The 60,948-nt window shown below is 31.0% G+C and overlaps 2 protein-coding genes across 2 annotated transcripts in view; one reads left to right on the top strand and one right to left on the bottom strand.

The window, feature by feature from the left end:
- The window catches only part of LOC134710039 (lysophosphatidylserine lipase ABHD12-like), an 11,983-nt gene extending 9,719 nt beyond the window's left edge, over positions 1–2,264 (top strand). Inside the window, exon 12 of the mRNA XM_063570192.1 lies at positions 567–2,264. Within this exon, the coding sequence (XP_063426262.1) occupies positions 567–600 (34 nt within the window). The 3' untranslated portion in view covers positions 601–2,264. The remainder of the gene's footprint in view (positions 1–566) is intronic.
- Positions 2,265–17,516: 15,252 nt separating this feature from the next.
- On the bottom strand, positions 17,517–49,966 carry LOC134710040 (uncharacterized). Its single transcript, XM_063570193.1, has 6 exons — positions 49,882–49,966; positions 28,675–32,332; positions 23,580–25,555; positions 22,680–22,836; positions 21,376–21,544; positions 17,517–19,771 (listed from the first exon to the last, which is right to left on the bottom strand). The coding sequence occupies exons 1-6, from the start codon at positions 49,897–49,899 to the stop codon at positions 19,588–19,590; spliced, it is 6,162 nt and encodes a 2,053-aa protein (XP_063426263.1). The 5' UTR covers positions 49,900–49,966; the 3' UTR covers positions 17,517–19,587.
- Between the last annotated feature and the right edge of the window lie 10,982 nt (positions 49,967–60,948).

The raw sequence follows: 60,948 nt of genomic DNA on the forward strand, positions 1-60,948 counted from the left end.
GTAAGTTTAATAAGGATGCCTTAAGGTGCTGAAATGTCTCACTGCATTGAAGACCTATTGGTGACCTTCTGCGGTTGTCTGTTATATGGTCGGGTTGTTGTCTCTTTGACACATTCCCCATTTCGTTTTTTTTTAATTTTATTAATCTTAAATGGAAATAAAGGATTATGGGCCATGACATAAAATTCTTACGTAAACTTGGCAACGAAACAGTTGAGTTATAGACATTCTTCATCTCAAAGTGGCTGTCAGGCCTTCAACTTGGAAACATTTGTAAGACACTGGTATCGACCTTTTAGTATACCACCTTAATACAATTAAAGTTTCAGAAAACATATAATGAATTAAAACGAACCTTAAAATTAGTTTCACTTTATTGTTTTTTCCACTTTTGTCTATTGATGAAAAGAACAGAACAAATTTGATGTACTGTACCCTCTTATTATTGAATATTTCCTAGAATATTACAATATGCACCAAGTTTTTTCAACTTATATTTAAGTTGTACTACTTTAATGTATTTTAGTTTTTGTCATTGTCAATATGTTTATTTTAATTTTTTTTAGGAATTTTATTCATGAGACCTGTAGGAAGGACTGATACTGATCTTATGTGATATACCCACAGTCTTTCTCCTCAGAAGATCTTCATCCTGCATTTATGATTGTTCATTTAACATGATATCTTTGTGTGAATCTTCATGTAATTTGTTATTCTTAAGTTATGTACCCCAAGCATTTGTGCCAAAAATGTGGGATATGGCTGTATGTCTACAATCAAATATTTGTGTGTTCAATATTATAAGTTTTAAAAAAATAGGTATATTTTGACAATATCCATCTCAAAATCCATTTTTTCATCAATCCATGCAATTTGATACCCACAAATAAATATAATCCAATAAATGCCTTTGTTTTCAACATACCATTAATGCCAAAATTTTGTCATATATTTAAATTATTTATAGATGTTAAAAAAATTGTCAGGCTCAAAACTGATCTACAAATAAATATATCATCTTTTACGGATTTTTTTTTCAAAAGGGATTGAAAAATATAATGGCTTTGATAATATATGAGAGGTTATATTTTCTTCTATTTGAAGGGTGGTAGTAAGGATATGGTTATAAGGGGTTCTGTTTGTACTCTTCTCTACATATCCCATCTTTCACTATAAATCCTTGAAAATTTTACCAATTATATAGTTCTTGATTGTATTGTTCATCCTTATTATATTTTTTTATCGGGATTGTTTTAGGATTTATCCATTGACATGAATATTAACATTTTATCATAATGCATCTGAAAAGGGTACATTAATTTGTGAGTTCTGCTAATAATTGAGATCATTTTCCTAGTTGAATTCTAAGCAAAATAAGTATTTTTTTTTTTTTAAATTTGATACAATTTATACAATATTAGATATTTTATTAACAAAAATAGTAGAAAAGTGGTCTAATGCTGTTTTGAAATTGCTGTTTACAATTTTTCTCTGTTAGATATGACCATTTGTTTATGCTTGTTAAAGATCTGAAAAGTAAAGTGGTCATTTTTTTAGTTGACCTCAATATTACTGCTTTATATTGAATATTCACGCTGCTGTTAATTTGAATTTTACAATCTTTTTGTTCCTCTTAAAGATCTGAAAAGTAATGATGGCTATTTTTTTTAAAAGTTATGAATTGACCTCAATGTTACTGCTGTTATAATTTGCTCATGTTAGTCAGTTAGTAGCTGAGTTACTAAACGTTTTGTTAATGCTAGGATAAGCTCTGAAAAGTAATGATGGCTATTTTAGCCATTTAAGTTACAATTGATATGAAATGTTTAACGTGTTCCTACTGTTATCATATTTATCAAATGTTTGGAACAAGTTTGTTTTAAAATTATTGATGTAAATATTTTTATCTACTTTTATGAAAATCAATTTTTTAGGTACTTAATGATCTTGGAATATACATTCCATTATAAAATAGTACCATTGTTTTTATATATAAAATCCTGTAGATCTGAGTTAACCATTTATCGCTGTTAATGCTACTGTTTTGTGGGAAAAGGAGTAGGTCCGGTAAGGACCGATTTTGGCCTCAAATTTCAGGTTCATCTGACGAAATATTTTGATAACTTATTAAACACTGAAGTGTCTATTTCATTTGAATCAATTTGTTTATGTGAAAGATTTAAACTGATTAAGTCATTAAAAACCATCCGATTCAAGCTCAAATATGAAAATCTACTAAATATGCAAGAAAATGTCACTTTTCAGATGGTTTTTGTCAAAAATGAAAGTGGCCTCATCTGTGTTCATCCTCAACCTTTATATATGTTATGTATTATCATAAAATACAACTTACATTTCAATATAAAGGATGAACACGAATGCGGCCACTTTCGTTTTACACAAAAACCTTCTAAAATTTAACTAAAATGCTAGAATTGTGAAGATTTCAGTAATTTAGCATGACTTTATGGTGCTGGTACCCGATATATATGTACATTGTATTGTCAAAAACAGCCCATATTTATGTAGCAGAAGCATTCTACTGTCCAATAAATAACTAAAAGTTTATATTTTAACAATTTTGTAAAACTGCTATATTTTGGGGCCAAAAAGGGGTCTTACTGGACCTACTCCTTTTGCCAGGAATTTTTTGTTGTCCTTATTTTGTGATAAATATAAGAATTGTGATAACCTCTTTTCATATATTCAAAAAGATCTCTTTCACAGGGTAAAAAATACAAAAATTGACCCTTGCAAACAGATTTATTATCAATAAATCAAACTTTAAACTCAACAACTATAATCCTCTTTCAGGATAATGAGAGAAATTTAAAGCTTTTACTTAAATCATTTCCATATTTACAAAAAGATGGCTGTATTAGATAAACTGATTTTTCACTTTATACATTAAAGGAGTTTGCTTCTCAGTTTCAAAATAATTAGGTTTTCAAAACACTAGTTTATATTGATAGGGGATTAATAAAGGAATCAAAAGAGAAAAAAAATAGATAGGTCAATGTGCTTGTTTTAGAATATTTGAAATTTTGGTGGGAAAATGTTGTCTCTTGACTTTTCATAGCTTTATCATTAATAAGCTAAGTTCTCAAAAACTATTAAAAAATAATTAAAATTCTGTAAGACTATTACAGATGACTTATAATTAAACATGTAAAAGATTTATAAAAAGAAAAATGGGGGTCAATGGGCAATTTATTTAAGATATTCAAATTGATAAAACCAGAGGATTTCGAAAATCTGACAAAAATTTCAAAACCTGACGAGCAAACATCCTTAAAAACTCTGTTGAAATGTACCAACATATGCATGATAAATCTATGGAGAGTTGTCTCATTGGCACTCATTACACAGCTTCTTATATCGGTATGTGAATAATTTACATATTGTTATGTTAGGACCTTTTATAGCTTGAAATTGGATACGTTTTATCATTTTTGAAGTCATTTTTACACCCTATAGTTGCCTACTGCTATGTAATTTGGTCTCTTGTGGATTTTTGTCTCATTATCGCCATATTTTATAAGACCTTTTTAAATGAACACATGAAAGGATACCCAAAAAATTTGATTATCTAGCTTTAAAATGATTATATTACTTCTTGTGCAAATGATCTCAAAGTAAGTAAAGTTATAAATATCTGATCAGTCATGATTTAGATGTTGTGCTGACCAGAGACTATCAACACTTATATTTCAATGTTGAAATATTTCAGTTTGATTAATTATCTCCCCTGTAATATACATGCAGTTACTAGCTATAGCCTGTTTATCAACTAAGAAAAGAATATCCTAACTCTTAAAATTCATTATCTCCCTATGTTAGACCAGTTTAATATTCCTTAATGCAATTTCTCATGTAGTATTTTACAACTGTGTTAAGTTTCATCATTATCCATCTATCCATTTTGGACAAGTTGAGCTGAAAATGCAGACAGATAGACTGACAGGGGTTTCTTATGTTGAGAGAATGAATTTAAAAATGCATATACATTTTTTGAAAGTATAAGAACTATTCCAACATATCATAAGGGTGTCCTAAAGAGGAAAACTGTCACACTCACGGTGCCCATTATTAAAGGGTTATCCTGTCATTTTGAAAAGCAGGTACTACTTAAATATGTATATTTTTTAGAATGTTTGTTATTGATACTTGTGTTATATATATATATATATAGTCAGGCTCCAAGCTTTATATATATATAAATGTTTATGAGTGATTTTTAGTGTACATATTGTTAACAAATGATTATTATTATGATTCATTGTATTTATTTTTGAAAAATACAGTAAATGACAATTAATACCTCCAACCTTTTTATGGCGATTAATTTTAGTGGATTTTATGAATCATCAAAGGAGCAGAGGACCAATGAAATAAGATTTTGAGAACTATTTTAAATTAACACATGATTATTAGTTATACACAAGTACAAGAAATATAAATGAATTGAATTTAGGGATTTTTTATTTTGTCTGAGAAAAATATGTATATTCATATTATGATTTTAAAATGTAAACACTATAAAATGAATTGAAAATTTTAATTTCTTTTTTGTGCAACTGATTTTATTTATTTAAGATTTTTTTGATTTTTGTTTTATTTCAAAAGTTATGGTGTTTTTGTTTTTGTTTTATCCCATTTTGTATGGTTTTATTGGCACTTTTTAACTCTGACTATTGACACTTTTCACGTTTTATATGAAATTTTAGTTTAATGACTTTTTTGTTTAACTATTTAGGTTGGAGTGTTTTTTATCACTGATTTATGAATGGCACTCCCTCTCCTTCAGTCTTTTATGATGTTAAGTCTAACGTCTTGTTATGTTTTGTTTTATTCCAACGAAATGTGATATGAGAATATTGATCAATGCAATTTTCACAGTATTATGGAATAAATTTATATATAGTCAAGTTTGGTTTTTTTTTCCATTACCATTAATAGGCATTCCCTAATCAGTCACATTTGTTAAGTAGGATCTGATTACCCTCCCAGATCACCTGAGATCACAACTGATGGGGCTCATTCTTTTTTTTGTCATAGCATTGTCAGGTTGTCTCTTAATTATGTGATGAATCTGTGTTGCCTCTCTTTTAATTATAGATATATATAATTTAATTTTGGATGTAACACATCTTCTGATTGGCTGACGTTATTTTGTTATGAGCCCATAGACATAATTTAATCATGTGACCGTGATGTCATCAACGTTTTTTCATGGTTTTCTACGGTTTAAAATGGAATTTAGAATTAAATTATAAGAAATGACTGTAATGTTTTTTCTGTCTATCCCAAATAACATAAAAAATGTAGTGCACACTGTAATAACACGCTACACACATTATTCAGTGTGCACCACATTTTTTATCTTATTTCTTCATAGACAGAAAAAATATTACAGTCATTCCTTTAATAATTAATATTTCTAATGGGCATTACTCTTTTAAAAACAGTTGATTGGCACTGATTTTGAACTTGATGGACACATTGCTGATATAAACCTCTGGATAAAAAAATCAAACACGAATTTACACTTTAAAGTGCATACAATACAATCCTGATAATATTTCTAAGGGCACATCTCTTAAAATTATTTGACTTGCAATGTTTTGGAAATGTTTTAAGACAATGCTGATGTATCTATGATTCAAGTTGTTTTTATGGCCCCACAACAAAGTTGTCAGGGACATATAGGTTTACCCTTGTCCAAAAATCCGTAATTCTGAAATTTTGTAATTCTGTCTTTCCGCAACAAACCATTATTTTTTTTTTTTCTAAATGCCTTCAGATTTTTGGTATGTGAGTTTACCATGATGAGTTACAGATCAAATTTGAGTTTCATTCTGCTTCACTAGTTTTTGTCAAATTTACTAGCTTGGGAATTTGATAAATTTCTGAAAATCAGTTATACAGACCTTTTTCCTAACGATTTATGATATTGGACTGATTTTTGGTATGTGAGTTAACCATGATGAGTTACAGATCAAGTTTGAGTTTCATTCCGCTTTACTATTTTTTGTCGAAATTACGGGCTTTGGACATTTATAATTGTTGAAAATCACAGTTATATGGACATTTTTAAAGGCAGTGCTTTAAGGCCTGACTTTTAAGTCATGAGGTTCATCTTTTCATACGCAATCTTTGCAGGGGGTCTTTTGGCCAGAAATAGATCCGGAAATGTTCGAATTTCTCCTCTTCTTTTTATGGTATAATATAGTTTTTGTTTCTTTCATTTACATTGGGGACTAAAGAAACGATCAGTGTGTATTGTTCGTTTTTTAGAACTTGTTATTAGTGTGTATTTTGCATTATAAGCAGTCAACCTGACTACAAACTATCATTATGTGTATTCCGTGTGGAAAGAGGTCGGGTCAATTTCGAGTGTTGTCTGACATCTAAAGTTTCTTTAATTAGTTCAGACGTTGATATAACAATGAAAAGTCGACTTAACATGATTAATATTGCATCTTCTATAATTCAAAGCGGAATTCGGTTTATGAACGAGAAACCGTAAAGCGTTTTCAATTTCGGTTCTAGTTATGTATGTTGTCCACGTTTTATCCTGGTTCCCGGTACTACGTTCCGGGTATTAGCTATTTGATATATGTGATGTGTAACATTACGATCGGATACCAGCCAATCTACGTGTGTATGTGTACATGATTTCCCGCCAAAATGACACTTCCGGCAAATGACGGATAAAACCTAATCGACGATCCCGGGTCAATGGACAAAGCCAATGCAATGTTACGCGACTCGGGTTCGCATACTTATTTTATATATTTTGGTAATCGATCTATTTCCGGTATCATGTAATATTTATCGTCATGAACATTGATGTTTTTACTTGCTGAACATTTGTTTCTCGTACATAAATTAAACATCTCTATACGTTTTGAAATTAATTTTATGTTTTTGTTGGATTTCAACTTTGTCTTGTGTATTTTTTTACTTGTCCACGGGCAACCAAGACAAAAATAATTACTTGTCCGGTTGTTCAAATGTACAAGTCGGGCATAGCATTTCCACACCCCTGGTTATAAAACTTTTTTTTCAGGGCACAAACCCACTTTAAAGAGACTTGTCTACTGCCATACCCATCCTATTTTCATGCACCATTTGCAAGCAAGAGACTGAATGGTTTGCAAAATTAAAAATCAGGACGGTGTCCAATTAAAACAAAAGAACTAAACTGGATGAATATTGTAGGAGAAATCTAGAGGAAAGTTTTGATTTGTGAAATTGGTTTTCCTGAAAAGTCATTCATCCTAGCCTACAGAAAGGAACTATATATTTAACTGTCCACCACCAACTGACGAGCTAATGTTGAGCTTCACATATGGAATTACTCAAAAACCAATGTCTATGTTTTCAGCACAGATTTCACAAGTTATGACACAGCTGTGCTTTTTTTATATTTGTTAAAGAGTTGTATACTAAATTTTATTTTTTTATCAATAAATATATATTGTGTCATTTAAGAACTTGTATTTTGCCAAAAGATGCATACTAGTGAATGAAAGTGATGCAGTTCATTTTGCTTTGGTATATAGAATTGAATTACAATTGTTCATGTTATTGGAATGCTTATAAAAATAAGGAGATGTGGTACAATGTATTTGATATTTAGTGAGTTTATCAAGCAAAAGTGAATAAGAAATAGGTATAAGCAGTTACAGGTACTACTGTACAATCTCAAACAATGAGAAAAACTCATACCGTAAAGAGAATTTCATATTTACAAGCAAGTTTTGTTTTTGCGTTAAATATTTTCTTCTATTGTTTTAATTGCAAATATGGGAAGTGGTTAAAATGCTAATGAGACAGCTGTTATGGCCACATAGCCTTAATTGAAATTTTCTTTTTCATTCATACCGGTAGATTTTGCCTGGAGTTAGAAACATATCTGCCAACTTTTCAAAATGCACATGGGGGTTTTACGTGAAAGATGGTCCATATGGGCAGGAATTCGCTAGTGAAATTTTAGGGTCAATAGTGTTTATCCAATTAAAAAATAAAGAAATCATGCAAATATGGAGAATAAACATTGTTTAAATATCAAAGTGGGTTAGTCTTTATTGCCAAATGCAAAAAAAATGGATCCAATTAAAAAAATCAACAAAAAATCAGCACTTGTTATGTGCTGGTAGTTGAAAACTGTAGACAAAAAGTGTGACATTTCTGCAGTGGCAAAACCCCTAGTCATATTTAGAATATGCCTGAAGAATTGTTCTACTATAATAGTTGAAAATCAACTGCAAAATGATCCGTCTATCATTTAGAAACCCCATTTTGTACAGAATCCGATTATTGCTGCAAATAAAATACATTTGAAAATGGACAAGTGCATGTAACTTTTCGTGTCAACAAATGTTACATGCACCTTTTCATTAGCTGATTAGCTTTGGAAACAAGTTATTGGTCCAGCATGGCAAATTTTGAAAGGTGTCAACAAAGGGTACAATTTGGATTTCATGATTTTTATCAATCAATTGAAGTTTGAAAATTATAGAAGGTAAGAAAATTTATTTCATTTTCGTGTCAATACTGCCCAATAATACTCATCTTTTTATAACAGTTGTATACTTTTTATAGTAAGCATTATAATAATTATTTTTTTCACATTTCAACCCACTGACAATTACATTAAAATGTGGCTTTGTCATCTTTCACACTAGGCATCTACCAGTGATCAAGCAGATGATAAGAGAGTGGGACCAGGTTAATTTGACCTCACAATGAAGTGTTACATGCACTTTCTGTGTAAATTAGGTTCTTTGATAATGATGTGTGACTTGCTTTGCAATTTTGTCAAAAAATATAAGTTTATCATGTATTTAAACAGGTTTGACCCTTACGATATTCATTTTATTGCTGGAGAGATTTCTGTACATAACATTGACACGAAAATATTTACCAAGGAAAGGTGTCTATGATACATGCAAAAGCTTTTTTTTGTACCGTTTGCCTTATCAATCTAATTTTTTACATGAAATACCACAGATTAATTGCCAATTTGATTAACTAGTACTTGTATTCATTCTCAGCATTATAAAGATAACTGGCCACTTAATTTGAAAACATAAAATGTAACATTGACACCAGAATAAAAACAATATTACTTTATTACACTTAAAGCATAATTGGCCAGTGCATAATATTAAATCAAATGTAAATTTATGCTGAATTCTTAACAGAGAAGATGTTAATCTTTCTTGATTTCTAGACTTTACAATATTTACTTGTAATTCTTATCGTTTAAAGGCATGTAACATTGACACATCTTCTGCGTCCAGGTTACATGCTACAACCTAATAAATGTGCATACAATTATTCAATCAATAAAATCTTGTTGAAATTTAAATTTGCTTCATTAAAATGATATTAAAGAAATGAGTTTTAATTATTTGTGTTTATTTTTTTCCTGATTGACTAGCAATTTTTCCTCATCATTTGTTGGTGTTCCTGTCAATGTTACATACATAACCCAGAATTATAATGTTTTAAAAGCATTGATTTCCAAACCTCTGTTATGAGCTTTAAAATGAGTTTATCTGAGTTTATAAATGACTAACATCTGAAATATTGTCATCACACAATTTCTTTGATGCTCCTATGATAACTTTATGAGTAACATGGACTACGATTTTTGTATCAGGTCTTTTTTGTGTTACATGAGAAGATTTTACTGTGTTGAAATCAACAGTTAATCTAATTTTTAATATTCAAAGTTATTATTATGATACCTATTTTAAAAAATAATGTATAAAGTAAAGCCAAATTAAACTTTTTTTTCATTAAGAAATTGTGTATGTAACATTGACAGAGTCTATTATTTAGACTTTTACATGTTCAGGCCAGTGTTACATGCGTAAACAAAACTTACTGCCATATGGAGCTATTATCTTATTTTTATTTTACAAAATTAAAGCGTTTTCATGTTTTCCTGTTTAATTTGTCTTTTAACACTAGTTAGTAACATTGACAACAATATTTTGTGTCAAGATTTTTTTATGTTACATGCAAAGGTATTACTTCCTTAAAGTCAGACATTTATATAACATTTTATAACCTAAATGATTAATTAGATATTACTGGGCAGCAATTATATTATTTCTCCAAAGTTGACTATTAAGCACACCACTTTCATCTTCTGGTCTTCATGTATGTAACATTGACATACAACCTTTTACTTTTCTGTCAATGTTACACGCATGAACAGAACTGATAACATTTACTTACTCCTTTGCTCTATAAAGAGATTATTGATAATTTAACTTGTATTACCACCATCAAACTTCATCTTTATTTCTAAATATAGATATTCTTTTTAGAAGTGTATTTTCTTCAATGACAACAAAATTGGTGTCAGTCTTGAAAATTTACATGCAATTTTTAATTAAAAAAATCTACAGGCAATATAAACCTAAGAAAGAAAAAGATGATCAGCAATAAATGTGATGAAGAAAACTCTCAGGAAGATGCTGCAAAAAGATACTGTCCCTGTCAACCAGTCAGATGGTGATGTCCCTGGCAGCCAGACAGATGATGATGTCCCTGTCAGCCTGGAAGATGGTGATGTACATATCAGTCAATCAGTTAGTTGGTGATGTTCCTGTCAGTCAGTCAGTCTGTGATGTTCTTGTAAGCCAGTCAGAGGGTAATGTCCCTTTCAGTCAACAGATGGTGATGTTCATATTAGTCTGTCAGTTGGTGATGTTCCTGTCATTCAGTCATATGGTGATGTTTCTGTCAGCCAGTCAGATGGTGATGTCCCTGTCAGCCAGTCAGATGGTGATGTCCCTGTCGGCCAGTCAGATGGTAATATCCCTTTCAGCCTGTCAGATGGTGATAACTCAATCAGCCTGGCAGATTATGATGTCTGTGTTAGCCAGTCTGATAAGGTCCCTATTAGTGAATCGGGTGGTGACGGTCCTTTCAGCCAGTCAGATAGTAGTTCTGTGTCAGAAAACCAGATGATGGTGACTGTGTATGCAGACATACTAGTGATCTCCAATTTGACCATTCTACAGCAGTGTAGAAGATAGTTATTTCAAAATCTTGTTTATTTATCCCTTTTTATTCACCAGTCAACACATATGTATCATGTGTATTTACTGATGCTCATTATAGAAATCATGAGGAATTCAATTTGTAACATTTTTTTTTTTAATTGTTATGCCAATAATTGACATTCCAGAATATCTTTTGCATTATAAGAGGTTCAGGCTCCTTCTGATTTCAAAATAATAATAATAAACTCATCATGGATACCAGAATTGAAATTTTGTAGGCCAGAAACGCTTTTCGTTTACAAAAGACTATTCAGTGACGCTAATGAAACAAAAAAGTAAAAGAAGGCCAAATAAAGTTGAAAACAGGACTATGGTCTAATGGGTGTTGGTTTTCTCTTCTGAATTGTTTTACACTGGTCATTATGGGGCCCTTTAAATTGTGGCTTCCAGTAGTTTAGGTAACAATTTTTCAAGATGAAATGGCATTGAAAAATCGAAACCAAGATATTTGAGAGTTTCTATATTATTGTAAATTTTATAATCTATGCATGGATTTTGGTTCTGATTGAGGGTAGATTAATTGTTTTTTTTTTCTTTCTTCAGATAGATAGTTGAAGATGTTGGAGACAGAAAACAAGAAACAAGAAACTTGTTTTGAATGTTTGAAATAAAATTTATTGTTTAAACCTTTAAAAGTTATCATAAATGTAAGATTAACCAGCAGAAATAAAACGAGATATAGGGTAATATGTCTATCAGACAACAAACTCAAAGATGAAACCCAAATTGTTCTTTATAAAAGTTATGTAAACGATTGAAAATAAGATTCTCAATAAATGGAGCTGTATCAACCTCTCGTAGATTTGTCCATATTTTGTCTTGGTTTTTCATACTATTAGTTTTAAGTGTAACTGTGTCACATGAATGAGAGATACATGTAATCATTTTGTACCCTTACTTTGTCAGTATTAGTTATTGGTTATTGAGTGAGACACTTTGTGGATGCTGATGGTTGTGTGGTTGTCTTCTTATCAATCTCATCCCTGTGCTTACTTACTGATATAAAAATGTTTAATGTTGTGGAAATTTTGGATGACTCCTTCATCAATTGATCTATCTTTGGTCTTAATTTTATTTTTCTGGTTATTTTGACATTTGAATATCTTTTAATTTAGCCTTCCATAGTGTACCACCATGAACATGCATAACTACTGGTATAGTTAAAAAAAATATGTCTGCTGTCTGAAATTTAGGTGAATGGTTTTGGTATTACATGTATTAACCACTATTTAAATAATATCATATATGAGAAATGTGGCAGTATAATTGTATAATTTACATTCAGATGGTTGTTTGGAGGCTTTTTATATCTTTTAAGGTCAATTCTGGCATGGTTCATTATTCATATTTTTTGTGTCCACGTTACATGCAACATTTAAGTCACTATTTTATGACAGAAATGAGATTATTGCAAAAATATTAATACAATTTTTTAATGTGAGGGTAACACAATGAAAAAGAGCCTTTACATGTTCAGAAAGAAAATGATTCTTACTGTATTTATCTCTTAAACATTGCATGTAACATTGACAGAAAAGTAGAGGAAACTTGTTTTCACAAAATTTCTGAAAGAAATGAAAATATACATTTTAGAGTTTTGATGATAGACAATGTTTTGTGATCAATATATATGATATTGAATGTTGAATAAGTTAAGGAATTATTAATCTCAATTTGGAAAAAGTGTCCATGTTACATGCTCCAAATTCATTATTTGCTTTGGTTCCAAACTGACGCAAGTTTAAAAATGATTTTTTGGGTTACAAATAAAAGGACACCATTTGTAGCAATAATTTGTAAAAAATTTAGAAGCTTATAATGATTTTTATTTTTTTCTTACAATGTCACACTAAAGTAGCATTAGCGAATTCCTGCCCATATAGTCATACAAAACCTTCAAGGGGGCCTTCAAATGGAAGCAGGACAAGTTGCCCCACTGGCTAATCGCCCCACTTTTTAAAAAACCGCCACAAACTGATTTATCAAATCGCCCCACATGTGAAATTGGTTAAATCATGTTTAATATTACTCCTGCCAACTCGCCCTACTTATAAAAAAACAGTAATATTTAGATTAATATATATACAATTAAACATAAAAACTCGCACCACTTTAATGAAAACTAATCTACACAGAATACAAAAAAAACGAAAATTAATTTAATTACTATTATTGATATATACTGAGATTATAATTCTAAAAAAAAACTGATTGTTGAAGAATAACTAAGTTTTGAAGCTTAGTTATTTGCATAACAATAGAAAAGTAACCAGTTAAATGTATCAAAATGCAATATAAGGAATTTAACTTATATTCAATGGAATAACATCTTTTTCCATAAGTGGGTCGAGTTGGCATTACTTAATTCATCCTGGTTAATAATATATTTATCTAGATTTCACCCATTTCCATTAGATGGGACCAGTTGGCAGGAGTAATATTAAAGGGATTTAACACAGTTCACAAGTGGGGTGATTTGGTAATCCAGGTTGGGGCAGTTTTTTTGTCGAGTCTGCGACTTTTGTCGCAGAAAGCTCGACAGGGATAGTGATACGGCTGCGGCGATGTTAGCTCAGTTCTTAAAAGCTTTATATTTTAGAAGGTGGGAGACCTGGATGCTTCATACTTTGTATATGGTTGCCTCATGTTACGAAGTTTCGGTCAGTCACATTTCCAATGTCCTTGACCTCATTTTCATGGTTCAGTGAATACTTGAAAAAAAAGTTAAAATTTTTTGTAATGTTAAATTCTCTCTTATTATACATGTAAGTAATTGGATAACTATATTTGGTATGTGCGTACCTTGCAAGGTCCTCTTGTCTGTCAGACAGTTTTCACTTGACCTCGACCTCATTTCATGGATCAGCGAACAAGGTTAAGTTTTGGTGGTCAAGTCCATATCTGAGATACTATAAGCAATAGGTCTAGTATATTCGGTGTATGGAAGCACTGTAAGGTGTACATGTCCGACTGGCAGGTGTCATCTGACCTTGACCTCATTTTCATGGTTTAGTGGTTATAGTTAAGTTTTGTGTTTTGGTCTGTTTTTCTTATACTGTTTGCAATAGGTCTCCTATATTTTGTGTATGGCATGGTTGTAAGGTGTACAGGTCTACCTGGTAGGTGTCATATGACCTTGACCTCATTTCCATGGTTCAGTGGTTTAAGTTAAGTTCTTGAGTTTTGGCCTTTTTTTCTAATACTTTATGCAATAGGTCGACTATATTTGGTGTATGGAAATATTTCATGATTTACATGTCAGTCGCACAGGTTTTATTTGACCTTGATCTCATTTTTTACGGTTCATTGCTCAGTGTTAAGCTTTTGTGTTTTGGTCTGTTTTTCTTAAACTATAAGCAATCAGTCAATATTATTTGTTGTATGGAAGAATTGTAAGCTGTACATGCCTACCTGGCATGGTTTATCTGACCTTGACCTCATTTTCATGGTTCAAAGGTCAATGTTTAGTTTTCTTGGTTTATGTTAAGATTATGTGACAGTTGTAATAACGCTTTATTATTAGGACTATCAACAGAATATCAATGATTAGTAAAGAAGGCGAGACATTTCAGTGTGTGCACTCTTGTTTTTAAAGTGAGGCGAGTTAGTGAAAAAGTGGGGCGATTTGTCATGGATTCCCTTCAAATATATTCTAATGTGGTTTTTGGCTTCTTCGTGCATTAACAAGCTCATAGCCATTGTTGAATTAATTGTTTTCCTGAAAACAGTCGACAAAATTGCTCTCACAAAATTTCCATTTGGGAGCCTTTAGCTCGATGGGGGAAATACTCTGCAAAAACTGACAGTTGACAGGTATGGTCATCAAAAAAGTTGACATGTTACTATGTACATTTACCATTATGTTACTTGATGTCCTTGCTATACACACAGTACAGAGACTAGTCAATCTTTGAACTATTTTTTATGGGAGTCATAAAATATGTGTATACAATCAATAATTAAAAATAGTCTATTTATATTGAAAAGGAAAAGTTCTTATATGTCTAAAGAAGAGGGACGAAAGACACCAAAGGGACAGTTAAACTCATAAATTTAAAGCAAACTGACAAGGCCATGGCTAAAAATGCATTTCATGGGAGGCACAGAAAATATACTGTAAACAGTAGACTAGATATAGGTGAACTAGGTACAAAAGAACTCTAAATCTTAAATTCTACAAACCACCTCTGTTCTTTAGAAGATAATGATATAACTGGACTAGAAATACACACAACCTGTAATTAACTGCCTTTACAGCGCTTTCGCGCTTTGATTTCAAAATGCTTTAAGATATTGGACTGATTTTTGGTATGTGAGTTTACCATGATGAGCTACAGATCAAATTTGAGTTTCATTCCACTTCACTAGTTTTTGTCGAAATTACTAACTTTGGACTGATAATTGTTGTTAATCACAGTTATACAGACCTTCTTTCAAAACAATCTATGATATTGGACTGATTTTTGGTATGTGAGTTAACCATGATGAGTTACAGATCAAGTTTGAGGTTCATTCCGCTTTACTACTTTTTGTTGGGACTTTGAAAAATTGTTGAAAATCTCAGTTATATGGTTTTTTGAATGCCTTAAGATTTTCAGCAGATTTAATTTATTATATGTGAGACTACCATCTTGTTTGTGTCCACATGTGTTGTTGAAATTGCAGATTTTTCAATTTTTTGGAACGGCCATTCATGTCGTTATGACACATCTAGTTTTTAAAAAGTATACATCAGACTGCTGGCTGACATGTCTTTGCTTTGACTCTGTTTAGCCCAGAAGCAGCAAATAACAAATGTAAAATTTTTGGTTTGACCCTATCAGGGATCATGGTAAGTATGCTACTACATGACCACTATAAAATTGAGAATGGAAATGGAGAATGTGTCAAAAAACCAAACCCTGACAAAAGAGCACAAAACCACCAGAGACCACTAATGGGTCTTCAACACAGTGAGAAAATCCTACACCTGGTGGCTGGCTACAGACTGTTCTGTGCTTCAAAGAAGTAATATAAGCAGAATACAAATTATAAAGGGCCAAGAAATCTAACAAATACTGTAATGTTGTATAATCAAAACAATCTACATTCTATTAATAAATATTCTAGAGTAAAACTCTGTTGCATATGCAAAACAATCAGCATTCTGGAGTAAAATTCTTGGAACAGTAAATACTGTTGACAGATATTTAAAATGGAAAAAAACAAAATAGAAGTGATATTTTTTTATTTATTTCAAATTGCCTATCGTTACAAAAACAGTAGGCACCATAATAGATAAATGAACCATGATTTCTAAATTACACATGATAACATTTCATTCTATATCTAAAACAATGGCATGTCTGATCTAGCAAAACATAAATATCTTTACTTATGTAAAATATATGGTGGTTAGATTTTAGGTGGACATAAAACTATTGGTAAATCTCTAACCTTAACAATATCAGACATATTCTATTACATGCAAATGATCAGAAATGAATTTTCTTCTATAAATATGACAGGCTGGTCCATTCTGAACAGAGGTTAAAAATAACATTTACATGCATTGTTTGTGTGCCATATATATATCGAAAGAATAAATTGTAAGACTCAATAAACCTATATGTATTTAATCTATATTGAAATATGCATTAACATTAAATAAATGTCGGCTTTAATTGACTTCATTTCTTGGTATTTGTGACTTACAAAGAAAAGGAACTAAGCACATGAAAAAAATTAACATAGAAGGCTACAGGTTCTTTATTTTTTTATTTTTAGTTCACTAGATAATTTTAAAATATTTCAATAAAATCCAAATTTATTTTTATACTATTCCCTCCTCCCTCCCTCCTCCCAAAAAAAAAACCCCAAAGGTAATGTTTTTAAATTTGTGTAAACAAGATCAACATAGATTAAACCATTGAAACAAACGGGATATTTGATATTTTTGTCTGTGAAAACTGTTGAGTACCCTAAGAGTTTACCATTAAAATAATATCTGCACTGAATGGTGAACATTTACAAGAAATTTTGTCATGAAAAATGGACCAACAAAGTTGAATAATAATGATATTAAAATGAATGTGTGGTCATACATTTAATATCACTCCTAAATCATACTGCACAAGACTTTCATTAAGTCTTCTCTGAATAAGGGGCATTTTAAATATGTCTTCTTTTAAATGCCTTTTATAAACAGGCTTCTCACTTTATTCTCAGTAGAATATCTTTGAAGTGTGTTAACAATGGGCCATTGGCTATACATTTTGTTGATCTTTTGACCTCTTACATTCTGCATCCTTTCCTATTGGTACAAATAACACAAACCAGATATGAACCTTATAACCTTTGTCATCCTGTGTGCTCTCAGTGGCATACATTTAATACCAACAGATCGCACAAACCTGACATTGACCTTTTAACCTCTGACATAGTAGCATACACGTTATACCAACAAATCGCACAAATCTGACATTGACCGTTTAACCTCTGACATCCAGCATTATGACACACATTCTCCCTCAGTGGTACCAATAATATACCCAAAAATCACACAAACATGTATTGACCTTTTGACCTCTGATATTCTGCATCTTATCTCAGTCTGACTCAGTGGCATAAGTGTTATACAAATAATCACACAAACTTGATGATGACCTTTTCACCTTTAACATTTTGTATAACTCCACATATTCTTTCCCAATAATATAAATATGTAAATTTTTACACAACCCTAAATTTATAACAAGAGATTCTAGGGCAGCACTTTACTAAATACCATGTTTTGGACTTATTCAACAATATTCAAACCAACTATCTTGTAATCAGGTTCTTAATACATTTTATCAAAATAAATGACAGGCTTCTCATATAAAAATCTTTTAACATAAAGCAACTCCAATTGTAAAGAAATATTTGCTGCAAAATAAAATTATCTCCCCTTATTTGTTGAAACACAGTAGTTTCTTCAAATTTTATCTTATTTATATATTTGGTTTTGAAATGAAATAAAATTTAAGTAAACAATAAAATGTTTATACGAGTTAAGACTCAAAATCTAAGACACACCTGATTCTTTCAATGTAACATAACCTCATAACAGTTTTGAAGGCCATATGGTTGCCTATAATTGCTTTCATTCACTTCATTTGAACTTTGGAGATAGGTGTCTCATTGGTAATTATACCATATCTCCTTATTCTTATATTAGAACATAAAATATGATTTGTGTCAAAGAATTTCCCTTACAGAACTTTAACATAAGATACATACATGCAAACATGAAAGACAACTCTTAAAAATCAAAGGGAGGTAACTTGTTACCATCCAAAATGAAAACAGATCTTAGACATTTGTCAATATAAAGTACATTAATTTTAAACATTTATTCCTAACAACAATTTTTATTATTTGTACAAACACAACAATATATACAAACTTAATATAAATTCTAGAGATTTTCTACAAAAAAGACATCACATTTAAAACCTTTCACAATAAAACAATTTCCCCGTAACAACATGACATTCAATTTGTTTTTAAGAATTTCATAAAACAAATAATAATAACAATATATAAATGCATTTGTAACATGAACATGAAATAAAAATTTACAACAAAACTAACAATTGTGCTTTATATGGGACTAGATAAAAACAAGATTTGCACAAATATCATCAGACAACAAAAGATCAAGTCCAAAAGTTTCATATACAAAATGAAATCTCCTTGAACATGTAAAACATTTCATACAAAATGGAAAACAAATGAGTATGATATAAAAAATGTATGAACTGAAAAATAATGGCACCTGATCAACTTTAAATACACTAAAATTTTATAGTGTTAAATATTCCCAATATATTATCAGTGCTTCTTATAACAGAAACTACTCAAAAATTTTCCAACAAAGCATTACCTTACATGAAACGCACCATTATCGCATTATATAGCCCTTACAATTGCATTATACCTAGAAAAGATATTTTTTTATAAATCTACCACTGAACTTATTGTAACAAATTAGACAATATGTAAAAATTTATGACTTATTTTGATAAACTTTATAAAAAAATCAAAAAAAGTTCAAAAGTACAAAGTAGCAAGTTGTAAAGAAGTCAAAATTACATTTTTTTTTAAACTGCTATAAATCAAGTGTCAAATGACCAACCTAGTATGTTTTTAAACAAAGAATTTTTTTCTAGAAATTTTCTCATATTACAAAAAACAAATTATCTAAATTTGAGTTTTCATTAAAAGATAATAAGGGCATTTCAGTACATAATTTAAGAGTTTTGTCTATTTTATATTTAATTCTATTTCATTGACCCATATCATGCATCTTAGGTGAAAATAATGGTATGAATATTTAACGAAATAAAATTAAAGTCAACAAAATTTTTTGACACAAGAGCAGCTGATTTTACATGATTAAAAATAAACCCAAAGTACAAATATATATATAAAGATGTTGTACATAGAAAATTGAAGTTCAAAATAATCCCTGATGCTATGACGGATTTTTGAGAATTCTTTTCAATTTAAAGTCATACACCTGTCTACACATATACACTGTATTACTGTCGACATCAGGGGCAGGGATTCTCTGAGATCGGGGGTTATCATCTAGGACAGGAAACATCATTGGTCTAGGAGAAAGGTTACTCTCTACTCGGCACTTCTCACCTCTGTACCTATAAAGCAGAATGAAATGTACAAATGACTTGATGTATATGTAAATTCATAAAACAGTTGATAAAGATATCTGATAGAGAAATATCATACGGCACAGAATACAGTGGTGAAATTAGCTAGGTTCTTGTTTCGAAAAGTCAATAATCAGATAGGAATAAAAGAAAACTAAACAAAATGTAACAAGAGTGCACACACTGAAATGTCTCGCCTTCTTTACTAATCCTTGATACTATCTTTATAGACCTAAATATAAAGCCACATAAACTCAACATTAACCAAAAAAATGAAACATTGATCAATGAACCATGAAAATGAGGTCAAGGTCAGAAGAACCATGCCAGGCAGACATGTACAGCTAACAATTCTTCAATACAACAAATATAGTTGACTTATTGCTTATAAATAAAGAAAAACAGACCAAAACACAAACACTTAAAACTTAGCAATGGACCGTGAAAATGAGGTCAAGGTCAAATAAAACCTGGGTAACCTACATATAGATCATAAAATATTTCCATACACCAAATATAGTTGACCTTATGCATAAAGTATTAGAAAAATAGACCAAAACTAAAAAACTTAACTTTGACCACTGAACCATGAAAATGAGGTCAAGGTCAGATGACACCTGTCAGCTAGACATGTACACCTTACAATCATTCCATACACCAATTATAGTAGACCTATTGCATATAGTATAAGAAAAACATACCAAAACACAAAAACTTAACTATAACCACTGAACCATGAAAATGAGGTCAAGGTCAGATGACACCTGCCAGTTGGACATGTACACCTTACAGTCCTTCCATACACCGAATATACTAGACCTATTGCTTATAGTATCTGAAATATGGACTTGACCACGAAAACTTAACCTTTTTCACTGATCCATGAAATGAGGTCGAGGTCAAGTGAAAACTGTCTGACAGGCATAAGGACCTTGCAAGGTACGCACATACCAAATATAGTTATCCAATTACATATAATAAGAGAGAATTTAACATTACAAAAAATCTTAACTTTTTTTTCAAGTAGTCACTGAACCATGAAAATGAGGTCAAGGACATTGGACATGTGACTGATGGAAAGTTCGTAACATGAGGCATCTATATACACAGTATGAAGCATCCAGGTCTTCTACCTACTAAAATATAAAGCTTTTAAGAAGTGAGCTAACACCGCCGCCGCCGCCGCCGGATTACTATCCCTATGTTGAGCTTTCTGCAATAAAAGTTGCAGGCTCGACAAAAATGATAAGAGGAATAAATTTTTTTATGGCCAGACTGTAATACAAGTGAATTTTATCTACATGTAGATATAAATCAGGTTTTGTCTACCATTTTATACATGGGGATATTGCTGATCCAAGTCAGGAATATAACAATTATTTTCCATTCGTGTTAAATGCGCTTGAGCTTTTGATTTTGCCATTTGATAAGGTACTTTCCCTTTTGAATTTTCCTTGGCGGAGTCCATTATTTTTTATTATCTAACTTTTTCCATGTATTGTACATCTAGTGAACATAAAACCCAATTATACCTGCAGTATTCATTATATACCCAATTATACCTGCAGTATTCATTACAAACCCAATTATACCTGCAGTATTCATTATATGTGAGGACATATCCTTTATCATCAATACAGGCCACACTGTTCTCGTCACGATGTTTGGAGGCAAAGATCTCATTCTGTAGATGGTGAGGAAGTCGACCAGAGTCTGTATGTTCTGGGTGATAGTACCACAGTAAACCCATCATCATCTCATCTGATTAATAAAGAAAATCAAAGTTAAGGTGGTACCCAACACATTGACTAAAATTAATTTGGCTCGTTTAATTTTTATAAAATTTTGTCAAAGTGTTTACTTTTACCCTTTAACAAAAATATAAAAATTTCCAACCGTTTGTCAGAAAAATACACTTGTTATATAGCAGTTTGACAAACACCAATTTTGATCATTGAGAAGCTTAATATTCTTTTTACAACACAATGTAATAAAAATGTTTAGCTGACTTTACAGAGTTATCCCCCTGTAGTGTTAGGTACCACCTTAACACGAATGCATGGCATGTTTTTGTCAGATTAATATTACATGTAATCACAAAGTAAAACAGAGTCAAAATGACTGTTTTGTTCATTAATTTTTTCATATTTTTTTTATTGCTCAGATTAATAAGTCTTTTTCTACATGTTCTACCAACCCTGCTTTCTGTATTATTCATTTTCTTTATATCATATTTTTTTTCTTTTTTTTTCTTGTTTTCTGATTTACTAGTACAAATTGTTCATTTCCTTTTTTATTTTACACCATTGTTTTTTAAAGCTCTTTCATGATATTTCTTTATCTTATGCTGATAATGAGATACAAATGAGACAAAAGAAGAACTCCATCTGTAAGTCATCATTGAGCTATGTTCAGGCCAAAGAGTGCAAATCATTTTTAGAGTTATCTCCCTTAGTTATTCAGATAATTTTTATAGAGTATTTTCTTCTTTTCTTGAATTTTTATTGGTTTCATTGCTAAAGTAGACAGTATTGAATGAATCTTTATTGCATTAATAGCAACAATATTGCTTTAGAATAATACAAGGTGTATACATATATGTCAAGTATTAACATACCTCTATTTAACAAATGAATTTACTATTTATAAAAATATAATTCTAAATAGATTTTTGAAACTTTATTATAACCTATATATATCTAATACCAACAAAACCTAGGAAAGTTCAAAACTTAACAAAGTAATAAATATGCAAGGCTCCGTGTTGAAGGCCTTACTTTAATACTTTGACCTATTATTTTTCACTTTTTAAAACATTATGACTTGGATGGCAATAGATGGAGAGTTGTCTCATTGGCACTCATACCACATCTTCTTATTTCTATTTATCACTAACCATTTTCTTCCCAGAAAGCTGTGACCTTTCCTAGGTATGGAATGTCTGTTTTACGTGGACCTGAGCGTAGAATGACGACATCACGGATGTAAATGATATCTCCATCAGTATGAATGATAGCTGGGTAACACTCTCTCTCAACCATGGACCCTGAGACCTGTAAAATAGAGAATGTTTATATATGTCATGTATGTATTGCAAAATAATTTAATTTTGGATGTAACACGTCTTCTGATAGGTTGACATTATTTTGTATGAGCCCATAGACATAATTTAGTCATGTGACTGTGACGTCATCAACGTTTTTTCATGGTTTTCTACGGTTTAAAAAATTATAAGAAATGGCTGTAATATTTTTCTGTCTATTCGAAATAACACTGTTAAATAACCCGCTACACGCGTTATTCAGTATGCACCCAATTTTTTATGTTATTTCTTGATAGACAGAAAAATATTATAGGCATTCCTTAAATATTATATATACTACACATCAGATGGATTTTATCCTTTCCTAGAACATTGTAGAATGAGATTACTTGAAATAATAATCTCACTTCATTGATGTTTCCTTGGAAGATAATTATAAACTAATTATCAGAGTTTTAAACAAGAGGAAGGATCTGACTTGCATCTGATCTCAGAGCTACAGTCTTTACAATGATAAAGAAGCTTAGAAACTCTCTCATGGTTACGGTTCAACATAGATAATCTATCAATACAATGTCATATCAATCTATTAAGCAAGTATCTATCAAGAAAATATTTGTAAGGTCTAATTTATCTTTTCATACATTCGAATATAGACTTACATGTAACTTTACTGTCAACAAATGCTTTTTCAATTTTTTAAAACTTTTGTAACAGCTAGATATCATTTAATACAAAAATTTATCAACATACCATGATTTTTCGTTTCTCAGGAGGAAATTTAAATTCCCAGTTGTGATTTCTTTTCTTCAATTTCTTTACTTCTGGCTTTTTCTTCTCAATTGGAACAACATTAAGAGATGTATTCTTGGTTGATGTGGTTGATTTCTTCCTCCGAACGACTACAGATTCAGTACTTAGCTGCCGATCAAACGATGCTACACGTCGTCTTTTTGGATAAGTTTTAGATATCTCATTTTTATCCTTCAACACTTTAGCATCCACACTTTTACTTCTGTTATACAGCTGTATTTTATCTTTTGATGATTTTGTATTTTCAGTCGTGGACAGTTTTCTTTGTTTAGCTTCTGATTTTGAATCACTTGTAAACACATCATCAGTACTTTTCCGTTTTGTAGGTTTTTTGTTTTCTACTTTACCCAAAGATTTACTAGGCTTACTTTGTAAACTATCAGTAGATTTATTTTCTGATTTATTTTCTGATTTGCTAACTGTTTTTTTCTTTACTCCTTTACCACTTGCAGTGTCAACTGTTGGTGTTTTTGGACCTTTCTTTTTAGAACTGTCTGTTTCACCTGAAGATATACTTAATTTCTTCTTCTTTGCAGGTCTATTTTCATTTGGTAATTCACTCAAGCTTTTCTTTTTCCCTGTTTTTACCTCAACTTTTGAGCTCTTCTGTTTTCCTGTTTTCACTACAGAAGGCGTCTCTTCCAAAGTTTTATTTTTCACTTCAATGAGTGATTCATCTCCTGATTCACTCAAGCTTTTCTTTTTCGCTGTTTTTGTCCAATCTTGTGACACTTTGGAGCTCTTCTGTTTTCCTGTTTTCAGTGCAGATGGTGACTCTTCCAAACTTTTATTTTTCACTTCAATGAGTGATTCATCTCCTGATTCACTCAAGCTTTTCTTCTTTCCTTTTTTTACTGTATCAGACAAGTCACTCAAGCTTTTCTTTTTTCCTTTTTTTGTCACATCTGACGATTCACTTAAAGTTTTCTTTTTTCCTGTTTTAACTACATCAGTCGATTCACTCACGATTTTCTTTTTCCCTGTTTTTATTGAATTAGACAACTCACTCAAACTGTTTTGTTTTGCTTTTTTTATATCAATAGCTAACTGACTCAAGGTTTTCTTTTTTCCTATTTTTATTGCATCAGATGACTTACTTAAGTTTTTCTTTTTCACTGTTTTTTCTTCATCAGTACTTTTTTTCTTTTTTATTGTTTTTGTCACTTCCAGGGATTCACTTACACTTTTCTTTTTCCCTTTTTTAGCAACATCTGTAGAATCACTTATTGATTTCTTTTTTGAGAGTTTAGTGGTAATCTCCCCTGATGATTCACTGATACTTTTCTTTTTAGTAGATTTTGCTGTTTTTGGTGATTCATCAGAACTATCAGATTTTTCTTCTTCTTTTTCTTTCAATTCTAATTTCCTCTTAACATTTTTGTCACTTTCACTATTCTCACTATCTTTTCTTTTCTTTACACTTTTTGTTTTATTTTCTTTATCTGAAGCTGAAAATTTCTCTTTCTTTTTCCCTGATTTTTCACTTTTTGGTGTTTTTTCTTTTATTTCCTTTTCTTTCTTTTTCTTCTTTTTCACTGTTTCTACTATAATATCCTTCTCAGAGAAGGTCAAAGGTGGCACACCACCCACAACATCAATTTCAACGTCTAAATCCTCATTACCTCCCTTAAGAGTATTAAAACTATTACATGTAGAACGATTTGATGATGCATTTCCAACAACGTCTATTTCAGGATCCATGTCGTCATGTTTTGTTGACGATTTCCCAGCTTCTGTATGTGAAGAATCTCCCATGTTTTGTATTGACGAACGTTTTGGATCCACACTGCCTCCTGTATGCCCTGGATCGTTGACATCACGTAGCGCTGTGTAAGATGGTGGAGGTACATTGTGATGACACGTGTCATGATGTAACGGGGAGGCTGTAGGCGTGTAATAGTAACATGATGGACAACCTGTAATAGAAAGATATAACTGTAAATGTATAAAAATACAAATAATTTTAATAATATTTCAAATCTAATTTAACACATTCATTTGACATTGTGATATCCATCATGTCCATGTAGCATTTTGTTCTACATTAAGAATTGGTAAAGTACCTAGATATCATTTCAAACTTATCATACTTTGCATAGGCAGCTGTCCATTTTGTTATGTTACTTGAGCTTGCTTTTGATACCCACAAATTTTTTAACAGTATTTTACAGTATATGCTCTTCAACTTTGTACTCTATTTGGCCTTTTTAACTTTTTTTATTGGAGCGTCACTGACGAGTCTTTTGAAGACAAAACATGTGTCTGGCACAAATATGAAACTTCAATACTGGTATCTATGATCAATGATGATGAGTTAATTTATATGGTATTATATTCTTATTTATTTAATGATTTGGGTGGAATCAGAAAAAATGAAGATTTTAACATATTGGGGCATATTGTTTGCCCCATTATATTTAGGAAAGTAAATTAAATGTCAAACCAACAAGTTCAATACCAGCTAACTTGCAGCCAAATTTCATTTAGATATCTTGTACCAGCCAAAAGTTTTATTAAAAAAACATGTCAAATTTGTCAGGAGTGTGACGCTTTTTGTGTGACAGGATTTTTTTTTAATAATTTACATGTTGAGTAAAAATTATTATGATGAATGCATGTATATGAAGATGGTTTATAGTCATTCTTCAATACTAGGTTTTGTAGATTATAGATTGGTGTTATCATTGCACAAATATTATGTAAATAAATATACATTATGAAAAGGTATGTACCAAAAATTAATATTGGCAAAATTTGATAATTTCTAAATTAAAGTGTTATGGTTGTATTTTAAAGGAGTATTTGTGTGTAAAACTGGTAAGTATTTATTGTATACATGTATAAGCTATCCATAAAAGGCTATACAGACATCCTGAGGTGCATAATTCACATATTGGATTAACTTCTATACAAGCACCCAAAAATGTCAGGAGTGTGACAACTGTCTTTAAACATGTACCAAATTTATATAATGCTTTTCATCTTACATTGTTATTTATTTTTCAGAAGCACCTGTTCCATAGAGAAGAAAAACATTTATTGCAGCTGTGATAATCTATATGTTGAATCTACACACTTGATTTTTAGATGTCAGGAGTGTGACACTTTTTTTATACATTCAATGACATTGTTTAAATTTTAATTACATATTAAAAAAAATGATCCATTGTTACTTGGTGTCAAAATTTTGATAGAAGAAGGTTAGTAAATACAAAATTTAAACAATGTATGTCATTGAATGTATAAAAAAAAGTGTCACACTCCTGACATCTAAAAATCAAGTGTGTAGATTCAACATATAGATTATCACAGCTGCACTAAATGTTTTTCTTCTCTATGGAACAGGTGCTTCTGAAAAATAAATAACAATGTAAGATGAAAAGCATTATATAAATTTGACAGTTGTCACACTCCTGACATTTTTGGGTGCTTGTATAGAAGTTAATCCAATATGTGAATTATGCACCTCGGGATGTCTGTATAGCCTTTTATGGATAGCTTATACATGTATACAATAAATACTTACCAGTTTTACACACAAATACTCCTTTAAAATACAACCATAACACTTTAATTTAGAAATTATCAAATTTTGCCAATATTAATTTTTGGTACATACCTTTTCATAATGTATATTTATTTACATAATATTTGTGCAATGATAACACCAATCTATAATCTACAAAACCTAGTATTGAAGAATGTTTATAAACCATCTTCATATACATGCATTCATCATAATAATTTTTACTCAACATGTAAATTATTAAAAAAAAATCCTGTCACACAAAAAGCGTCACACTCCTGACAAATTTGACATGTTTTTTTAATAAAACTTTTGGCTGGTACAAGATATCTAAATGAAATTTGGCTGCAAGTTAGCTGGTATTGAACTTGTTGGTTTGACATTTAATTTACTTTCCTAAATATAATGGGGGAAACAATATGCCCCAATATGTTAAAATCTTAATTTTTTCTGATTCCACCCTTATGTTGATTAAAAAAAAAGAGAACATATTCTATATATTCAATAATTTCATGAAATTTCGATAGAATTGCCTTCTGGTTTTTGATACTTTTCTTCCAACATGTGATAAATGCAATCATATTATATATTTTTTGATATATATGATATGTGTCAAATATGTCAGGAGTGTGACAAAATCCCAGAAATGGATGCTTTTCTAAAAAGATGATTACTTTAAAAGTGTAGCCTATATTGGTATATTTTTTTTTTGCTGATTGTTACCAAAAGTTGCGTCTTTAATGGAAAGGTGTTTTTGTTAATATTCTTAAGTAATTTTTTTCTGTATTTAAACTTTTATAACCAGGTCATTCATAATCTGCCATACATAAAGTGCTAAAACAGGATTTTTTTTCAAATTGATGGCGATAATGTATAGAGAATTTGGTATCCAAATGTTCCTTAATCAACCTGGCATTAATAGGAAATATGTTTATGCTTTTAATGTATTCTTAATTGATGTAAATCATGTGTATATGTTTAGTTGTATTTGTTCAAATTACTGATTTTGTTAGTTATTAAAAGTTAAAATTATTCTTAATGTCTTAATGCTTTGTCTGGACACTTAAGTTTCATAAAATAAATGATATGGTGAAGGTGGTGAGACAAATCCTGAACCCCCAAAAATATGTTTATTTTTGACCATGCTCGTCACACTTTTGCCTCATTTTTTCTGATTCCACCCATTTGTAATAGTGGTCTACAATGGTCCATCTTACTCTTAAAACTTCTTCAACTCTGCCAATTTTTTACGAACTGCCAATTTTTTACAACACCATGTTAACATGGTTAAGGATTTGACTTATGCCATGTCTTTCTTTTTTATCTATTTTCTTTGACTTTTTCAAATATAAAGATTGCATGTTGCCAATTATATGTTGCCTGGCATGTATAAACATAGCTATAGTGGGACAGGAAAGTGGCTTATCCAGCTTGTATCAAAATCATGGATAATATGTTGGATCTTATACTTTAATTTGACTTTTTACTTTCAACTTAAATTTGACTCACCACAATGAGGTAGAGTGTTATGACTCTGATACTGTATTGGATACCCAGCACTGAATGGATGATGGTACTGCACCATGGGAACACTGCCGATCGTAAACGTCGGACATGGACTCACTAAACCTCCAGGTTGCCCCATCATAAAACCACTCGGTCCCTGAGAACTATACATGTTCTGAGAGCAATGAACACATGTTCCTGTCAGATTCTGAATAACGCCATAGCTATGTGTACTGTAACCTCCACTTTCTACGTGTCCCATGTTATATTGCACATTGTTGTCTGTATAAGTACTACTGTTTTTATCATCTTGTTTGTAACTACTGCGCGAGTCATTTTTTGACTTTTCATTCAAACCTTTTTGACAGTTGACACATTTTTCATCCTTTTTGTCCTTGCTGATGTTGTTTGTGTCAATACTGCTTGCAATGTTTGTTTTCATTTTAGCCTCAGGAAAGGAATGGGTTCTTGCTGCTCTCATCAGCTCTCCCTTCTTTCTTCTAGGCTTTTTAATTTTATCTTCCTCAGACAACACAGTTTTCTTATTCACAGTTTTTTCATTGTCAGAAATGTTACATTTTACTTCTTTTTTATCAGCAATTTTCTTTTTACTTGCTTTTGCTTCTTTTAAGTTTTTAGTTGGGTTTTTTTCAGCACTTGCATTGGGTTTTGCCTTTGTTGGTGATTTTGCAACTTTAGATGGTGACTTTGGAGGAGAAATTTTGGTTGGTGATTTGGATGGTGAAGAAACTTTAGACGGGGATTTACAAGGTGAGGATACTTTTGTTGGTGATTTTGCTGGAGATGCTTTTGCTAACATCTTTGGAGAAACAACTTTTGTCACCAGCTTTGACGGAGGTGAATCCAGTGTCAGTTTCGCTAACGACTTTTGAATTTGAGTTATTTTTCCTGGTGAAGTTTTCTCCTTCTTTACTCGGACATTTTCACTGAATTGGTCATCAGATTTGGCTTTCTTTAATATACTTTTAACTTTTGCCTCTAAAAGCATTTTGGCTTTTGACAAACTTTTATTTGATATTACTTTTTTGTTGGCAGCTTTGCTATCAGAAGATTTCTTACTTCTTGGAGATTCCTCTTTCCCAAATAAAATATTGACCATAGCTAATGCGTTTAAGCTGGCCACACGTTTCATTCTACGAACTGGTTGACGAATCATTTCAATTTTTTTGACTGGTTTCTTAGGCTTAACGTTTGCCAGTTTGGTTAGTTTGCTAGCCTCGTCTTGATTTGAATCTTGTGAAAGGTCTGCCAGTTTTATCAGTTTATTTGTCTCCTCTATACTCCTGTCTTTTGTGACGCGCTCTCCTAAGAAAACAACAGCTTGTTTGTTCCCAATAACATCACTTATTTTCTTATCGCCTTGACTATCAAAATGAAAAATTGGAGGTTTTAAAAACTGAGGTTTGGATTTTTCACCAGATTCATTTTGAGTGTTTTTTGTTATCTCTTCTTCAGAATCACTGTTTTTGTTGATATTTTCAGATTTTAATTTATTATTGTCTGCACTCTGTAATAGCAATAAGTTATCACTTATATCGTCCAATTTTTCTACATCAATTTCAATATCTTCATCCACATCTTCACAGCCTCTTTCTGACTTTATATTACAATTATCAGATTGCAATAAAGCATTGTCACAATGTGAAGTGGTCTTTGGGTTTAAATCTTCAACTTTAATTTTTGTGTCACCACTTTTAGTCACTGCTTTTGAATTAGAATCTTGAACTTCTTCTATTGAATTTTCAGTTGAGACTGAACTTTTTCCGCTATCACTAGTTTTAATTTTAATTAAATCTTGAACTTCATCACTTTTATTTTCTGATACTTTTGATTTATTTAATTCATCACAATCAAATTTTGTACGTTTTGATTGTTTTTCATCATAGTTTTCTACTTCAACATGTTCAAGTTTAAATTTTAAATTTTGAACTTCATCACTTAAGTTTTTGTCTGCATTAGAAGAATTTGAATCAGCCAACACTGCAACATTAGCACAACAATTAGAATCTTCAACTTTTATTTTAGTTTTCAAAACTGAAATTTTTCCTTCTACTTTTTCATAATTTTCATCAACAATAATATTTTCTTCCGATTCAGATATTTCTGACAAAGTACTATTTCCTGAGTGAACAGATTCAATCTCAACCACATTCTCTTTTTTAACTTGAATTGTAGAATCACTTTTGTTGTCAGAAGTGTCCTGTTCTGACTCTTTTGAACTCTGTATTACTCCTGTTAAAGGTCTATCAAAACTTGAATCAACCTCATCCTGCAAATTGTCATGGAGTTCTGAATTCTCCTGGAGTTCTGCAGTTTTAAGGGATTTAATGTTAGCAACTAAAGCATCAAGTTTTAAACGTCGAGCTTGAATGTTTTTAGAATTATGTTTACTTGATAAACCGTGAACAACTTGAACTGTTTTATCACATGTTACTGAATCTGTAATTTGTTCATTGTGTTTTTCATCTGACTCGCCATCTTTCAAGCTAGACAAGGAAATAGATTCTAGAGGTTGCACATTTGTTTCAACAGAAATTTGTCCAGTTCCATTGTTTTCCTGATCAATTTCTGAATGAGCTGTTTTTGACAGATTTTCGTCGTCACATTCAAGTTTTGTAGGAACAGATTTAGAAATAATATCGTTGTTTGTGAATTCTGTCTCTTCCTCCTTCCCAGAATAATCAAACCCTACGCTGTCCTCCTCGGATTGGACACCAAAACCAGACACATTCTCAAGTGTTTCATTTTCTGTTGTTTTATTTTCATGCGATGAGTTCTTCACTAATATTTTATTTGATATTTGATTTTCCAATGTTTTATTTTCAAGTGATGATTTATCCACAATTATTTCCTTTTCAGTTGAAGTTGATATTTCAGATGTTTTATTTTCAAGTGATGAGTTTTTTATTTCTTTTGCATCTGAAATTTGTTTTTTCAATGTTTCATTTTCAAGTGAGAAGTCCTTAACATTTATTTCACTTTCATTTTTAATTTGTTTTTCTGATGTTTTATTTTCAAATGAAGAGTCTATCACTTTTATTTCACTCTCATTTGAAGTTTCCTTTCGTGATGATTTAAGTGACAAGTCTTTCACAAGTATTTCCTTTTCAAGGGAGGACTCTTTGTCGACAAGATTAACTTTTAATTTAGAAATTTCATCATCTAAACAGATATCTGAATCACTGTTAGATCTTTCGTCTTTCTCCTGAACACTTATACTGCATTTATCTATATTGCTTACAATCTGTTGTTCTATATGTTCTGTAGAACTATCTGGCAGTAACTGGTCATCGCTTGACCTACTACTGACTGAAAACAATGGTTCTTCGATTGACCTATGCCCAGCAATGTTATCTTTAGTATTGTGAGTTACAGAGGTATCAGATTGTTGGTCTGTTTCACTACTGATCGGCAGTAACACAAGGTCCTTATCATCTAGACTTAGCGTATGTTTGTTTGTTTCATTACAGTTCCTCTGCTGAACAGAATTTTTGTCGTTTTCATTGTTTTTTTCAATATTTACATTAAGAGATTGGCGAATAGTTTGTTCCTGATTGTATTCCTCTTTGTTTATCTTGTTATTTAAGCTGTCTGCATTGTTTCTACTCTCAGTAATAGCATCTTGTTTGGCTTCATCTCCCTGCAATTATACAAAAATGTATTAGTATTGAATCTGTCTATAGATATTAAGGAGATGTGGTGTCAAATCAAATCAAATCATTTTATTGGTGTAAAATCCAAATATTGGATTGTTACCAAGACAAATATGACAATCATTACAAACATATAACATATAAATTTAAACAACATTCATATTCTTATAAGACTATATATTTAAATGTTTTGGAGGAGGTGATACCTTTGCAAATTATAAGTCTCCAAGTACAAACATTCATATTGATGCAATTATTATAAAATATATCATTACAAATACTATAAGAAATTATACATACACTAGTTTTTCTTATCAGCTAGGCTGTTTCTTAACACATATAAATCATTTACTCCCTTGACAATAATTTTAGTTACGTCATACTCATTAAAAGTAAACATAAATACAAATTTTTCGTCATCAGACATTTTGGTGAAATCTGGAATGATATTCTCTAATTCTTGAAAAAGTTTTTGCCTAGATTTTTCTAAAATTTGACATTTTAAAGTAAAATGATATTCATCTTCTACATCCTTTTTACAGAGAGGACATAATCTTTTTTCCAACGGTAATTTACGGTGTCTACCCTGTTCAATATTTAGATAACTATTTCTTATTCTTATTTTTATAAAATTTGATATCATGTATCGATCTAAATCTATTAATATTTTTTTTCTCTAATTTTCTAATGCATGCTTACTGATAAAACTATGAACAAAAATCAGATATGACAGAGAGCAACCTTCAAAACGTTCAGGTATTTATTAGTATTTCACTATAGCTTTTACATTACTTGCATACCATCTATGACATGTATGACATGTATGATAAATTAGGGGGTATTGGTACCAGAATCTTTATCATATTGCAATCCCTTTTTTCTGTTGAATATACATGTAATATTAAACTAGCTAATTGTTGTGAATTGTTTATGTATGCAACTTTGATGAGTAGATAAATAATGGCAATATAAATTATTAAGACTATAATATATCTTTTCATGTATGACCACATCAACAAAGTCATGCAAGTTAAAAAGTATTCATCTGTGAAGATAAAGAGAAAAGGTCTAATGCATATTATGTATCATACACAGCAGTTTTATAGAAATACCATTATATATAACATGTGTATAACTGTGAATTGACATGGATGGTGACTTGTCAGTACTCTTAATTCTGAATTTATAGTACATGAATTGCAATTTGGTATAAATCTTCAACGTTTTTTTATAGTACTCAGGTACAATCTAAAATTAAAGACTATAGTCAGTGCATGTGAACAATTCATATGAGTTTTGATGTTAACAATGTATTCATATTATAATATGAAATGCATTATATATTATATATGTATATAAAGCCATGAAAATAGCTAACTGCAACAGTGCTTTGAGATTAAAAAAGCATGCAAAGAGGTGGAGATGCAATAACTGACTTAGACAAACATAAATATAAAAAAGAAGATGTGGTATGATTGCCAATGAGACAACTGTCCACAAGAGACCAAAATGACACAGACATTAACAACTATAAAATTGAGAATGGAAATGGGAAATGTGTCAAAGAGACAACAACCCGACCAAATAAAAAAATCAAAGAGCAGAATGCTCTGAGGGATACGATTGCCATAGTTTTCATTGACACATGTATAGCAGTTCTGCCAAATTTTCATTAAACAAATGCATGAGATTTGGCCAAAATTCAAAAGATCAAAGAGGAAAGAAATAGATCCAAGAATACTGTTGCAAAAAAAGCATGAACATGCGCGAGTCTCAAGCATTTTTGGCCGGTAACCCTGGTACAGCTGGATAGTATTATTCTCTAAACTAATTCAACTGCACATGCAAAATGTAACAATCTGAATAGTCACTCAACTTAAAGAATAGCCAATCCCCGTTACAAGTGTATGAGCCATGTACTTATTGTGTTTTATCGAATTATAGTTATCCTGTACCATTGTAAACTCGTACCATTAAAAAAAAAAAATCGAACCATTACTAACTCGTACCAACTTATTTAAATGCATTCAAATGGTGTTAAATGATGAATATACATGATATACGTTACTTTCACCCAATACCTCTTAAGTCTGTAAAATGTATATAATTTGAAAATACAATGACCAATTTGTAGCTTATGTTCCTTGTATATTGGATAGAAAATACTGTGGCAGATGTAGATAATTAAGGTATATACAGTTTCACCCGAAGAAAATTTTTCATGAATAATAAAATCTTAGCAGTTAGTCAAAATGATTGCCAAAATTATTTTTACTGTCTATAATTAAATGTAACAATGAAATTTAACTGATTCCTGTTAAGGGGGTCCGCAATTTCCCCGCAAAAAAAGCACATGGCTTTCAACAATTGTAAACATAGCATTCAATTTGTGATCATGGATTACAGCTTTAATTAACTTAAATTGGATATATACATATTCAACATGTTCAATTTTATGATAAGGTACAGTTAAAGCAATGTTTTAACTTTCCTCTGGATTAAGATCTACAGTGGCAGATCCAGAACTTTTCCTAAGGGGGAGCCCGCTGACTGACCTAAGAGGGGGCCCGCTCCAGTCATGCTTCAATGATTCCCTTTATTATCAACCAAATTTTTTCCACAAAAAAAAGGGGGGGCTGGATCCGCCTATGTTCTACTTTGAAAGATCAGTTAAAACATTAATGCTTTAAAACATTCTTTATTTTTGTCTAAGTTTTCATTTAACTCCTGTGTAAAATTCAAGTAATTCAACTTTATTTCTATTAAGTTTACAAACAGAAACCCATAAAACATCATATTTTTTATATATTTTTCTGAATGTTACGACTTCCCAGTAGTACAAGTTAACTTTTTTGGTTCCAATGCCGTGGAACGAGTTAACTTGCTTCCGTATCTTATCACCGTAATTCTAGGAGGAACCCTAAACTGGACCCCTATCATATTGTGTTCACTTATCGCTACACTGACCTTCGGTGCGAAGCTATATATAGAACGGCGGACCAGTTTAGGAGGAACCCCATTTCTTACTCTTTAATTATTGAAGTTCCTTTGGGTCAGAGGGCATGACTCCTTTCCGTACACACTCCTCTGTTTACATTGAGATCGTTCTTAATATAATACGACGTTTGCCGGAATTCACGAGTTAATTTTTCTTGACGAATACTTCGAAAAGGGAGACAACTCGAAACGATAACATGGAAGATTCCATTTCTGCTGAAGGGGTGTTATAGGTAATTTTTACGATGAAACATTTATTTTAATTTAAATTATGCATGTGATTTAAAATTATGCAACAACAATAGCCCTCCATATGCAGACAGACATAGAAAGAATCCCATGAGTTTCAAATTAATCAATGAAGCGGGGAATCACTCAATCTGATACCCCTTGAAATCAGGAAAACTACACGCATGTGGGGTCTCACTAATTAGCGACAAAAAGCGTCAAGAAGCGACAAGAAGAAAAATAATAAGTAACAAAAAGCAACAAGAAGCTATTTAGCGACAAGAATACATTTTGTTTTCACATATATTAAAATATTTTTTAGGATTATATTGAAAGATGAAGAAATAAAAAAAAAAAATCGATGAAGAGATTGTGTACTTTTTATTATCATATTGATAGATGTAGAAATTAAACATGTGTAAGAGCAAAGGAAATGTAAACGCTATAAAATGAAAATAAAAACAAAGATTTGTCACCTTCCTTTTGAAGGATTTAATAAAACAAAAACATGAAATATTTTTCCTTCCTAACTGTACAATTAATTTTTCCTGATAGGACCAACATTAGCTGTGGCTTCACTCTAAGGTAATACACAATTAAGAGCAACAAATGAGATTAACTAGGTGCGTGTCCTTTGTTTTATTGCAACAATAACATCCATTAACACCTTCATCAATTACACGCAACAGAATATAAAATTATTGTACTGAATAGTGAACACCTGTTGAAAACTCAAGATTGTCATCAGTTTCCTTTAATCTTCAATCTATATGCATAAACATGATAAATATCGTTAAATGAGACAATACACTAAATAAAATGATGAAAAATATTCACATTTTAATTATGTTTTCCTCTTGTTTGATTTCAGTTCTTAATTTGTATTTCACAATTTGTGTATGAATTTTCTGGACAATTATGCACAAATAATGCATTTTGCAAGTTAATTATATATTGTACAAAAATGGTTTTAAAAACAAATAAAAAGTCAAATATACTTCCTGTGATACCTTATAAAATATCATGTAAATAAATGTAGCAACTGAATTAGATTTACAAGTTTCATTTCCCCCCCTATCAAAATTAACTTTCCTGTCGTTGAAATTGTTTTCTTTCGCATATTTTTTAAATATTTATTTCGAATAAGTAATATAAATAAAAAAATGTTTTCTTGTCGCTAAATGAGTTTCTTGTTGCTAATATTATTCTTCTTGTCGCTTCTTGACGCTTTTTGTCTCTACAATTCTTTTTGTCTCTAATTAGTGAGACCACGCATGGACATTAATACATAAACAAACCGCGACTTGCGATTTGGAACACGAACGTTTATTAAATGATATGATGAATGGTTCTCCATTTCTTTATGAGAGTACAGTATCAAATATCAGTTTCATAACGGTAAAATATAGAAATACTCCACTTCAGTTCTTGTGACAGAAATAGAATTATCGATCGGCTTTCAGAGAACTCTCGCAAGTTATCAAAATTTGGGAATTCCCTCTGACGTGTTTCTAAATTTATAAAAACACTAAATATAAATACTGTTTAATTCTGATTTTCCGTATTGTTTAAAACACGCATATAAGTCAAGGAAAATATCATACATGAAGATTATGAGTAAAACATTACAGGAAAGTTGTTTATGATCAATTGTTTTGCTTGTTTTTACCTTTTAAAGCAAGACAGTCATAAGAATCTGAGATGTTGCCGAATGTTTAGAATAAAACGAATGACGTGAGGGAGTGTGTCATAGGGTCAATGGTAAAAGTCTACAGATTGCTTGACAGCAATCGTATCCCAAAAACAGCAGAAGGTCACAGGTCATCGTATAAGTCTTGATTGATTTGTTAATGAGTACCTTTTCCAATAAAACAAGACATACAACATGTACAAGTAGTTATCAAGGGCACTCAGATCAAATTGTTTATAAAGCCAAACAAGTACTAAGTCGAAAAGCATTGAGGACCTAAAATTCCCAATAGTTGTGCCAAAAATGGCTAAGGTAATCCATGCCTGGGATACAAAATTTCTTAGTATTTCTAAATAATTCATAGTTTTAATTTTGTAAACAGGACATTTAACTGCAAGGAGGAAAAATTAATGATTTCTGGAAATGACAATTATAACCACAGCTGGTGAACATGAGATTACTTAACCATGGAACATTTATAATTCAGGTTACATGAGGAGTAAAAGATTTTATACTAATTTCTTTTATACAAATCAACAAATTCAGGCAGCAATATTAAATATAATTTAGCATCTATCATCAAAATCAATCTGATGATCTACACTTCTTTTCAAGAAAAAGGTGCTCTCTCTCAGATTAAATGAACTTGTATGATAAAAAGATTATTGTTTTAACTAGTATAATCATATTTTTTTACCAAACAGTTTTTCTAGGACATGAGAAAAGTGTTGATAATATTTTATTCATTTGTATGAACTATGTTAAAACAATGGGAAACTGTCTACAAATTGAATCACCTTTTAAAAAATTGCATATATATGGTACATTGTATATATCTTTTATTGATTTAACTTCCTCTGCAAAAAAGTGTTTTAAGAATTTTCTCAAAGTTCATTTTGATGTCATTTCACAAAATATTTAGTAGAAATGTACATAAAACTCGATAAGTTTGCTTCAAATATATCCCAAAAAAAATTCTGACACCCTTTTTTCATCATGAAATAGTTTCTGTTCAAAATTACACAGTAAAAAAAAAAAATCTGCCAATAAATCTTTAACATGTTAAAAGTTAAAAAAACATAACTACATGTACCTTCAATTCATTGTCAAAAAAATCAGTTCATTAAGGTCAAATTTGTTATTGTTGTCATATACATTTGTACATGAATATTCATTTCTTTTGCTAACAAACTTTTAAACTAGAGTAAAATACTGTCAAGACTGTTCTATTAACCACCCAAACATTATATTTACAAACCTACATCTTTGAACACATTAAATGTCCATTAAAAGGTTAGTTTTCGGTAGGATGTTTATACTTTTTCATAAACTGATGAATGGAAGTCACAGATGAGATGATATGAAATCTATTGTATCCTGTCAGAAGTGGAACAACATAACTGGTGCGAAAATAATTATAGGTTTTATAGATATGAAATTACAACTGATACACACTTGACCTTTTACCTTGAGGGGGCTTGATTAAAATGATATCATTTACCTTCAACAAATTGTTTTTCTTATATTGTTTTAGGATTTAATAATTTGGTATATATATAAATTCATCAATTTGTCAAAGGCTGAGGTAAAAGGAGAATTATTATAATACAGTGTACATCAATTTGTCAAAGGCTGAGGTAAAAGGAGAATTATTATAATACAGTGTACATCAATTTGTCAAAGGCTGAGGTAATAGGAGAATTATTATAATACAGTGTGTACATCAAGGAGACAGCAACCAAAAGACAAGCAATGCAAATAAACTCATCATAAATACCAGGATTAAATTTTGTATTTACACCAGACGCGCATTTCTAATTTCTAAAGTTCATAATTTGTATCTTTTATTGTTCATTAATTTATATAATAAGTCTCACAGACTTGTACATTTGTATTATAACTGTTCTCGTAGTAAAGGTTTGGTTGGATTGTACTGTGGGATGCAAAAGTGATTCGGGCGAGTATGCATGAAAAAGCTGATCAAAAAGGAAAAGGCTTGTCTCATTCAAAGGACACACATTTCTTTGTATAAATTGCAAGCATATATATAACATTATAATATTTATATTTAGTATTTAAAATACATGATGCTATTATATTTTTATTTATATTGTATGTTTCTATGTAAACTTGTATTTAGTTTTTAGAGATTAAATATCTATATATATCTATATATAACATACAACTTACTTACAGTGCATACATATAAGTTTCAAGGCATTTTATAAATTTCTACACATAACCAACAATTGTTTAAAATAAGTTCAATGCAACTTCCCTATGGGAAATGACAGTTTTACTATTTCCAAAATTTATTAATCCATACAATTTTTAGTTTTAACCATACACCACACAAGTACACAAGATTTACATGTACATGTAGGCAATCAGCCGCAATCTCATATAAAGTTATAAATTTGTAAGTGCACTGAAGTTAACATAAACAAGCAAAGCAATGACATTACATTATACAAACATTTCAATTTTCAATGGACTTTTACAAGACTATTCATAAAACTAATATTAGATTCGAGCCCTCAGGCCTACCCACATACAAAGTCTCCAGAACATAAAATTATGATATAACATAAAAGTATCAGTATTTGTAACAAAAATGATCAAATGGTATCTAAATTATATAATAAAATTAAGCACTGAAACTGTACACCAAGAAACAAAATAAGTACAGAAAACTGTACATGAAATCGAAGATGTAATTAGTACAGAAAACTGTACATGAAGATGTAATTAGTACAGAAAACTGTACATGAAGATGTAATTAGTACATACAGTTGTCCACGAAGACACAAAGTGTAATTAGTACATAAAATTGTCCACGAAGACACATACCTTCTTCATCTTCCCTGAAGACATTTGTTACGACCACATGTACAACACCTGTACTTACGATCAATGAATATAACATTGTAATGCCTCAATACACATCACTCAAAATAATGTGTAATCTAATAATAAAATCTTAGAAAATATCTCTACTGCTTATAAATAATAAAACAGAGAATAAACTGAAAAATAATTTTATAAACTGAGCACTATTGATATCAAAAGTTGGAAAAATACATTATACCTTTAATCTATCTGCACTTATAGCTATAACTATAATATTCAGAGTTCATCAAATATGCATGTAGCAAGCTAAAGTATTTATCATGTTTATAACTTATAAAAAACGTTATGCACTTCAAAAGATTGACAATCAGACATCATGGATAAACATGTTCATATTATATAAGACCCTAGTAAAAAAAAAAAAATTAAAATTCTCATTAGACAAGCTTATTTTTGCTAATTGACAGGGCAAAGGTGTGAATTTGATTTTATTTGATTTCCATTATTTGTAAAAAGGTCTTACACATTCCATTAACTTGCAAGATATTTTCATGTAAACAAAAAATGTGTTTGGCTCTAATAAGTTGAGTTTGGTATGAGGAAAATAACCTAGGATTTTTTTGAATTATAATCGACAATATAGCTTCAGTATCGGTTTATACTAATAAATGTGAAATCAAACTATGGAATAATAAAACGTGTGCACTTCATTAATCATTTATTAAAGTATTACAAGTTCATCTGATATAGTGGCAACTTCAGGACATACATTTTGTTCATGTACATGTATGTGATAAAAATAGACAGACATATATACCTTGGAATATTGAATCTTTTTGTAGTTATAATAGTATCGTCACATGTACGTCTATTCAACTATGAAATATTGTCCATCAAACGTAAGTCATTTCAGATAAAGTAAGAAAAAAATTGTAATAAAGTACTATCTGAACATAAAATTGAGAATGGAAATGGGGAATGTGTCAAATAGACAACAACCCGACCGTAGAAAAAAACAACAGTAGAAGGTCACCAACAGGTCTTCAATGTAGCAAGAAATTCCTGGACCCGGAGGCGTCCTTCAGATGGCCCCTAATCAAATATATACTAGTTCAGTGATAATGAACGCCATACTAATTTCCAAATTGTACACAAGAAACTAAAATTAAAATAATACAAGACTAACAAAGGACAGAGGTTCCTGACTTCGGACAGGCGCAAAAATGCGGCGGGTTAAACATGTTTGTGAGATCTCAACCCTCCCTCTATACCACTAGCCAATGTAGAAAAGAAAACGCATAATAATCATGACAATACGCACATTAAAATTCAGTTCAAGAGAAGTCTGAGTCTGATGTCAGAACACTTGATGTCTGATGTATACTTGATGAACTATAAAACAAAATGTGTTTTTAACACCTGTTACCATATATATAGTTAGAAAATGTAGGCTTTTTCTTCCCTTATTCATATTTATTTAATATGACTTGGTACATATATAATTATGCAAAATATGTTTTCACAACTAACTGTAAAGCTCTATTAATGCATATCAAAGCTAATAAGTCATGTAAGTTTTTAATTGTACATTTGCCAGCTAGAGTGGGGTGCTCATTTTCGCCACACCTTTTCATGTTTTCTACAGTTTATGTTCAGGTCTCAATGTTTTTGAAGTATACTGATGTTTTTATATGAAGATAACTTCAAATGCAAACTATTCTTAAGCTTGTAAACGTGTTTGTTTGAATATAATCATCTAAAAAGTAAGATTAAAGGGTGTTTGAAATATCCTGATTTTTTGTTAATGGGGGACACATATTCGCCGTTTTTACACATCTATTTAAAACCAAATAACCGCAGCTTTAAACAACATTGATCTAATCAATTTCATTATAGATGAATAGCAGACATTTCAAAGGTGTTCAGAACTGAAATTTAGGGCATTCAGTCAAAGAATTACTTAGAATTACTTCTTTGAATTTGTGTTTGTTTCTTCAGGAAATTGGCCGAAAATCTTTGTCCGTTTTTCTGTGATTTTCGAAAGGTGTCGCAATTTTTTCTCAGCTTTAAAAAATAATCATATTTGTTATATAATATCATTTAGCGGTATATTTCTTCCATTTAAGCCATCCTTTGAAGTATTAACACCTCAAAATCATAAAACGGCGAAATTGTGTCCCCGGCGAATATGGGCACCCCACTCTACTATAGATACATTTTTGTACATGTGAATGCTCAAACCAGAATTGATTAATTACTAGTACATGTACCTGTATATTGGCAAGTTCATGTAATCTCTACCTTTGGTAGGGTTTGGGCAAACTAAAAAATATTTTTAAGTGTGGCATTATCAGTTATAAATACATTTTCCACCTTACATGTATGAAATGTCTGCACCAATTTCAGGAAAAATACAGTTGTTTTCCAATCATTTGAAGTTGTTTGAGCTTTTAATTTTGCCATAATTGATAAAAACAGGCTATTATTTGAACTTGGAATTATTTTTAATTATGGAATTTGCTCAATTTCTTGTTATTGAAATTTTTAATAAATTCCATGTTTATTCTGTAATATGATGTTCTGTGCTGCGCACAAAACACTTTTTATTACAAAAAAATTAGTATATTTTCAATAGAATGCATGTACTGTGCCTAGCACAACACTATCTAACCAAAAAACATTGTATGGAAAGTGTTATGAACCACTCAAAACATCATAATACAAAATAAACATGGTATTTATTAAAAAAAAATTAACACAAGAAATTATGCAAATTCCATAATTAAACATAACTCCAATTTAAATAATAGCCTGTTTAAACATTGTTAAAGGCGTCTTTCCATTTTGAATTTTCTTTGGAGTTTGCTGTTTTTAATATTTTCCTTCGGTAAAATGTTTGAAAATTATTATTTTTAGAAGATGACAATGTTTACAGACAATGGCGTTCACCTGAACTATATACATGTAGAATAGAATAGAATATTTTATTTCCCAAATTACAGGTCCCACATACAATGACATAAAGGGCATAAAATCAGATACAATGGATTTACATAATTGGTTACATACATGAATACAATTGTGCATATATATATATATCAAGAATATTCAATAAACAATATTTTAGAAAAAAGATATATAATCTGTATTATCATACGTACATGTATACTTAGACTAAATAACATTTAATTTTTCCTGTATGATTATAACATTAAATTAACGAAAACTCCATATTTTTTCGAATTGGTGCTTTGGGGGCTAATATGAAAATTTATCACGTGCCTTTCCGTAACGTTATCACATGTCATTCCAGAGATACTCAGTAAATTCCAGAAATTACACCTCAGTGCTACGTTTTCAGTGAAAAACATTACAAAGTAGTGTACATAACAATTATTTGGATGCTGGAAAGTATATTATTGTATAAAATAATGAAAATAAAAAAAACAAAAAACAATATTTATTAAATAAATGCATTTATTAAATTGTTGAAGCATATGATAAAAAGATCATAACATGGCATTTTTCGTATAGCATGTATTATCAGCCCTCGGTCAATATCACCCCTCGAGCCATGCATGCGGCTCTTGGGCTGATAATACATGCGATATGAAAAATGCCATGTAATAATCTGATATTATTATCATTACCTTACTTTCTATTTTTATTCAAAGTTTAAAATTCTATCACTTGACCTATTTGATGTAACATGACCTTCCACAAAACATTTTTTTTAAAGGTTTATACATGTAACACTTCCTTATTCCTTAATACTTCAACTCTCAACAAAAGTGCACAAGACTTGTCGCTGGACAGAATTGATCTTAAAACACAACATCATTCAAACTTTACATTTATACACTGTACTTTACATGATTATATAATTAAATGCATTTCTTCCAAAAATTCCTGGCATTATAAATTACATCTTTTACATGCTTAAATTTCATTTGACATGTGTACAGAAAGTAAATTACAATTTGCCCAAATTATTTGATTTTTTATTAAGTTCAACATACATCTGTTACTGAATATATGAATGTGTTAATATATTTAGTGTTAACCAAGTTTTCTCTTTGACATCAGTGATATTGATGGCTTTTTTCAAAATACCTCTTCCCTTTTTTATTGGGAAAATATGCATCCTTTTCATGAAATTGGGAAATTTAAAATTAATCATGAATTTGACTGAAACTTCAATTTACAGAGCCATTTTCAAGAGTCGGGTTTGGCTCTTGAAAATGGCTCTGTAAATTGAAGTTTCATTTGCTTTAAAATAAGACCTCATTTTGTCAGTGATGATACATAAATAGACCCTCAAATTTGCAAATATAGTCATTTTAGGCATGAAAAATGTTTAAATGAGTGTTTTTCAGTTTGCATTCATGCACAATTTCTACTGAAACAGCACTGTTTGGGGAAAAAATTGTCTTTTTGGGAATAATTTTAAGCCATTTTGTTTTCAAATTGGGATTCTTCTCCAGGGGAAAAAGCCTTTATTCTCCACTAATTTAAGGCAAACAATATCACTGGACATGTACACCCTCTAGATAAAATTTCTAAAAAAAATCTATTTTGCATAAACATGATCAAATAATTAGGAAGAAATTAAAAAAATCAGCCTGTCCATTACATTTCATCACCAGAATATTTAACATAGATATAAACAGTAATTTAGACCTATTGATTATAGATTCGTACATCTATCATGATGACTGTCATTTAAATGATTCCATGAGAAACTGCCTCTCTAAATCACATCCCCATCTCTCTATATATATATATACTTATTATCATTTAATAATTAATCATTCGCTTAATTCAAAAACAATATAAAATGTGAAATTAAATCTTCCAGTAAATAAACTTACATGTAAACAGAGTTTTCAAACATTTAAATGAAACATCTCAATATTTAACACATAACCTATTAGCTGCCGTATCACAAGAGATCCATAACTGATATAACCTTGGAAAAACCTGAACAATTTTACAATTTGAAATATAATTAAAAGTACAAACAATTTCCCTAATTCATGTCCTGTTAAAGTCAAAGGTTTTATAAAATATAGTACCTAAACATCTGGTTAATATCAATAATTTTGTAAAGGACACAAACCTTGGTGATTATTGGTAAATCTACAACAGAACAATGATATTTATCACAATATTGATTTTCCTCATTTAAATGCCAATAAGGGGAGATAATTCAATGTCATTATTTAAATAACTTTGAATTCTTCTGTGTATCAGGTTGCACTTGTGTAAATTACACAAAGCCATTTCCTGGTCTCTTTAAATATCTTTAATTGTGTCCTTTTTACAGCATGAACTTTCAAAAAAAATACTGTATGGAAAGTTCAAATACTTTTTTAAAACAGTTAAAAGTAAAAACAAAGAGTTGTGTGGGATATTTTTAACTTTTAATTAAATGCCTCAAGCTTTACATTTAGAATGAATAATTCTTCTCCCTTTACCGTCAGCTTTCCTGAGATTCATTTTGGCTGCTGTAGTATAATACTGTATTTATACTGGTAAAATTCCAAAAGATGAGATGAAGCAAGGAAAGTGCTGTCATACTGTGGGAGATATCTTTTCCTTGTTTCATCTCACAGACATGACAGGGACCTTAATTTTTTTGGTTAAATCTCTCATCAATGATTATTTTGGCTTTTCAATTTATTTAAATGTTCTTTGAATGGTCCTATTTTCTTCAAAAGCAAAAAAAAAAGTCATTTTCTTCTTTGTTCTATTTTAGCCATAGGAGCTATGTTTCTTGACATACAAGGAAATAAAATATAAAATTTATACTAGATACTCTGAAACTCATTTAGCCTAAGTTTGGCTGAAATTGATACAGCAGTTTCAAAGGAGAATGTTTTTTAAAGTAAGTCAACATGATGAATAAATTGTGAAAAAAGTCTTTAAAGGGCAATAACTCCTTAAGGGGTCAATTGACAATTTTGGTCAATTGACTAATTTGTAGATCTTACTTAACATTTTTACTATTAACAGTTTATCTGTATCTATAATAATATTGAAGATAATAACCAAAAACTGCAAATTTTCTTTCAAATCATCAATTCAGGGGCATTACACCTGAAAAACCAGTTACCCAATTCGGCTGATAATTTCAGGACAGGTAGACCTTGACCTAATAAATACTTTAACTTCTTGTCTTATTTGCTCTAAATGCTGGAGTTTTTGAAATATAAGCCAAAAACTGCATTTTACCCTGTGTTCCATGACGGCCATGTTTTTTGACGAAATAGAAAATAAATCACAAACTTTATTTTATACACCCTACTGATCATTCAGTTGAAGTTTGGTTGAATTTGGTTGAGTAGTTTTAGAGGAGAAGATTTTTTAAAGTTAGCAAATATGATGAACAAATTGTGAAAAATTGTCATTAAAGGACAATGACCCCTTAAGGGGTCAATTGACAATTTTGGTCATAACATCAATAACATCTTATTTTGGTCAATAACATCTTATCAATGATTGAATGTAATGTCAGCCATGTAGTTGAGAGGAAAAATAAAGAACTGAAGAAGGCCATTGGCCGAAACGTCTTGAAAAATTGGTTTATTTAAACAATTATATAAAGTATGTTCCCTATTGGAATTTTGAAAACAAGGAATTTTGGTCATATAAACTTATTTGTAGATCTTACTTTGCTGATCATTTTTGCTGTTACAGTTTATCTTTATCTATAATAATATTCAAGATAATGACCAAAAACTGCAAAATTTCCTTAAAATTACCAATTAAGCGGCAGCAACCCAACAATGAGTTGTCTGATTCATCTGAAAATTTGAGGGCTGATAGATCTCGACCTAATGAACAATTTTACCCCATGTCAGATTTGCTCTAAATGCTTTCGTTTTTGAGATATAAGCCAAAAACTGCATTTCACCCCCATGTTCTATTTTTAGCCATGACGGCCATGTTTTTTTACGGATCAAAAATCGAAGCGCTAACTTTGTGCAGGATAATCTAAGGAACAATCATGCTAAGTTTCATCCAAATCCATTCAATAGTTTCAGAGGAGAAGATGTTTGAAAAATTGTTAACGACGACAACGACGGACGCCAAGTGATGAGGAAAGCTCACATGGCCTTTTAGGCCAGGTGAGCTAAAAAGAAGATGTGGTATGATTGCCAATGAGACAACTATCCTCGAAAGACCAAAATGAAACAAACATGTACAACTAAAGGTCACCATACAGCCTTCAACAATGAGCAAAGTCCATACCGCATAGTCAGCTATAAAAAGCCCCGATAAGACAATGTACTTCAATTCAAACAATAAAACTAACGACCTTATTAATGTAAAAAAAAATGAACAAAAAACAAATATGTAACACATAAACAGACGACAACCACTGAATTACAGGCTCCTGACTTGGGACAGGCACATACTTAAATAATGCGGCAGGGTTAAACATGTTAGCGAGATCCCAACTTAAAGTTGACTTAGAGAATGGAAAGAAAATTTCAGCAGTTCTTTCTGTTTGAAAAGGGACATAACTCTAGAAAGGTATAAATAATGGTAACAATAATTATTTGACACCTCTGATGACAGATGAATCTCATTAAGGATATTTGCATGAAATTTGGAATGCTGTAAAAAATTTAACCAATTTGCAGCTATTAATGGTAACTTGAAAAATAACAATTTCATGTCTCACAGTAAAGGGCATTCATATATTTATACATCCTTGTTATATGTTCTTAAATAGCAGGTTTTTGATTGAATTCTGTACATTGCAATGATGATGAATTTGAATATTTGCATGCTACATGTATGAAAATGAAAATAAAAAATTTAAATGTCAGATTAATATATATTGGACTACATTTGTACATTAATGTAGAACTTGCATCTTCTCCTTTATACAACAATTTGCATATAAAATATGTAACGTTCAAACTAATCTGATAAAGTTATGAAAGGTTCCATCTAACAGAGAATGTTTAGCATTTAATAAATATTATTAAAGGGGCACTAGCTATGAGATTTATAAAAATTCTAAAGTATTATGTTTTTGTTCAATCATTACTAAAAGTAAAAATGAAATAGTGAAATAATCATAATAATAACAACCAGAATGGTTCAATTTTGTCAAATTACGCTAAGAAACATTTATGATGAATTATTCACTTGCAAGTGAATAATTCAACCTCATTGAATCCATAATCATGAGAACTTTAATTTAACTTTAGCTAGAGATGAACAACAAATGCATTGTGTGTGTTTGGTTATTTAAAGGAAAAGAATGTCAACATTGAAAGTGAAACCAATTTGTATATATATATCATTTGATTGACTGATTCAATCCACATAATAATCATTCTTATACAGCTAAAAACAATGATTAACATATATTTTTAATTTATTTTATAATATCAAATTAAACGTACCTAGAAAAAATCCAATTACATGAGTCCTCCCTCTATCTATATTTAGTTTATTTACATGATTTATGTTTATATCACTTACATGTATATGACCGTTAGAATACATAAGAAACAAAATTACACATTATAGGGCCCATGTCCTGTAAATTGTTTATTTTAGACTTTTCATAATTTGGATAAATGCTACATTTGTACTTGAGTACTTGCTCCACCCTTTAGAATATATATAAACAATTTCATGAACTTTTAAAAAATAAGATGTGGTTTGATTGACAATGAGACAGCTGTCCACAAGCATGACAAGATACCAAAATGACACAGACATTAACAACTATAGGTTTCTGTACAGCCTTTGACATTTATATTGTCAAAATGATTTTGCTGAAGAATGACAAATTTTGAGCCTCTTTTATTTATAAATTATTCTGGTTTACCACAGGAGTAGCTGCGGAACCGTAGCTCTTAGGTCCTTATGCCATTTTTTTACGTCCACATTAGGTCCTAGGAGCTACGGTTCCGCAGCTACCACAGGGGCACATCATAGACATGATAGATGTTTTAGGGAGGAAACATATGCCAGTCGACTAGTATGTGTTACACATTGTGCTAATAGCGCAAAACACAATGTTTAATGCAAACTAGTTGACTGGCATGTATTTCCGCCCCAAATCATCTATGGTAATACATGTAGCTCTTACATGTCTTAACACAATGTTTTACGCATACCAGTCGACTGGCATATATTTCAACCCCAAAACATCTATGATATGTGCCCCTGTGGTTGCACTGAGGTAAATCAGGGCAAATGATGTCAATGATATCACATTGCTGCATTTTCCCGTACATTTTTTACGGACTTGCAATGTAAACATGTATAATAATTAAGTCACAATAAATATAGGTTATTTAATGATGTCATTCACATTGTTTGACCTTGCATTCATCATGTGTTACTCTCACATATAAGGGAAACTGGTCTATGGGATGTAAACAACCGATAATTGATCTGGAAATGTTTTGCCCTCCCCCTTTTTCAACATCTTCAGCTAATAAATAGTAAATGGTATCCCCAATGAGAATATTCTTCGATAAGACTCTATAAGGATATATTATGAAGAGGATTGTATATTGGAATGTTTGTGAATTACCATCTATTCGTCAAATATATCTTCAAAAGACGAAACACAACAAGCAAAGGAGAGATAGTGATCGAGATCTGGCCAATGACCGAATTTTTAATATTTATATTTAGTTTAGGTTGATATCAACCAACGCCGACTATTCTGTTGCATGTATTTGCTATGCAGATTTGGTTTTGGGTGTCTATTTACTACTCTTAAATGCATATTACCGAGATTGGAGATGCCATACTCCGTTTCCTGTCTGCTTCAGACGGAAATGTGTGGTTTATTAATTAAAATAAAATGGCCGTTTATCGTATGTTTGATGAATACTAAATATTAATAAATTTATGTGAACACATATAAGAAGATTTATGTCTATGAAAAAAATATCATGATCTCTTTTTTTTTTAAATTCTTGCAACAACAAAATTGATTCAAAAAATAAATCAATGAATACAAAACTTAATTTTAAAAATATACCTACACTGTCAAAATTATTTTCGTATTTGGTAAAGTCAATGACCAGTCATGCGACGTGACACCTAGGACTAATATATATATACGAGAATATAAGTCGCTAGTGCATTAGTCTTAAAGTAAAACGGATTTTTTAAGATCAGATAATACTTATCGCGAAGTACATGTGTTAGTTTCATGGAATCCAATGTTGATGAAAAGAGAAAACTTGATATATAAAAAAAAACAAGGGAAAAAATATATGATCAGACAGAGACATATAATACAATTTATATATGTCTCTGGATCAGATAAGAAAATATATTTTTATTTCAATATTAAAGGACCCACGTAAAGCAAAGTAATTTATTACAATGATAATTGACACAGTAATGTTGATATAAATAATTTAATTATTTCAATTCTAACTGAGATGTTTTAAAACAGCCAAATTATTCAGAGCCTCACACATTATATTCATCTTCGCTAGCCAAGGGTTACGATCCACTCCCGCTCAGAGCGGGAGTGGATCGTAACCCTTGGCTAGCGAAGATGACATTATATTATATATGTTTTCTAACCCTAAGTACATTAAAATTCCTTGTTTTGAATACCTATTGATAATGTTAAAATTTAAGACAAATTGCAAAACATGTTTATCTTTATTGTGTGGATTTTTAATGGTTAGTTTTGCCAGAGACATATAATAAAATTATTGTATTATATGTTTCTGGTTTTGCCGAATTTAAGAGGAAAATGTTATAATAATCAGAGTTATCTCTCTTCATTCACGAGGATAAATTATATGTTATACTTAACATTGACTTTCGGGTATATTCTACTATTCTGTGTCGGATAAAAGGGGCACTAGCTGGGAAATGCATGATGACCGATTTGGCTCAAATTCTCATATTCGACTTATAAGATCTTATAACATACTGATACGTATATCCAGATAAAAGAAGTCTATCTAAAACAAATATTATAAGATACATACACTCGAAATTTCGTGTGTATTTAAGCCTAGACGCCATCTACTGAAACATTCAGATGACATTCAGAAGACTACATACGGTTATATAACTCGATATAAACATAGATATAAAAAGATAGCGAACTCGTGCAATTAGATTCTTCTAGGTATGTTAAAACAATATGTTAATAATTGTTTTTACCTGTATAAGAATGTTTATTTTTGTAGATTGAATCAGTCAATCAAATGGTTTACTAGTTCACTTTTAATGTCCTTTTGATAGCTGAACACGCCTAGTTCAGACGTGACGTTAACCATCTCCAGCTTAGAGGTTCAATTAAAGTTCACACGAATACGCATTTGATCATGAGGTCGAATTATTCACTTGCAAGTAAATAATATTCATTAGCGATGTTTCTCTGCTAATTTTGACAAAACTTAACCTAACTAGCTGCTAAAAGCGAATGTTTAAGTGTGAAATATCGTGTCAAATGTTGTAATGCCCGAAAGGGTCTTGTAATTAGGAAAACCAAATTAAGAATTTGAATTTGATTTTATAGGTCGTCAGTCTGGAAAAGCACAATTTTTCATGTCACTTGAAAGAGAATGATAAAGATATAATTTTACTATCTATTTATATGTTACTCACCAACAATTGTCGAACCTACAAGTATAAGTTTCAATGATTCCCGTATATTACATCAGAAATCAGTTTGTTCTGTCCCGCTCAGTATAGAAATATTCCTTTGCATTTAATTTAGAAATTTATTGTTGTGTTTTCCTGCTACCATAGATATAAAAAGATGTGGTATGAGTGCCATTGAGACAACTGTCCATCCAAGGAAAAAAAGTGTAAAAGTAAACAAATATAGGTAAAAGTACGGTTTCCAACACGGAGCCCTGGCCCACACTGACATCAAGCTACAAAGGGCCTCAAAATTACCAATCGCGGCAAAACCATTATATAGCGGCAACGTATACAATTTGTTTCCCTTTGTCACCAATGTAATATGTCGGGTATGTTTATAACCATATATGTTTAAGACTTTGTATGAGCCTATAACACGATCAGTATGTTTAATCATACGTCATTTGATATCTAAACATGTGAAGAGTTGTTTGAATGACAATCATACTAGTCCCCTTCTTCTTGTGTTTATACAATCTGGCTAGATTGTATGCCGCAGTACAGACAAAACGGTCACTTTGTACCGCCCGTTTCAGTAGCCGGACCTGAGATACAATGAAATGTAATTTTTCAATTTAATCTCCATCAACGAGTCGTTCTGTGATTTATAAAACATTTTAAAGATTGCAGAAACCATCTGATGACGCATATAATGGAGTACATGCAAATGAAACCAGAAGAATACAAATAATACCACACAAAAAAAAGCGCAAGACGCGAACGACACTGAAATTAAATCAGTTGAAAAACGAGATTTCGATTTCCTCGTTAAACTCTTTATAGTTCATTCATTTGTATGCAACAACATTGCAAAAGCAAATCCGGCAGTTTTATACTGAAGGGCTCTGAATCTATGGTATTAATAAGGAAAAGCGACTCTAGTTTAGATTTTTCGATGTGCACCTATGTTCGGAAATCTTAGCAGTTGGAGAGTTCCCATTGAAATGTAACATAAAAATTGACATGTAACAAGTCTCTATACTCATATTCGAAAAATCACAAAAATACCCAAATCCGAGAAAAGCTCAAAATATCAAAATAACGCATAATAACGGTCATATTCCTGACTTGTTACAGGCATTTTCTTATGTAGAAAATGGTGAACCTGGTTTTATAGCTAGCTAAACCTGCAACTCGTATGATAGTCACATCAAGTTATATTTTATTGATGCGTGAACGAAACAAACACACACAATAGTCAAAAACGTCAAAAATAGGGTAATAGCAGTCAGCGTTGTGTTATAATCTTTAAAAATCACTATAAAAAAAAACAAATATGTAACAAAGAAGCACAAAAAGGCATATATTAAAGGTAACATCCTCATTAATTTTATTTATCGTAATATTATTATAAATGATTCATATATATCTAAGGTTTATTAAATGGATATAATCATCGCGAACAAATTGAACTTATGAAATGTTTAGAACAGACAATGAATCATGATCAAGAAGGTACCATTGTGTCATCTTGTTTTTGTAAGATTTTTTATTAAACCTCAGACGGGTGATTGGCAGTAAACTTTTTAAGCTTCCCGACCATTTCGTGGCATCTCATAGCGCTTGGAATGTCATTAGCCAATTCATATGCTCCTCTTAAATACTTGTAAGAAATGTATCGGAAATACGGATCCGTGACTGTTCGATTATTTTCTACAGCATCTTTTAAATCTAACACTGCCTTACAGCAACCGGAATTTTCGTTCGTACCGACATAACACAAAACCCTTAAATAATGTACTAGAGTTTCTGGTGGACATGTTATGTACTGTTGCGATGGAACAGTGAAAAGCCAGCTTATTCTGTTGTCAAGATATTTGGTGACCTCTTTTTCTGGCGATTTAATCTGGATAAAAGACGGCATTGTGCAATGTCTCAATTTGCGAAAGAAATTGCCCCTAAAAACCACATTCGTCTGCATATGTCTTCTTAAATCCGCAATCTGGAGATGTGTTCTCCACCAAATCATTATTTTATTTCTGGTACACTTTAAAGGGAGAAATTCCAAAACAGTCAATGCTTTTCTATATTGCCTATTGATATAAAATACCAAAGCAAGGCAAATCCACCCTGTAACTGCGTCGGCATTGGTTGTCCATATGGCTTCAAATTGACGACGCCTCTGTTCCAGGTAACTAAGTTTGTTATTTACTACATAGGAGGTGTATAGTGTTGACCGGGCTCTCTCGTATATACTTCGAACTAAAAACAATAGGTATAGATTTTTCTCTGTTGTTGAAGTTGAATACATTATTGCTTTAATACATTTGTCAGTGATTTCACGATTCATATATTGTGGCTCAGGTAAATAGGACGAGAGCAGAGGCAGCAATGCAAAATCAAACGATGTAAACCCAATAGGAATACCAGTGTCTAGTTTAAGTTTCAGGGAACCTGATATTGATGCACATTGTAATAAATACGCAAGTCCATTGGTGCTGATATCATCCAACAGGTTTGACAAATAAGTAAGTGACTGTTCAGTAGCAGTGTACTTAATCATATTGCAATGTGGTATAAAATAGTTTGGAAAAAAACGGAATTTGATGTAATACGAGAGTCGTTTGATACATTGCAGAAAACACTTATACAGATTTTCTGGGGACCATACGATTGGATCAATTTCCTCTGATATCCATAATAATGCAGTTTTCACTAAATATGATGTCATGATGTCATCGTTTAATATTGGCCTAATAAACTCTTTCAACGTCATTTTTAAACAAGCATAGCAAACCATTTGTACATGGTTCCACGAATGTATCAGATCTTTCTCAGTCATGGTAAAAGATATTCTCCATTCATCAGGATGCACGTCGATTGAATCTGTTTTGTTCCCTACTGGAACAAGAAGTATTCCTCTCTCCAATTGTCTGGTTATCATTTGGTCTGTGTAACAATTGTACGGTCTTTTACGGGAAAACCAAGGCATTGCAAATTCAGGCCAGGATTGGCAAACTATGCTAAATGCTTGGTCAAGTCGATTGCTTGAAATACATGGTCCTGTCAGGTCGTGGGCACCCATCGTACACATGCACGAATTATACCGCTCCAGTATTACGGACCTTTGTTCGCCTTTCATCCAATCTCTAAACTGGCTACTTGAGAATAAAAGTCCGTCATTGGCAATTTTTATCCATTGATCTCTCCATTGTGGGTGGTCTTTGTCATGTATCCACAGTCTTGCATATCCTGGTGATGACATCTCATGATCCATAAACAGAACTGCTTTCTTTCTATCGATGTTTACCACACTCGTACCCAATGGATACGCCATAAATTTAAACATAGTCCGCACAACATCGAGGTCGCTTCCATTCATAAAAAGTCCCTCTGCTTTACTGCCACTACACATCTGTGTGTGAATTTCAGAAAATGGAGGAGAATTAAATACTTCATCATGTATTTTGAAAAAAAGTCTTCTATGTTCAACAACTTTTTCTGAACCAACTATTTCGGCACACATCAGTTCGTACAATTCTTCAGCTTCATTCTGAAAGTACAAACAATTATAATAATTCAATTTGAAATATCAGTCTATAAATGCCTGGTGAACAGTCAATAAGATCAAAATGATTTTTTTTAAACTCAATATTCCACACCCCTTCCATAGATGACAAAATGTAATTTCGATTTAATAACCATCTGACTAGTACATAATTACTTGTTAGGCTGATTAACAAAATCTTGATTAATTTATCATCAACACAGAACAAGTAGCCTTCATATTAATTTTTTTTATCTTTTGTTTACATTTTGTTTCGGTGAAACAGATATTAACAGATATAGATGTTTTTTCCGATAAAATTTTCTTTACATGATTTATTTTTGGGGATACATCTCTCTTTGGGTTACAGATATTTAAATGTGATCTGTTTATTTCAAACTTCATCGGAATTCGTAAAATACAATGAACCTTTTCAAAAATTTAAAAGTTGACGAGTTCAGTAACCCCAGTTTTTGATGGGGATCGTGTTGCTTATTCTTTAGTTTTCTATGTTGTACTATTGTTTGGTTGTTTGTCTTTTTCCTTTTTAGCCATGGAGTTGTCAGTTTATTTTCTATCTATGAGTTTGATTGTCCCTCTGGTATATTTCGTCCCTCTTTTTTACGTCATTCGATATATTGCTTAGAGTTGAAAAAATGTTTTTAATCTTAAATTTTCAGCCAAAAAATTGCCAGGTACATCACTTGTTAATTATAACTGATTCTAAAAACTCATCAATTGACAAAGAAGATACAAATCAAACAAAAACTGGGGAAATTGCATACACTCTTAAGGGAGCGCAAGCTGGTACATCCACAGGGAAGGCATCTCTTGATTTGTATGCATCAACCGTCATACAAATCCAAACTCAGTCAAAAATGGAAACAGGAAACAATCGTTCGATTTACCGATTGAACGACTTTTCTGTTTCCATAGATATCTACTAATAATGAACGCACAAAACTCTGAAGAAATTTCAAAATGGAAAGTCCCTAACTAAATGGCAAAATCAATAGCTCAAACACATCAAACGAACGGATACTGGAACAATCCCGTCTTATCGGTCAACTAATTAGGGTTACCGTAGTAATCGTATAACTAACTTTTCAATTTTCAACGCTTTATTTAAAGTCAGAATGTTACATAAACAATAACGTAAGCTCTTTGAGCTTTATTAAAGGCAACAGTAGTGTACCACTGTTCGAAAGTCATCAATCTATTGAGAGAAAACAAATCCGGGTTACAATCTTAAACCGAGGGAAATACATCAACTATAAAATGAAAACAACCGAACAACAGAAATACTAAAGTGCAACAAAAACCCCAACAACAATGAAACACACAAAGAAACGAACTATAAGATAACAACTGCCATTTCCTGACTTGGTACAGGACATTTTAAGAACAATTGGTGGGTTGAACTAGGTTTTGTGGCTACCCAAACATCTGGCTTTTATGGCAATTCTTAATATAACTCTGTAATGAAAACATTACATGACAATTCAAATAAATGTAAGAACATTAAGGACAGATATACATGTACACAATAAACATACACAATAATAATATTAAAACATAAAAGAGTGACCATATATATTATGCACATTTATGCAAGGAAGAACTAGTTTAAATACCATATATTATATTATATTCATGCATGAACAATCTAAAGCAGCATCATACAAATGGAAGCACAAAAAACACAAATTATAAAAAGCTAAGCAAATAAACAAAAAAAGTGGAGGTATAATAAGTTGCACTATTATGTTTCGAAGCTGCAACATAAAACACAAAAATAATTACTAAGCACATGCATTGCAATGAGTTGTGCCATTCCATGAGTTTAACTAGACTCTTGAATTGGGTAAAAGATTGTTTCAGTTCTAAAGTGGTTTGGCAACTTATTCCAAAGTTTGGCTGCAGAATATCAGAAGGATTCCAACACCTACCTTTAAGTTCGTTCATCAGGTATTTCAGCTAAGTTTTGATATCTGAAAGAACGTTTGTTTCTTTAATTTTTATGAGATCATGAAATTATATTGGATTTTCATAATTGACTGTTCTAAATACGGTACCTATATTGTCATGCATGTTTCTTTGGCGTCTTACTTTAATTTTCGATTTAAAAAGTGAGTCTTCATATGTTCTATTTTAATCCTGGTAACATAACGGTGCACAAATTGCATCTATTTTGACAGTTTTTCCATTTACGTTTTTTTTATGATCAAGAAAAGCAATCCATTCTGTGTTTATTTTGTAGCAGTATTCTTCTTATTATATAAATAAACCAATTTGACTTTTAATCCATATTGAGTCCTATAAAAATGGGTTTGAATCGACCTTCAAACTATCAATGATTCCATAATGAGGTTGTACCCAAATTGCACCCATTCTTAAATTCAGATTATTAAAAATCGGGTTTTATATTTTTCAATAATTTGGAACACTTTGACATTAGTACAAGTTCACTGTTCTTTCTTTTTGATTGGATGTTTGAAATATGTTTTTTTGTTCATTTTTGAAAGATGACTTTTTGTAATAAAATTGACGGTACCAATTTTCTTGCACCAGATGCGCATTTCGACAATACATGTCTCTTCAGTGATGCTCGTGGCCAAAGTCTTTGAAATCCAAAGCTTATATAAGAGATGAAGAGCTATAATCCAAATCCAATATTTTGTAACAGCAAATTTTAACAACACAAAAAAATCCGTGTTTTCATGGAAGTACCGAAGTACTGGCTACTGGGCTGGTGATACCCTCGGGGACTAATAGTCCACCAGCAGAGGCATCGACCCAGTGGTAGTAATACAATTAACGGTACCAATTTTCTTGCACCAGATGCGCATTTCGAACGTCGCCTGACGGCGTTTTCGTACATCTTTCTTTCCCAATGAAAGCTTCATCTGATGATATACATTATGAACGTTTAGTATACCTTTGAATATATTTACCTATTTTGTAATTTGGGTACTCGGTGCAATTTGGGTACTAGGTGCAATTTGGGTACCGTGACGTTAAATGAAGCGGAGTGCTCTTTATTGTGCTTTTTCATTTATTTTATTGTTTGCCTCGCTGCAGGAATGTCAGGACAATGATGAGAAGTTTGACACAATGAAGGAGTGATATTTTGTTAATTTTCCCAGTTTGTTTTAGTATTTGCCATTTTTTTTTACTTAGTATCGATTTCAGCTGTTTACATATTGGCACAATTTTTGTGTAAGGAGCACACCTTAGTTAAGATATTGAAGTTTACTAAGTGTAAACATGTACTTAAAAAGGTTGCGTTACTGCTGAAAATGGGAATTTGGCGATTGGAAATCTAATATCACTTCGAAAACAATTAACTTTATTTTTTTTATCAGTTATTAAAAACGTGGCACATTGGGTCGAAATTAATTAGATATGCATGCACACCCTGTAATGAAACTTCAAATTACTGTAGATTTGGAAATTTTAGGCTTAGATATCTTTAAAATAATTTAAGTTTTAATTTTACGTATATTCTATATATAGATTTATTCGTATCACACGTTTAAACAACTTTGGCAAGGCTAAATTTAATTTAATTTGAAACATGGTGGCCAACTGGTTGAAAAGATTACATGTAAGACAGTATATAGAGGAATAAGTTTCCGAAAGAGTTGTATGGCCTTACCTACATCAAGATGTAGTTGTAGCTGCTTTCAAAATAAAACCGCCACAATCAACACCCGTTTATGTAATCCTTTGTTTTTTCGGCACTTCTCCACAAAATTGAATAGAATTCCAAGAATACGATTTAACATTAATTGTGTTTTAAAAATAGCATTTCAACGCTCTATTCGTCAAACGAGAAGTATCTGGTTTGAATGACAATAGACTTGAAATAAAGAAAATGTTTAAATTTTACACATGTGACACAAATACAAAAAATCAGTACTTAAACAACATATAATTTAGATTGTTTTAGTAATTTAAAGAGGTTTAATGTTATTTTAAAGAATAATAATAGCATTGTTTCAAGGAAGGGTACTGATAAATTACGATTGTGTTTCTTTTTGTCACCTGGTTATATTATAGTTTGTTTTTGTGTGTGTTAACCTGATAGTCAGGAAAATGGTCATAATTATATTATAGATTGTTTCTGTGTGTGTTACATTTTAATGTTGTGTTTCTGTTGTGTCGTAGTTCTCCTCTTATATTTGATATGTTTTCCTTAGTTTTGTTTGTAAACCGGAATTGTTTATTCTCAATCGATTTATGAATTTTGAACAGCGGTATACTACTGTTGCCTTTATTTAAATATTTTGTTCTAATTGAGATCGTGACACGGTTAAGACTGCTGTAGCCCTATTTTGACAATTTCACCTATTTTGTCTGTTTTGTTCACGCATCGTTGCTTCAGAGTTCAGTAATTTTGTGATTCTACTTTTAACGATCACATTATTGCACTACATTATTTTCTCTTAATCATATCTTACATTATGTAGACTGCAGATTTAAGAAAGAGAATATCATTCTTTTCAGTAAAGCAACGAAACTATATAAAATTAATAAAAAGGTATTTTTTCTGTTTTCTGGAAAGTGTTTGTGTATTGCAAAAAATGCATCATGTAATTATACACCTTCATTGTTAAAAAACAGTTATGCAGATGATCTTTACAATTCATCTTCTACGTCATTTACAATGTAACGAAGTTTTTCTCGTGTCCCGTGCGAGACTGGACCTTAATTTATCAACGGAGAATTTCATTTACGTATGTTCAAATCATGCCCTCTGCATATTTTTCATCTTTGTGGCTATGCTTTAATACAGACAGTCATTTTTTTTATTTATAAGTTATAGAAGGTAATATTATACAAATGCATTTGAGAAGCCGGCCTTTCTTTTTTATTTAATACAAATTTGAAAATTATCAAAAGAAAATCAGTTTGAAAATAGGGATCAACAAGTGTACTAAGATAATTTCTAAGTTTTCGAGCTTTATAAACAACATCACCGTAAAAAATATGGTTTGCTATTCCGTAATGAATAAGAAGTCAACAGGTATAGCTAACGTTGAAGTGGGTGGGTACTTACAAGTGTAGACATCCCAAAAAACCAAACAAAGTCTAAATACAGATCCGAGAATACTCGCAGTTACTGGCAGCTAGATCAAAGATAATAACAAGTAATGAAACATCATGAAGCTAAGACTAAAATTGCATATATCATATATTATTCATCCAAATATTCAATATAAATCGTAGGTTGTGAGTATTCGCGTTTGTTAAGAGAACCTGGTGTGAATTTTCTGACATCAGACTGGAGACATTATGCATTTTCTTACCTGGTTCATTGCTTTAGAAATAGCACTTAAAAGACCCTTTTTACCTTCAAAAAGTAACATGTATTGGACACGATCTTCAAATGCTTAATTACATTTTAATCAAAAGTATTAAGGGAACTAGTTAATATGATAAAATAATGTTTACGAACAATTACTGGGGTTGAGACAAAGCACGTCATTTATTTTTGTGAAGTTTGGGTTTACTAAAAAGTGACGTCAAAAAAATACTGAACTCCGAAGAAAATTCAAACAGAAAGTCCCTTATTTAATGGCATAATCTAAAATTCAAACCGGCAAACAAAAGGACAGCAACTGTCATATTCATGACTTAGTACAGGCATTTTTCTAAGTAGAAAATAGTGGATAATATAGTTTTCA

This window comes from Mytilus trossulus, chromosome 3 (genome assembly GCF_036588685.1).
Source record: "Mytilus trossulus isolate FHL-02 chromosome 3, PNRI_Mtr1.1.1.hap1, whole genome shotgun sequence".
Taxonomy (NCBI): domain Eukaryota; kingdom Metazoa; phylum Mollusca; class Bivalvia; order Mytilida; family Mytilidae; genus Mytilus; species Mytilus trossulus.

Bases quoted from the DNA above. Each gene is read 5' to 3' on its own strand.
- LOC134710040 (XM_063570193.1), bottom strand. The intron at 22,837-23,579 runs GTATGTTGATAA...TCTATTTTACAG, and splicing joins CTGAGAAACGAAAAATCATG to GTCTCAGGGTCCATGGTTGA. The intron at 19,772-21,375 runs GTATAATTGGGT...TCTGCTTTATAG, and splicing joins ACATATAATGAATACTGCAG to GTACAGAGGTGAGAAGTGCC.